We start from the raw sequence: 60280 nt of genomic DNA, 5'->3' as shown, positions 1-60280 counted from the left end.
TTACTGTACAAAAATGCACAATAATGTCATAAACTCCTGATTTGCTGCATGCTTGTTCAGGGTCTGTGGCTAAGGGCTGGTTTACACTTGAGCGGATGCAGAACAGAAACGGCACATCTGCAAAGGTGATGCGTTACGTCCGTTCTGCATCCGCATGCAACGTTTTTACCTGTCCGTTCCACGTCTGCACCCTGCCCGTCTGATCCAGCGTCAATCACGTCCGCATCGCTGCTCAATTGTCCTGCCGCTGCTTGGTCCCTTCTACAGCCCGGAGGCCAGCAGAAGCATGGGGCTCTCCATAGGCTGCAGCAGGGCAATTATCCCCAGCAACAGGGAGAATTTTCATTGGTCCAACATGAACCAATGAGAATTCTCCCTGTTGCTGAGCATTCTCATCAGTCTTTTGCTGCCCAATGGAGATCCCCGGCCACCGTGAGTATGACGTCACAGATGGGCACCGCGGATGCAGCGACTAGCCTAGTGAGAACAGACCGTGTTCATTCTCCAAGGCTTTCATTCAAACCTCTTCCGGTTCCGATGTGCCAAGTTGGAATACTGCGTTCTGCGGCACATGGATCCGTGTAGGATCTGTATTTTGTAACAAGTTGAAATGGATCATATTCCTACCATCCAACTTTTTGAGATAAGAAAGAGGGACACTTAAGCCACGCCCCTGCTGCACTCCTGATCACACCCCCATCACACCCCTAGTCACACATACCATAAAGATTTTATAAGAAAACTGTTATTTTATAATTCAAGCCATACTGGTCCTTTCTATCCTGGTTCATTTTCCTTCATTTTAACATTTTAAAATTAGTAATATATCAATTTAAAGAATGGGAATAAAGTTTAGAGTCGAACACATTTTTTAGTAGAGAAATACATATATTTACATAGAAAGAGGGACAAAGTCCTGACAGAGGGACACATGAGTAGGAAAGAGGGACAGGGCGCCCAAAGAGGGACTGTCCCTCCAAAAGAGGGACAGTTGGGAACATGCATATTTTTAACATAGGATCCACTTCCTGTGTTTAACCACTTCAGCCTACAGCGTGGAAAATCTCATGCATCCGAGCAACGTTCACCTCCCATTCATTCGCCAATAACTTTATCACTACTAATCACAATTAATTGATCTATATCTTGTTTTTTCCGCCACTAATTAGGCTTTCTTTAGGTAGTACATTTTGCTAAGAATTATTTTTTTCTAAATCCATTTTAACAGGAAGATTAAGAAAGAAATGGAAAAAAATCATTATTTCTCAGTTTTTGGCCATTGTAGTTTAAAGTTAATACATGCTACCGTAATTAAAACCCATGTATTTTATTTGCATATTTGTCCCACTTATTACGCCTTTTAAATTATGTCCCTATCACAATTTATGGCACCGATATTTTATTTAGAAATAAAGGTGCATTTTTTCAATTTGCGTTCATCACTATTTACAAGCTTATAATTTTAAAAAAAATGAATAAGATGCTCTCTTAACATGTATATTTAAAACGTTTAGACCCTTAGGTAACTATTTATGTAGTTTTTTTTTTTAATTGTAATTTTTTTTATTTATTTTTTAATTAAAAAATGTATGTGGGTGATTTTAGTTTGGGAGGTAAACAGCTATTTTTAGATGTAATATAAGGTAATTCTTTATTTAAAAAATGTATGTGGGTGCAGTTTACTATTTGGCCACAAGATGGCCACAGTGAAAAAAGTTCCTGTAGCGTACGATCACGCTGCCAGGAACTATTAGGAGGCTGTACATTTTTTTTCCGGGCAGAAATACCGCGCTCTCTGCTTAGAAAGCGTCGGTATTTCTCCGGGGGGCTAAGATCGGTGAATGGGAATTATATTCCCATTCACTGATCGGGGGGCTAGCGGCAGGCAGCGGGAGCACGTGCCGGATCAGCACAGTCTATCTGGACGGATATATCCGTCCAGATAGGGTCAAGTGGTTAAAGAGAAACTCCGACCAAAAATTGAACTTTATCCCAATCAGTAGCTGATACCCCCTTTTACATGAGAAATCTATTCCTTTTCACAAACAGACCATCAGGGGGGCGCTGTATGACTGATATTGTGGTTAAACCCCTCCCACAAGTAACCTCTCCTACAAGAAAAGTTCAAGCTTTTGTCAGTTTCCTGTCTGTGAACCCTGTTGCATTGTGGAAAATAACTGTTTACAGCTGTTTCCAACTGCCAAAAATCATGCAGCAGCTACATCACCTGCCAACAGTAAAATGTTCACTGGAGTTCCTCTTTAACCTATTTTGGTTCCTGGACGTAGTTTCTACGTCCAGGAACTATGTGCGCTACCGCGCGCTCCCGCGGCCGATCGCGCGCGCACTCCCGGCCGCGGATTCGGTAGCCAGGGAATCAATGTATCGGGCTACGGTGCCCGATCATTGATTCCTCTCCCCCGCTGAAAAAGCGACAGCTTCTCTCAGAAGCTGCGCCTTTTCTGGCCGTTCCCTGCCCAATGCGCCACTCTAAGCGTGTGTTACGCTTAGAGTGACGTCATGTAAACAAACTCATGGCCGCCATCTTGTGGCCAAAAAGTAATACTACACCTGTAAAAAAAAATAATTTAAAATTAACACACATTTACATTATAAATCTATTGTTTACCTCCCACCCTCCCAAAACTACCCAAATAAAATGTTTACAATAAAAAAAAAAAAACATTACAATAAAAAAAAAAAACATGTAAATATTTACCTAAGGGTCTAAACTTTTTAAATATCAATGTAAAGATGAAATATTTCTATATTTTTTTATTTTAAACTTGTAAATAGTGATAGATGCAAAACGGAAAAAATGCACCTTTATTTCCAAATAAAATATTGTCGCCATACATTGTGATAGGGACATAATTTTAACAGTGTTATAACCGGGACATATGGGCAAATACAATACGTGAGTTTTAATTATGGAGGCATGTATTATTTTAAAACTATAATGGCTGAAAACTGAGAAATAATGAATTTTTTCCGTTTTTTTCTTATTCTTCCTGTTAAAATGCATTTACAGTAAAGTGGCTCTTAGCAAAATGTACCCCCCAAAGAAAGCCTAATTGGTGGTGGAAAAAACAAGATATAGATCAGTGCATTGTGATAAGTAGTGATAAAGTTATAGGCTAATGAATGGGAGGTGAACATTTCTCACGTGAAAACGACGGAACCTGAATGGGTTAAGTGGAGCTTAAAAAATGTCCCAAACAGGTAAGTGTGAATAGGCCTTAAAAGTATTAGAGGCAGAGGATCAGCAGGACAGCCAGGGAATGTGCATTATTTAAAGGGACTCCGAGCAGTGCAGAAACTATGGAAATATGCATATCATTTTAAAGCTCTCTTTCTCCTCTTTCCAATGATATATAAATCGCCGCCCTACGCCTTTTAGTTTTCGCTATTTTCGCGATTGAAATTGCAGCGGCTGCGATTTCGATGGCGAAAATAGAGAAAACTAAAAGGCGTAGGGCGGCGAGTTAGGGGTCATCAGAAAGAGGAGAAAGAGAGCTTTAAAATGATATCCATCTTTCCATAGTTACATTGTATTACACAGGGCAACTTTTTCTGCTGAATGGAGCTGCTGACTTTGAGAAAAAGTCGCCCTGTGTAATACGGCCGCTGCAATTTCAATCGCGAAAATAGCAAAAACTAAAAGGCATAGGGTGGCGGTTTATATATCATTGGAAAGAGGAGAAAGAGAGCTTTAAAATGATATGCATCTTTCCATAGTTACTGCACTGCTCGGTGTCCCTTTAAAATAAATGTCAGCCTCCGTCTCCCTCTCTCCCCTATAAAAAGCCTGTTTCTGTAAAAATCCTTAGAAGTGTGCATACACAGACTGCAGTGCAAATAAGATACAAAAGTATGGCATTAGGACCACAGTCATAAGTTACTCAACAAAATTCAAGCACAGAAGAACAGAACCATTCTGCATTCGGAAAGCAGCTAAATTATTACAGCTCAAACATGCTACTTGATTGTGTTTTCTGTAGTGTTTTACAAGCCATTGCATCACATGTGATAGAGGTGGGTGTGACTGTTGGCTAGCCTTGCTATTTCCTCTCAGTCCAGGGAATGTGTACACTGGTGTGACAGGCCACAGAATGGCTGCTCATAAGAGGCACACTGCCTTCCTTACACTCTTTGGGCTGCAGTTTCTCTGTCTACAAGGGGCCAAGATCCTGACAGTGAGCTTCCTAGGTGAGTTAATCTTTTAATATTTCATATACAGTACAGGTAGTCCCCAGTTAACAAACGAGATAGAGACTGTAGGTTCGTTCTTAACCTGAATCTGTTCTTAAGTCGGAACATTGTGTCATCTCTGTCCTTTGTACCTCCTCTGTGCCTCCAGTGTCCCCCTCTGTGTCACCTCTGCCCTCTGTACCTGCTTATACAAGTTTAAAAGCCATTTTTACGTTGAATTTTTTTTAAAATCGATTTTCTCAAAAACTACAAGTCCAATTTGAATTTTGGTTCTTTTCCGTTAGCCAGGCGCATCCTGTAGGTGGCGACAAAACTCCACCAGAGTTACATCTTTTCCTACTATCCATGGCGGCCTGGAGGGGGTATAGTAATTAGCGCCACCTGCCGGATGGGCCCGGCTAACGGAATAGTACCAAATTTTTCGGGCGTTCGTAAGTCGGGGACTACCTGTATTCACAACCTATGCATTCTTAAGCAGCCCATACACTCAGCCGATTTTCTGGCCGACCGATCGATCCCGATCGATCAATCGATTGCAAATCGGTTGGCCAATCGACCGATCGACGGCCGATTTCGATCGATTTCGATGGATTTCCATCGAACTTGCAGGGTGGAAAATTTAGGTCGATCTGATGAGATTGCTTATCAGTTTGCATTGGCCTTAATGGAAATCTGATGGCAAAAAAATGCCATCAGATCGAATTTCAATAGATTTCAAAATGAAATCTATTGGAATTCTTTCCTGGTAAAAAATGTTCTAAAAACGCATCAGATAGATCATCAGATGCATTTCTTATCTATCTGCTGCCAATCTGACGAGTGTATGGGCACCTTAAAGGTGCATACACACTGACACATCCACTTTTTATTGGCCAATCACTGATTGACTAATTTTATCACCTCCATGTATTATGAGGGCCAACAAACTTTGAATACTATAAACAGATTGTGTAGATAAGCTCTCCTACTACATAGAAGTAGCCAATCAAAATAGGATGCGTGTATCAGGATTTATGCCTTGCATACATGCTAGCTGGTTCTTGCTCGAGGTGGCCAGTCAAGGTTGCCACTGCCAAGAATCTATTGTGTGTACAGCAGCCCCTATTTGCCTGCGAGAGATCTGACTGGTGGATCATCTAAAGCAGCAGTGCCCACACTTTTTCGGCTCGCGAGCTACTTTAAAATTTGCCGAGGCCAGGAGATCTACCAACGTCTCAAATGCTGCAGTGTAGGTTAGCCAGGTATATGTCTACCTCTATCTGGCGGCTGAGGGTCCCGGACTCCTGGAACGCTCTGGCAGGCAGGCCGCTGGCCAATAAGGATGCAGAGGAGGAGAGGCGGCGAGGAGAGAGGGAGGAGAGAGGCGGCGTGGCTGCTACGTCATGGCTGGGGGCAGCGGCGGGCACATTACAAGCACGCACGTCGCACGCTGCCCGCCGCCGCCCCCAGCCATGACATAGCAGCCGCGCTGCCTCTCTCCTCCATCTCTCCTCGCCACCTCTCCTCCCCTTCATCCTCATTAGCCAGCGGCCGGCAGCTAAACATGATGAGCTGCCGGCCGTAACATTTAACGAGAGGCCGCGATCTACCTAGAAGGTGGTCGCAATCTACCGGTAGATCGCGATCGACCTATTGGGCAGCCCTGATCTAAAATCTAGGCCGAGCACAGGCTGAGGGCATTGTTCTTCTACTCACCCCACCCACTCTGTGCCACTCCATCATGCATCCTCCCCTCTCTGTAGCAACAGAACTCAGCCCTGAACTGTGGTGGAATGAACCAAGTTCCAATCCCTGGGGGTGACCGTAATGGTGCATGTGTAGGAAGCTTATGACCTATTGCTGCTTCTCCTGTTGATCCACTGGTGTTGTTAAGCTCTGGGTACAGACAGTGAGGTGCGATCCATCTCATGTATACACATCTAAGTGCGGCAATAGCAGCAGCTAGATGTGCCACGACGTGGTTTTTGGCTTATGTGTTTTAAAGTGTACCTTAAGTAAATGTATTGGTACAATTTAAAAAAAATTTCGATTAGATAATTTAGTTTGATTATTCAGTTAGATCGAATATAAAGATGTTTCCAACATGTCCGATTGGATTTTTATCTAAAAAACGTTTTTATTGTACCGTATATGGGCAGCATTAGTTTGACACTTAGATCTGAAGGGACTGAAGTTGTGCCAGATTTTATCCGGCAACAGCGCCATCTAGCAGCACCCAGTTTTCCATTGGTTCTATGGAGGCATGTCCAAAGCCTGGCCCGGAAGCCAAATGCAGCCTGCTGAGCCTTTTCTGGTTGCCTCCAAAGCTCTCTACAGTTGTTATTTCCGTGCAGCCTGGAGGTCGTAGCTGCAGTGCCGCATTCAGGTGCGATCTTGTGTCACTGCAGTGCTTTCCCCTTTGCTTGCCGGTAGATTATTAGCCACCACTGTAGCAGCCACTGAGTAGCAGCCATCACTATACCAACAGCAGTAACAGCCACTGATTAGCAGCTGCCACTGTGCCAGCAGCAGTAACAGCCACTGATTGGCAGCTGCCACTGTGCCAGCAGCAGTGGCGTAGCTAAGGAGCTGTGGGCCCCGATGCAAGTTTTACATGGGGCCCCCCAAGCACTCTATACATAACAATTGATACGGCGCACCAAAACATGCCAATGGCAACTACAGTGTCAGAGGTGCAAGAAGAGGCTGGGAAACAGTTTGTTAGTGATTACTACTATTCACAGCATCTTAAGAAATGATTATTATGAGCACAGGACCAATAGAGAGGTAATAATGTAGATGAGGGAGAGCCCTTCTGGGCCCCTCTGGCCCAAGGGCCCCGATGCGGTCGCTACCTCTGCACCCCCTATTGCTACGCCCCTGGCCAGCAGCAGTAACAGCCACTGATTGGCAGCTGCCACTGTGCCAGCAGCAGTAACAGCCACTGATTGGCAGCTGCCACTATGCCAGCAGCAGTAACAGCCACTGATTAGCAGCTGCCACTGTGCCAGCAGCAGTAACAGCCACTGATTAGCAGCTGCCACTGTGCCAGCAGCAGTAACAGCCACTGATTGGCAGCTGCCACTATGCCAGCAGCAGTAACAGCCACTGATTAGCAGCTGCCTGTGTGCCAGCAGCAGTAACAGCCACTGATTAGCAGCTGCCACTATGCCAGCAGCAGTAACAGATACTGATTAGCAGCTGCCACTGTAGCAGTAACAGCCACTGATTAGCAGCTGCCAGTGTGTCAGCAGCAGTAACAGCTACTGATTAGCAGCCGCTACTGTGCCAGCAGCAGTAACAGCCACTGATTAGCAGCTGCCCCTGTGCCAGCAGCAGTAACAGCCACTGATTAGCAGCTGCCCCTGTGCCAGCAGCAGTAACAGCCACTGATTTGCAGCTGCCACTGTGCCAGCAGCAGTAACAGCCACTGATTAGCAGCTGCCATTGTGCCAGCAGCAGTAACAGCCACTGATTAGCAGCTGCCACTGTGCCAGCAGCAGTAACAGCCACTGATTAGCAGCTGCCACTGTGCCAGCAGCAGTAACAGCCACTGATTGGCAGCTGCCACTGTGCCAGCAGCAGTAACAGCCACTGATTGGCAGCTGCCACTGTGCCAGCAGCAGTAACAGCCACTGATTAGCAGCTGCCACTGTGCCAGCAGCAGTAACAGCCACTGATTAGCAGCTGCCACTGTGCCAGCAGCAGTAACAGCCACTGATTGGCAGCTGCCACTATGCCAGCAGCAGTAACAGCCACTGATTAGCAGCTGCCTGTGTGCCAGCAGCAGTAACAGCCACTGATTAGCAGCTGCCACTATGCCAGCAGCAGTAACAGATACTGATTAGCAGCTGCCACTGTAGCAGTAACAGCCACTGATTAGCAGCTGCCAGTGTGTCAGCAGCAGTAACAGCTACTGATTAGCAGCCGCTACTGTGCCAGCAGCAGTAACAGCCACTGATTAGCAGCTGCCCCTGTGCCAGCAGCAGTAACAGCCACTGATTAGCAGCTGCCCCTGTGCCAGCAGCAGTAACAGCCACTGATTAGCAGCTGCCACTGTGCCAGCAGCAGTAAGCCACTGATTAGCAGCTGCCATTGTGCCAGCAGCAGTAACAGCCACTGATTAGCAGCTGCCACTGTGCCAGCAGCAGTAACAGCCACTGATTAGCAGCTGCCACTGTGCCAGCAGCAGTAACAGCCACTGATTAGCAGCAGTAACAGACACTGATTAACAGCCGCCACTGTGCCAGCAGCAGTAACAGCCACTGATTAGCAGCTGCCACTGTGCCAGCAGCAGTAACAACCACTGATTAGCAGCTGCCACTTCCTGGATTCCACTTGCAGGGTTGGAGAATTTTCCCCTCACCCATAGTGAGCACCAGGGCAGGGGGTGAGTGGTGGTCCTGGCACAAGATAAGGGAAGTTACCTGTAGTGGGGACACAGATAGCAGTGAGAACCTAACAAAGGTTCTAGCCCATCCATACTCTGTCCGTTACTAAAACCAAAAAAAGTGTTGGGCTTGATTCACTAATGGTAGCGCCCTGAATCAGCACGAGTTAAATTACGTGCTCTACTGGTACCAGTGCAACTTAATTGACAAAGTAGCAGCTGTCACTATCGCGCTGGACTTCACTAGGAGTGGCCACTGCTAAGGAGCGCATGCTACGCTGCCTGTAGGTTGCGTAGCGTGCACACTCTGTAATTAAAGGAAACCTTGCTAATCTATCTTGTCAGTATTGGCTGAATCACACACCTGAAACAAGCATGCAGCTAATCCAGTCTGACTTCAGTCAGAGCACCTGATCTGCATGCTTGTTGAGGGGCTGTGGCTAATAGTATAACAGGATCAGCAGGATAGTCAGGCAACTGGTATTATTTTAAAAGGAAAAATCCATATCCTTCTCAGTTTAGGTTCCCTTTAAGTCGCACTGGTACCATTAGTAGGCATAAGATCATTTAACTCATGCTGCTTCAGGGCGCTACCATTGGTGAATGAAGTTAATTGTTTCTTCTTTCTTTTAAAGGTGGGAGCCATTTCTTATTGATGGATGAAATTTCACGTATCCTTCAAGAAAATGGGCACGATGTGACAATGTTTCACCAGTTTCAGGATGGAATAGGTGAGAAGGACGTGCTTCATTTGCAGTAGGAATGTCAAAATGGCATAAAATTATCCTATTCAGCGGATTAAAGGCCCATACACACGCTGGATTAACCACTTAAAGATGCGGCGGCAGCCCCAGGACAGCCTAACGCCGATCGGCATGCAGTCCTGGGGGCGTGTTTAGCAGGAGACACGGAGCTCGGTTCCGTCACCAGCCGCCTCCCAGTAGTTCAGCACTGCGATATACGTCAGCTCTGTACGGGGGACAGCCGTGTGACACGGATGCACCCTGGGATGCAGGAGAGTAATCAGCGCTCATTTGGCTGAAGCCTATGACAACCGATCGCTGTCATAGGTTGGCTAGGGGATGGAGGGAGGGAGGGGAGGGGAAAAAAATATATAAATATATAGCTTTAATTATTATTGAAAAAGGCAAATATTTAAAAAAAAAAAAAAACCATCCTGGGTGCGATCCTCGCCCACCAACAGAAAGCTCTGATAGTGGGCAGTAAGGGGGGGGGGGGAAATCACTTGTGTGCAGGGGCATAGCAATAGGGGTTGCAGAGGTTGCGACCGCATCTGGGCCAGAGGGGCCCCGGGGGGGCCCTCCCTCAACTACAGTATTAGCTCTCTATTGCTCCTGTGCTCACAATAATCACTTCTATAGATGCATTGAATAGTGGTAATTGTTAACAAACTGCTCCCCATCCTCTTCTTGCACCTCTGACACTGTAGTTGCCATTGGCAGGTTCTGGTGCGCCGTATCAATTGTTATGTATAGAGTGCATGGGGGGGCCCATTGTAAAACTTGCATCGGGGCCCACAGCTCCTTAGCTATGCCACTGCTTGTGTGTACGGCCCTGCAGCGAGGCCTTAAAGCTGTAGCTGCCTAATTAGTGAAAAATGGCCTGGTCACTAGGGGGGTTTAAGCCCGGGGTCCTCAAGTGGTTAAAGTTGACTGAGGCGGCTGATAAGGACCAAATCTGCCGATAGTCCAGCATGTGTACAGCAACCCACAAATGCTGCCCGGCCAGCGATGCCAGCAACTCGGCCAAATGACAGACAATATCTTTGTGCTTTCCCAGCCCCGCCTGCCGCGTGATGTCACGTCAGTTCTCCACTGTCTGGTCTCCGCCTCCCAGGATAGCAATAGAACGCATCATCAGCCTGAAGGTTGACTATGCTTCTGTACAGCCTCAGCCCATTAGTGTTGTCCGAGGGATTGGGCCTCGATCACACTGGGTGACATCCATCCTGCCTGTGTACGAGCCTTCAGAGACTAAGAAATATTACCAGTGGACGGTGTTCCAGTGGTATTTATAGAAGCTTTGTTTGTTGTTTCTTTGCCAAACTGGAATCTCTGTGCAGTAGGGGCCCGTTTCCACTAGGAGCAGTGCGAAATACATGCACGGAAATGGAAGAGTTTCCACTGCATGCATGTTGTGCGGAGCGGTGCGGAGCGATCCGAGAATCCGATTGGCTTCAGTCAGAGGCAGTAAAGATGGAAAATGCCTGAAACAGTTTTCTCTTTATTTACTATGTAAGATTCACTGAAATAAAAACGTGGACTGTACAATACATATCTTATGTAAGAAGAACAAGTAATTATGTACTTTTTCTTTCCTGGGATAGTATGGCCGTCCCTGCTGCTTTAAGCAACAGAGCTTCAAAGGTAAATGAATCTCTGATTGGCCAATGTTATAGCAACTAAACATCTTATTGTCCTGAGGCTTCCTGGGATCATTAGTGTGGGATGCCGGGAATATGTTTCCATTTAAAACCCGTAAAAAATAACCAAAAATCATGAAGAAACTCAGCAAATTGTTGAACAAATCAATGGATTTAGATGTTTACTGATCTTTTCTATTCTGTGTTCTCTGTTAGGTGACAAACAGCTTTCCTTCAACTATAAGGTCATCACTTCGGACATTGCTGAGGAACACACTGCCGGCTTCCAAGAGTTCTTCAAAGGGTTTCAAAATGAATTTTTCACTGGCAGGTAGAAAAGAAAACCTCTGATTCTGTTTGGATGATTTGATTCGATGCAAATTGTGCTTATTTTTGTATATTTGATTATTTAGATGAAAGGACACTTGAGGTAGAGGAATGTGAAAGCTGGATTTGCTGATTTTCATGCAGGAAATCCAGGCAGACTTCAGTCAGATCACCTGATCTGAATGCTTGTTCAGGGGCTATGGCTAAAAGTATTAGAGGCGGAGGATCATTAGGACAGCCAGGCAGTTTGTATTGTTTGAAAGGAAATCAATGTCAGCCACCTTATCCCTCTCACTTCAGTTGTCCTTTAACCACTTAATCCTATCTGGATGATTGTAGTCGTCCAGATAGGAGCCAATGTGTTCTATCTGGATGCGTATACACGTCCAGTGTTGCAGTGGTGGGTGCGCGCACACGAGCATACGCCCACCACTCATTCCCAGCGGTATTTGTGTGGTGGCGATTGGTGAAGGGGAACAAGTGTCGCATTGCCTGCTATGAATGGACATGACTCCAATCAGTACTGTACAGAATCCTCCCAGCCACGGGAGTGTGACGGCGTATGGGCAACGAATCGCGACTCAGCTAAAATACTGGGCTGCCCAACGGGGGACAGGAGAAGCCCAGGGAAATGGCGAGGGATCGAGCAGCCTTAAAAGGGCTGGAGGAAACCCCAGGTACATATGTATAAAACCTGAAATGTAGTTTATCTCAGTTATGAAGGAGATACTTCTATGAGTGCATGGTCTGAGTTTTCCTGAACTGATTGTGTATCTCTGCCCCACTTCCATGAGGTGTGCAAAAATTTCATGTTGAAAGAGGAGTAGTTGGCACTACAGCAGGAAATAGCTGATTCCATTACAGCCTCCGTGGAAGCGCATTTCCAGCGTGAAACGGCTGTCAGGCTCCTAGCGCCCAGCACTCACCGCATCACCACACTCCGGAGCATTGGTATGTGTCATTTGACCACTTTTTATGTGTGTACCGTTTACTGTGCCTCACTTGTTGGAATTAAAGAAAACCGCAGTGCCGATCCTCTCCTCCTCCTCATTTGTGCATAAATATCTGCCTCTCAGGAGTCTTTGTTTTAGATTTAATAATATTAATAGTAATTCCAATATTTGTATAGCGCTTTTCTTCTGTCGGACTCAAAGCCCTTGTGAGGTAGCAACTAGAGCAAACTCAGTGTTAGCAAGTCTTGCCTAAGAATTCCTTATCGATCAGGTGCTGACTTACTGAATAGGAAGAGCCAAGATTTGAACCCAGGTCTATGTTGGAGGGAGAGCCCTTAACCATTACACTATCCAGCCAGATTTAATATGAAAATACTATACTCGATATAAAGCTTTCTTTTTCCTTTCTCCAGACTGAGTATCCAGCCTTTCTTTGATTTGATGAGACTGTACTCAGACCAGTGCCAAGCAGTCCTGAACCAGACCGATCTCTTGGAGTCTCTGAGGCAAGAAGACTACAGCATTGCAGTTGTAGATGCATTTACACCTTGTACTCTTCTGGTCTGCAAAAAGCTGGGAATCCCCTACATCGCTATCTTCCCCCCAACTTTCATCAACGCCATGAAGGTCGGGCTGCCGGTACCTCTGTCCTATGTACCGATGCATTCATCGCAGTTCACTGACCACATGGGTTTCTTCCAGCGTCTGCAGAACACGCTCATGTACTTGGGTTCCCACCTAGTGGAGAAGATGGTCGAGTCCATATTTGACGAGACCATTGACAAATATTTTCTGGTTGACTCTAGACCATCTTTGTCTGACCTCCACTTGGAAGCTGAACTGTGGATATACAATGTAGACTTCACCATGGAATTTGCCCGTCCTCTGCTTCCAAATGTTCAATACATTGGAGGCTTACTTACAAAGCCAGCAAAACCAGTCTCCCAGGTGAGTAGTATAGTTCATAGTCAAGGCCGGATTTGTACTTTATGTGCCCCTAGCCCAAGTATGTTGTGGCTCCCCGTTCTTGTGCAGCAGCGCCCCTCCCACTCCATGTACAGTTCCTTCTTCCGTGTACTGTAGCCCTCTCTTTCATGAACAGCTTCTTTGGGCCTTAGTTTCCTTTGTAATGTTTTACTCCCCTCCTCTTTCATGTCCAGGTGTCCCCTCAGCCTGTAACCTCTCAAAGCGTGGGCCTTTGTGGCCTTTCCAGAAATCCAGCCCTGTTCATCATTAGTCCATACTTAGCGCAGCCCAAAGGCGTATCTAGAGGGGTGCAGACATGGCTCGTGCCATGGGTGCTACAGCACCAAGGGCCCCAAGCCTGCCCCTGTGCTGCACCGCCCCATGTGCAAGCCTGCCCCTGTGCTGCAATGCCTGCCCCATGCCTCATCACTCAGACCTCATATCAGATTAATTCTGTTATCTGAGGAACATGGCTACTTAACTTATGTATGTAGGGTGCTCCTGACTTAGTGTTAGAAAAGAGGACAGAGAGGGAATAAGAAAAGATAGTTCCAAAAAAGTAACTTCAACAATATCCTGAGCCAAAAAACCCAGGTAGACATAACACATGTACACAAGAAAGGATGCTGTTTTAGAGGGGAAGGGGGCTCTGATGGGGGGAAGGGGCACAATTTCAGAGTTAGCCAAAGGCTCTATATTACCAAGATACACACCTGGTGCAGCCTGTTTGTATACTCATTCTAACTATTCTGACCTCAGTTCTCCTACCTGAGGTTCCTTATGACACCTTATTGACAGCGGAGATTCACCAATGTGATTGCTTCAGTCAGATAGCAGAACCATTTGAGACGTCTGTATCTTGATAATCACATCCACTTTTATTAGAGCAACAATGCAGAGGTAATGCTGAGCGATACATACACTGGTGAAGGTCAAAAAAGAGTGGTTCCCTCCTTAAAACAAACATGTACTGAAAATTACAAGTCAAAATAAACATAAACAGATCATACTTACCTCCCATGTAGTCTACTCCTCAATCTCTTTCTCCTCTCCTGTGTCCTTTTTGTCCACTGTGATCAATGAAATTCTCCGTCCTCCATTTTATGGTAATGATCCCACAACAGCTTCCTGGTCAGCACACTGTTAAACTATAACATCGCCCACTTGAGCTGTAGGGAAACGTGGACATTACCTTGCACATCAGTTGTCCTTTCAGTTATTATAACTGACAGCAACCGATAAACTTCATTTCTGACAAAATCTTGTCAGAACTGGAAGGGATCATTGTTAGAAGTAAATGGTGAACTTCTGAGAGTAACTGATGGTAAGGTAAATATGTAATATTCATTTACAGGTACATGACATGTTTATTTTAAATAATTTTTCTCGCTTTAGGTTCACTTTAAACATCTGCAAACAGTTACCCCGGAAATCTTTCCCAGAATGCCCTGCTCAAGCAATGCCAACAGAAATTAGGAGGGGTAAAATTTACATATCGGAAAACGGGCATTACAGAAAAGTGCCACACGGTGGCAGTGCTGAATAGTAACTGCACAAAATACTTGCTGTAAGACCAAAACGGAAGGGGACAGAGGAGAACAGGGGGAGCGGTGGGCATGAGGAGAACCTCCTACACATGCCTGCTCCCCCCTTTTTACATTTTGAAAAGCGCTAAGGTATCGGATAGTTGTTGCCACCTGGGGACCTCCTGGGGTCCCTCTCTGTGTGGCTTACCTCATCTAACCAAGTCAGGTGGCAAATTGAGGGATCCAAAGCTTCTACTAGGGAGTGATAATCAGAGCCGGAACAAGGTCCTCCAGCACCCAAGGCTGAGACACCAAAGTGCGCCACCCCATCCCTCCCACTCCAGCCTCACACACTGATTGCTATTAGACTAAGAGGTGCCCCAGGGCCCCCAATACCTTAATCTCTAGTTACCGTATCTGGCTTGCAGTCACTGCCATGTTTCCCTTTTTCTTATTTCTCTCTGCTTTAAACACAATAGGGGAATGATACCTGAGTGAGTTGTGCGCCCCTCCTACACTGCACCCTGAGGCTGGAGCCTCTCTCGCCTCTGCCTCGGCCTGGCCCTGGTGATAAGGAGATGCTAAAATACTGGCTTGCAAATTTTTTACAATTTGTATGCATCTTGGAATTGGACCAATCAAATGTACTTTTGTGATTGGCCCAATTTCAAGTTCCAGTTTGCATTAAATTAGCATCCAAGCTGATTGACCAACTCTAGTTTCTACTAGGCCTGGAGCCCCATTTTACCTTCATCTGTCCCTTATAAAGAAAGGAACCTCTGGCCAAGGTAACTACAATAAGGTTTTTCTGCTCTTTCTAAAGGAACTGGAAGACTTTATAGCAGAATCTGGGGAGGACGGCTTTATTGTTGTGACCTGGGGAACGCTGATGTCTTCAGTGCCTCTACTCCGTGTTCTGAAGGAGATGAACGATGGGTTTGCTAAAAATACCACAAAAAGTCATCTGGAGATACAAGAGATCGGAGTGGCCAAAAGATTTAAAAGTGGCTTCCAACGTGAAACTTGTGGACTGGGCCCCTCAGAATGATCTACTAGGTAATACTATTATTTCTTCTGCACATCTTCTGTAGCCAGGGCCGGATTTACCATAAGGCACTGGAGGCACGTGCCTACAGGCGCCTGATCTTGGAAAGGCGGCTCACTCCCCTCCCCAAGCGCCTCCCTCTCTCCTGCAGAGTACTGATGAGAGTGTAAATGAGAAGTTTCTTACCCTACTATCAGCATTCCACTGACAAGATCTCCCTTCAGTCAGGGGCACCTCTGGCCAGGGTCGGACTGGGACACTGGGGGCCCACCAAAGAAATTTCAACCTGGGGCCCACACGTCCCATGATTGCAGTGAAAAAGGGGCGTGACCATGCACCGGAAGGTGGGCGTGGCCATAATATATTATGGACAGGGACAAATGTACATGATCTTAGCAGCATTGTAATTCAGAGACACTGCTGCCCAGCAAAATTTTGCATAGAGTCCCCTCCTTCAATATAAAGTAATGTCCTACTTTGCAGAGGTTGCGACCACATCGGGGCCCTTGGGCCAAACTGGCCCCGAAGGGCCCTCCCTCAACTACAGTATTACCTCTCTGTTGGTCCTGTGCTCATAATAATCACTTCTATAGATACTTTGGACAGTGGTAATCATTAACAAGCTATTTCCCATCCCATTCTTACACCTTTGACACTGTATTTGCCATTGGCATGTTTTGGTGCGTCGTATCAATTGTTATGTATAGAGTGCTTGGGGGGCCCCATTGTAAAATTTGCATCGAGGCCTCCAGCTCCTTAGCTACGCCACTGCTCTCACCATGAGGGATTACAGCACCGAGAAGAGAATTTTTGTGCTGCAGGCAGCAATTGGAGCTCTGTCAGACAAGGAGGGGGGGAGGCACCAGAGACCTGGAGGCGGGGCCCACCGAGGGAAAAAACTGTACTACTGTGGCCCAGTCCGACCCTGCCTCTGGCTACCTAATGCTTGGGGGCACATCTAGATACTTAATATTGACGTTCCTCTAGCCACATAATACTAAGGGGCATACTGTAGCTACCTATGACGGGCAAGGGAAGTAAAGGAAAGGTGACAGCTGGCCCAGCCAGCACACTTGCAGTGCAGTTCGGTGGGGGTTTGTAGGTTCATGGAGGGCGGAGTCTAGGGTGCCAGTACATCTGTGCCTATAGGCTCCTGTGATGTAAATCCAGGCCTGCCTGTAGCGCTGTACATAGTACAAAAACATCCAATAATGAGGAGCATAGATAAATGAGCAGTTCAATGCACAGTACAACCAGAACACCCAACAACACAAGTACAATACATACAACTGAGGTGTAGTTGCAGTTTGAAAACATCACCAATCCTGGTACATGTTACTTTGGTACAATGCAAAGGAAACACTAAGGGTAGGTCCCTGCCCCTGATGTGGCTCTGTAAAATGTATTAGCTGTAGGCTCACTGTGCACCAGCGGTTCTGGATGTGCAGCCTTGCTTTCAGCGGCATAAAGAGATGATTTGCATATTCAGTAGTGATGCATTGTGTGAAAAACACTTGTTCACTTACAGCTGAATTATGGCAAATACCTTATTTTTTTAAGAAGGCAGAATTACATTTAGCCATACTATCAGTGCATGGTATCAACCTTCTGCCATGGGCTACTTACCCCTCAGTTGCTGTATTTTAACTCTACTGTGTTTCTAACTCTTGCTTACTTCTACTATCCAACACCCCATTTGCCTAGTCAACTATTATTTAACCTACACCACTCTACTGTGGACTTACGACATATCGAGGCAACCATGGTAGTCAATTTTCCCGCTCACCAGTTCAGACCATCACTAGTCTGTGTTATCCTTCCTACTATCCCCCTTCTATCTGTCCTACAGTCCTCAAAATCTTATCCCCCATTCAACCCTGCCCAGAGCTGGGCAATGGGGTCCCTGGGGGCGTCAGCTGGCTCGTTACCATGAGGCATTTGCCCAGTTTGCCCCTATGGAAGCTCTACCCCTGATCCTGCCCCAGCAACCATGCCTCTCATTCTTTGCCTACCCACCTGACCAACATTTTCAAATATCTTCCTGGCCTGTTCATTTCTATAGTCTCACCAGTTCTTTGTCTGATGGGTATTTGGCTTCCTAGTTGAGACTCCTTTTTCTCCCTTCATGACAGATTTGGTTACCTTGTCATAGCGTTACACCACATATAGTGAAACTACATCCTCCACCACGATCTTTGAATACAGAGTATATCTATCTGTAGAATGTGGTCCAGCGCTGCGTAATATGTTGGCGCTTTATAAATACAATAAATAAAATAATGTGTTTGCTCACGTAGTTTTTTTCTTTAGGGCATGCTAAAATCCGCCTTCTGGTGACCCACGGAGGAATTAACAGCCTGTCAGAGGCGATTTATCATGGAGTTCCTGTTGTGGGAATACCACTTTTTGGAGACCAGTTTGATAACCTGGCCCGAATTAAGGCAAAAAATATGGGAACCGTCATTGCACCAAATGAAATTGAGGCTGAAACGTTTGCAAATACTCTCTCCAACACGATACAAGACAAAAGGTATGCAAACATACTATTATTTATACAGTGAAACAGCTACGCTATGATGGTTATAGCCTTGAGTATGTTTCACTATGGGGGATATTCTCAATTGCACTAATAACGCATGTCAAATTTAACGAGGATCCCGTAAACAATGCACCATAACTTGCTCAAATAGAGTAAGCGCGGTATGCATGCACTTAACCCAATAGTTAGTATTTTTACTTGTTGTGTTTTAGGGGCATGGCTGTTAGTTTTTGTCCCCTCCTCACGTGTGGCTTACAGTAGTGGCATGTTCCTTACAGGATACAATGGTGAGGTAATTCTGCTAGGTTTCTGGGATTGCAGTGCAGAGGCTCATGGCACGTGGCAAGACTGTGTGAGCAATCAAAAAAAACACGTGGCCTCTGAAGTCACTGCTGAGATTTAAATGAATCTAATATCAAATACTGACCACAAATCAAAGCATATTTCTCTCCATTTCTGTTTATCAACAGCTACAAGACGTCAGCAATGAAGCTGAGGACTATAAGAAGGTCACAGCCATTCCCTCCAGACCAACAGTTGCTGAGATGGGTGGAGCACATCATCCAATCAGGTGGCGGCGGCCATCTCCGTCCTTATTCTTACCATCAGCCGTGGTATCAGCAGTGGTTGCTGGACGTCATCCTCTTTATCTCCGCCTGTCTTATTGTTACCATCTATCTTTTTGTGACATTATTTAGGGCTCTTGTTCGGAAAATATCTTATCAAAGAAAACAAAAAAGGAGTTAAAAGAAAATTCCTTTTTCTGTGAAATATTAGTGGCCAATTTGGATACTTACCTAGGTAGAGGAAAGTCTCTGGATAATCCAGAGGCTTGTACCGTCCCTTTCCTTGTCGCTGTTCCTCCGCTGTGTCCAGCCAACCGTAAACTAGTTCTTGGTGACAGCCTGCGCCTACGCTGTAGCATGGACCTGATGAAGCTCAGCTTTTTCTGCCAAAACCCAAGCAGGTCCGTGCTGCTGCGTCGGCACAGTGCAGACGCAAGATTCGGCGGTCTCCACATTGGAACAGCCTGATGGAGAAGAATCCAGAGGCTTTCCTCTCTTGCAGTAAGTATCTGTTACAAGTTACAGTGAGTCTGAAGTTAAATTAAAAAAAGACAAAACAGATACTCACCTAAGGAGAGGGAAGACTCTGGGTTCTATAGAGCCTTCCCATTCCTCTCACGGTCCGCTCATTCCAGTGCTGGATCCCTTGTTCAATTCCCCGCCATGGAAGGCTTTGGTAGTCTTTAGGAGCCCAACTGCTCTTGAAGACAGGTGGCTCCGTACTGCACATGCGCAAGTGCATGAGAATACATGCTCAGTACGGAGCGGCCCATCAGAGAGAGATTGCTAACTGTGGAGCCGGCGATGGAATGAGGGGACCAGGAGAGGAACGGGAAGGCTCTATAGGACCCAGAGCCTTCCCTCTCCTTAGGTGAGTATCTTTTGTTTGTTTTTTAATTTAACTTCAGACTGCCTTTAAGAGGACCAAAATTTCATCCTTCTGGCCAACCTGCTTACCGGTAGTTCTCAAAGAATGGATTTTGTGAGGTCGCCCAGTCAGACTTGCATGAAGCATCTCTTTTATTACTCCGTAAAAATAACAAGGTGACTGTATGTGAAAATGGTGATGAAGTTGTGCATGTCACACTCCGTTACTCAGCAGGTGGGGTCGGAAAGTTTAGGATGTTTTTGGGTGAGGACCAGCATTGCTCATTTTATAGAAGGATGAGGCTGTTGCTACTGGAAGGGCTGTGCAGAGGACTCACCAGGGTGAGACAGGAGCTCCAACCTGGACACTCTCAGGAAACCTTCATCAATGTACTGTGTGCATTCTCCTCTTAGGAACTTCCAGTTGAACAAGTGGCATGGACTTAGCAATATACATTAGCAGTATTTTATGTGGTGGAGAAGCACTTTTGGTAATTCACTGAATATAACAAAAAAGCCTAAATCGGAATGTTACCTCTACAGGAAATTCCAGATCTATTTGTTGCTTGCTTATGGACATGCATATTGGTGGAACTGGAAGTTTCTGGCTGACCACCTCAAAAAAATTCAGATAAATGAAAGCTGGCCTACTGTTTTGTAACAGTCAGGGGTGCAGCAAGGCCCAGGGGAACCAAGCGGCTGCTTGGGGCCTCACCCACACAAGGTGCCTCCCATGCTGCCAGGGCCACCCAGCCTGTGACTCATATGGCCGCCGCTGCCCCCTCGTCACTTACACACAGACCTCAGATCAGCGGTGATGTTAACAGACAGGAGACGGCGCAGTGACTATGGAGTACACCTCAGATGCGGAAGTAACCCCCTCCCAGTGCCTAAACGTTACCCTTCCTCCATACCTCCCAACATTTTAAATCTAAGAATCGGGACACTTAACCACGCCTCCTCCTCCCCCCCCCCCCCCCCCCCCCGGTCACACCATAAAATAAAAATTTAAATTTTTTTCCAATTAATAATATCTCCTAATAATTTTTTAATACATATGTCTCCCCCATATATGATGAGGAGGAGGAGGGTGTCCGTGGGTGAATGGGTGGGTGGAGGAGGGTGTTCGTGGGTGGGTGAGGAGGAGGGTGCCAATGCAAGAAAAAAATGATCGAGGCGCCAGCCGCGGGTAAATGGGATGCGGGACGCGTGCATCCCATTACTACCTCCCTCCCTCCCTCCCTTGGAATCTAACCCCCCCTGTTTCTCCCCCCTGTTTGCAGAGTGCGCAGCTAAGCGGAGCGGGCTGTCAGCTTACCGGTATCCATGGACGCGTACCACCATCTGGCTTCCTGCTTCCTGTGAAGTCACAGGAAGCAGATTGAAGCCGGACATCGGTATGCGTCCATGGATACCGGTAAGCTGACAGCCCGCTCCGCTTAGCTGCGCACTCTGCAAACAGGGGGGAGACACAGGGGGGGTTAGATTCCAAGGGAGGGAGGTAGTAATGGGATGCATGCGTCCCACATCCCATTTACCCGCGGCTGGCGCCTCGATCATTTTTTTTCCACCCTCACTGCCCACTGCTGCCCGGGACTTGGGGGGCTCATACCGTGATAGCGGGAGAGCCCCCCAAAATCGTGACAGTCCCGACGAAAACAGGACGGTTGGGCCCTATGCTTCCTCTGCTGTGCCGCAGAGCCGCGATTTGCAGTAAAGAAAGTAGATTTTGGCATGCCTTAGCGCCCACGATTCAATTGGGCACCTCCAAAATTTACCTTCTTTGCCCGCAAATCACAGTCATTATAAAAGCCGCGATATGTGGCAAAGAAGGTAAATTGAGGCGCCTAATGACTGGCGCCGCCGTGAGCCTAAATTCCCCTTGTTTGCTGCAAATCGCGGCTTTAATAATAGGCGCCTATGATGGTGCCCTTTTTTCCTGATTTGATTTTAATGTGCTTCCACTGACTAAGATGAAAGCACAATAAAACCCCAAAATGCTGAATTCAGGTAACACATAAAGCGGAATACTAATCTGAGGCTTCTATGGGAAAACACATGTTTTCCAAAATGTGCATAATGGGAACAAGGTTTCCACTGTATTAAAGGGGAACTTCAGCCTAAACAAACATATTGTCATTAAATTAGATTAGTTATGTTAATTAAAATAGATAGGTGATATAATCTCTTACTCACCCTGTTTTAAAAGAACAGGCAAATGTTTGTGATTTCATGGCGGCAGCCATCTTTTTGGTTGAAAGGAGGTGGCAGGGAGGATGAGACACGGACCCAACCAGGGCCGGCCCGCTCATGAGGCGGGGTGAAACATTTGCCTCAGGCGGCAGATCTGGGGGGCGGCACCCGCCTGTCCATGTGCTGGGGGCCGCCCTCCGAGCTGGAGGGGTAGCGGGCAGAAAGGGGGTATTGGGCCTAGCGGCGGGGAGGGGGGTCGGACCCCCCCTCCCTCGCCTGGGTCCCCCGAACTGCGCTCCCCTCCAGCGTTAAGTACAAGCCTGCATATGATGAAGAGGCAACGGGCGGGGGAATCACTCACCTCTTCTGTGTTCCATCGTGCGCTCCACTGACGTCACTTCCTGCAAGGCCGTCCACTTACAATGCAGTGGGCAGCGTTGCAGGAAGTGACGTCAGTGGAGCACGTGATGGAACGTGGAAGAGGTGAGTGATTCCCCCACCCGTTGCCTCTTCATCATATGCAGGCTTGTACTTAACGCTGGAGGGGAGAGCAGATCGGGGGACCAAGGCGAGGCAGGGGGGGCCGAACCCCCTCCCTGTGGCTAGGCCCAATACCCCCTTTCTACCCGCTACCCCTCCAGCGTGGCGGGGGGCGGCAATTTTTTCTAATTTTGCCTCAGGCGGCAAAAAGTCTAGGGCGGCCCTGGACCCAACTGTCCTGTGTCCTGATCACCCCTCCCAGCTGCATGCTAGGCTTCAAATCTCAAATTCAAAATTAAAAAAAACAAATTTGTGTCAAAACGGCAGAAGAACAACAACATCAGAAATCCCATCATGCTTTGCACAGCATCAGGGGGGAAATGCCCAGGTAGATTTCTTTGATGGGGTGGAGCTTAGCTTCTGTGCAGCTAAAAATGAGGCTTAGGTTAAAAAAAAACAAAGTTCTGATGCTGTGAGACTGTTAAAGAAGCACCAAGCCTTTTCAGTGCTGCTGAGTAGATTTTTAGTCTGGAGGTTCACTTTAAAAATGTGGTCTTTTTTTTTCTTTTGCTCTGATGATTAAGGCCAGGGTCACACTTAGCAGACTCTCATGGGTTTCCCCAGAGAACATATTGAAAAACTCATGCAATTCTGCTAAGTGTGACCCTGGCCTAAGCTTTTTAGATCTTTCTCATGGGCTCTTGCTCAGGTTTGCTGTAAGTGACTGATGCTTATTCTGATCAGTTACCTTCAGACAGCTCTCAATAAAGAATCATCTGTTTACAACTAGCTGCTGTGTGTGAACTTTTGCTGCATATTATACATCTAATTAGTTAGCTCCCAACTGTCCCTTTTTCGGAGGGACAGTCCCTTTTTGGGAGGCCTGTCCCTCTGTCCCTTTTTCCCCCTTATTTGTCCCTCTTTCAGGACTTTGTCCCTCTTTCTATGTAAATATATATATTTCTATACTAAAAATGTGTTTGATTGCCTCTAAACTTTATTCCCATCCTTTAAATTGATATATTACTAATTTTACTATGAAGGAAAATGAACCAGGATAGAAAGGACCAGTGTGGTTTGAATTATAAAACAACATATGTTTCTTATGAAATCTTTATGGTATCCGTGACTAGAGGCACGATGAGGGCGTGGCCAGGGGTGTGGCAGGGGCGTGGCTTAAGTGTCCCTCTTCCTCATCTCAAAAAGTTGGGAGGTATGACACACACACACACACACACACACACACACACACACAGAGACACACACACACACACACACACACAGAGACACACACACACACACACACACACACACACACACACACACACACACACACACACACACACACACACACACACAGAGACACACACACACACACACACACACACACAGACACACACACACACACACACACACACACACACACACACACACACACACACACACACCTACACACACACCTACACACACACCTACACACCTATAGTAAATTCTGCTATAGTAAACATTTAGGTATAGTAAACTAAATGTCCACGTCCCGGCGAAGCACCATTATAAGAATATGGGAATAATGTCTGATATAGTAAACTCTGATATAATAGAACGTCTGTTATAGTAAACCTGGTTTTTGGCCTCTGCATTATTCTGTATGCAACTATAGTGGAAATTGGGTGGGTGTTTGCGTCATACGTCAGTCAGTGAACCTTGAGCCGTGATCAGTGGGCGGGCTGGCAGCCACTTGTAGCCTCCTTGCTATATCTGCACACTACTCTGGGCCTGTGGGGATTACCTCAAAATCACCAGCCAATGAAAGCTGCTTCCTGTGTAAGCATGGGTGTGGCTGCAACTCTTCAGCATCATCCAGGCTGCACAGAAATGTGGACAGAGGAGCACAAATATCATCAGCTCCCAAGTGTCCCTCTTTTAGAGGGACAGTCCCTCTTTGGGAGCCCTGTCCCTCTGTTCCTCTTTCCTCCACATTTATCCCTCTTTCAGGACTCTGTCCCTCTTTCTATGTAAATATACATATTTCTCTACTGAAAATGTGTTTGACTCTAAACTTTATTCCCATCCTTTAAATTGATATATTACTAATTTTAAAATGTTAATATGAAGGAAAATGAACCAGGATAGAAAGGACCAGTGTGGTTTGAATTCTAAAACAACATATTTTTCTTATGAAATCTTTATGGTATGCGTGACTAGGGTTGTGACGGGGGCGTGATCAGGGGTGTGGCAGGGGCGTGGCTTAAGTGTCCCTCTTTCTCATCTCAAAAAGTTGGGCGGTATGTATCATTTAAAAACACACGATTGGTTCACACGATGGTCGGGGCCCCGGACCTCTCTCAATGGCCGGGGCCCCAAGGCCAACATGCGATACCTGGAGGAGAGTGCAGGTGGGCCTGGACCTCTCACACCCAGGCTCTGGACATCTCTTACATCCAGAAAACCCACCAACACTGCCTCCATACTGAATGCTAAATCCAACACACACAAGCAATAGAACACAGCAGTACATGCATCCAGCTACATTTAAGTGGTCAGCAGGTGCTCGTCAGCCAATCAGGATGCACTGTCATACACCCTTTACCTGCCATACCACATCTAGCAGCCATTAGCATTCAGGTGCGTGGCTTCAGTTGGACGCCATCGCAAGATTGCGTCGCTAGCAGGACCGCCCCATGCAGGCATCCCTCCCACAGGGGTCCCTCCCTAACCGCTCACCTGTCCGCCATGTCCTAGAGCTGAAAGAAAACGTTTAAAAACACACGATTAGTTCTCACGATGGCCAGGGGCCTCGAACATCTCTCACTGGCCGGGGCCCCAAAATGTAGCTGGATGCATGTACTGCTGTGTTCTATTGCTTGTATGTGTTGAATTTAGCATTCAGTATGGAGGCAGTGTTGGTGGGTTTTCTGGATGTGAGAGGTCCAGAGCCTGGGTGTGAGAGGTCCAGGCCCACCTGCACTCCCCTCCAGGTATCGCATGTTGGCCTTGGGGCCCCGGCCAGTGAGAGAGGTCCGGGGCCCCTGGCCATCGTGCGAACCAATCGTGTGTTTTTAAACGTTTTCTTTCAGCTCTAGGACATGGCGGACAGGTGAGCGGTTAGGGAGGGACCCCTGTGGGAGGGATGCCTGCACGGGGCGGTCCTGCTAGCGACGCAATCTTGCGATGGCGTCCAACTGAAGCCTCCCACCTGAATGCTAATGGCTGCTAGATGTGGTATGGCAGGTAAAGGGTGTATGACAGTGCATCCTGATTGGCTGACGAGCACCTGCTGACCACTTAAATGTAGCTGGATGCATGTACTGCTGTGTTCTATTGCTTGTATGTGTTGAATTCGGTATGTATCATTATCAGTACTACATCTGCATTAACTATTGAGATTTACACTTCTTGTGCAAGCTGTTGTGTAATTATTGCATGCACAATCCTTAGCTTAGACACTGCCTGTGCTCCCTTGCTGAAGCATTGAAAAGGAAAAATGACCCCCAATTATTGACTGAATTAAGATACAGTACTATGGTATCATTTACAATTTGGTATGTGCTTGATCCTAAGACAGAACAACAAAAGTTATTTAGGTGACACCTTTAATGACTAACTGTACAAGATTTTTCTGCAAGCTTTTGAAACTTTAAAGTGGACCTGAACTCTTGCACAGGACAAAAGGAAAACACGGAGAAATGCACCCTGCATGTATTTAGAGAGTTTAGCCTGTCTAATTCCCCCTCATCTGTGAACAAGCACAAGTTGTAATTTGACCCCTCAGCTGTATCAGCTGACTGCTATGGCAGATAAGCTAATTGGTAAACGCAGGGTATTAACAATATGTCTGCTTCCATGAAAGCAGGAAGTAGACACACTGCAGATTTATTGCAGGCTTCGTATCAGCTGTAACAAAGAAATGTTTTTCTTTTAGGCTGGGTGCACACTTGGCAATGCGGTAAAGGCTGCGTTTTACTGCATATGTGTTTGTGCGTTTTTAGTGCATTTTATGTGCATTTTCTGTGCATTTGCGATTTGCGTTTTTCCCCCGCACATGCGGATTTCTTGCGTTTTGAGTGGGTTATTTAGGTCTGGGGACTGAGATGGCCATTCCAGAACGTTGTACTTGTTCCTCTGCATGAATGCCTTAGTGGATTTTAATCAGTGTTTAGGGTCGTTGTCTTGTTGAAAGATCCATCCCCGGCGCAGCTTCAGCTTTGTCACTGATTCCTGGACATTGGTCTCTAGAATCTGCTGATACTAAGCGGAATCCATGCGTCCCTCAACTTTGACAAGATTCCCAGTCCCTGTACTGGCCACACAGCCCCACACATACCTCCCAACTTTTTGAGATGAAAAAGAGGGACACTTAAGCCACGCCCCTGCTACACCCCTGATCACGCCCCCATCACAACCCTAGTCACGCATACCATAAGGATTTCGTAAGAAAAATATGTTGTTTTATAATTCAAACCACACTGGTCCTTTCTATCCTGGTTAATTTTCCTTCATATTAACATTTCAAAATTAGTAATATATCAAAATAAAGGACGGGAATAAAGTTTAGAGTCAATCAAACACTTTTTTTTAGTAAAGAAATATATATATTTACATAGAAAGATGGACAAAGTCCTGAAAGAGGGAAAAATGAGGAGGAAAAAGGGACAGAGGGACAGGGCTCCCAAAGAGGGACTGTCCCTCCAAAAGAGGGACAGTTGAGAGCTATGCCCACAGCATGATGGAACCGCCACCATATTTTAGTGTAGGTAGCAGGCAGGGGAGGACTGGGACCTTTTGGCCTGGAGGGAAAACACAAACTAGAAGGCCATTTTCACGGCAGCACCAGCCCAAATGACATCACACACGTGCCCCACGTGATATATGCCAGTAGTCACGTGGGAAATACAGCAAGGACACTCAAGGGACAGCGTGACAGGTTAAGTATAAATGAACTGGCACCGGGGGCACATAATACATTTTGAGTTACAACAGTCGGGGTTTCTATCTCTTACACAAGTCCTGCAAGCAGCCCTTCTGGAGTCTAGGGACTGTCTGCAAGCAGCCCTTCTGGAGTCTAGGGACTGTCGAATACTTTTGAACCTAGACAATATCTTATGTAGCTGTGCACATGCAGTTAACAATGGTGAGAGACCAGATACATTTTTTTCCCACGGACCCTGCAGGCAAGCCTCTGCTCTGTATCATGCTGTGTATATTTACTAGCTTGCCCGCCCTGCAATTGCTCTGTAATTGGGCGTTTATTTCCCTCATTCAGCCTAGTGTTTCACATTGCCTTATACAAAAACCTGAATTCACAGTGCCAGCCCTGAATCATTAAATGAGAGGCAGCCTGGGGGGAAATCTCCCCCATTCCCCCCTGGCCAGTCCTCCCCTGGTAGCAGGTGTTTTTCTTGGAATGCTGTGGTGTTTTTCCTCCATGCAGAACACCCCTTGTTATGCCCAAATAACTCAATTTTAGTTTAAGCCACTTAAGATACGCTAAAGCACATTTGGACAAGCCAGCTTCATTTTGGAATAAGGTGCTATGGACTGATGAAACTAAATCTTCGAGGCGGCTTCCTGGGACAAGACTCTGGAGGTAAATATAACTTTTCATTACAGCAGCGCTGAGGGATTTTTATTTTTTGTATGAAGGTCCTCTTTGCCCGGTCCCTTGGAGTTTGCTGTAACGGGATTGCACTGTATTGTATGACTGCAGACTTTAGTCTATGGAAAATGGCATTCCCTTACATAGTTTCATGGACTCTGCTCCTGCCTAGAGTGTACTGTAACTTTTGATTGACTTGGACGTTTTCAGTCACTAACATTCTATATGTGCATTGTCAGTCTGCCAGAAGGGGCGTAGCCAGCAGCCTGACCCCTCCCCACTCACTCAATCCTCTCTCTGCAGACACAGAACTTTTACTCTGTGACAACTTGTGGAAATGTCTGCACATAGGAAGCACAATGCTTTCCTTCTGGTCTTTGTTCTGCAGTTTCTCCTTCTTCAGGGAGCCAAAATCCTGACAGTGAGCTTTGTAGGTGAGTGGATTCATTTACATATTTCATGACTATACAATGTTATTTTTAATACATAATTGTCCTTTTCAGCTTCTCTGCATCCTGCACTGCACACATAAACACAGTACATCCCTGTATGTTCCTTGATTTATCACTTGTATTATATGAAGTGTGTACTGACACTGTTATTTATATCTGAAGCGGAAATTTGAAGACAAAAAAAAAAACGATACTTGCCTAAGGAGAGGGGAGGCTGTGGGTCCAGCAATCCCATTTCTCTCCTAATCCCATCATCCCTGCGCTGGCTCCCCCATTAGCAGTCTCTGACCAGTGGGTCAGAGACTGCTCACTTCCACTTCAGAGTGGGCTTCAGAAGCACTTAGGCTTCCGAAGACGGGACGTCCTAAACTGTGCATGCGCGAGCGCCCTCTCTCGTGCACGCGCACGTTCGCAGTTCAGAGCTTCTGAAGACGGGACGTCCCAAACTGTGCACGCGCGAGCGCCCTCTCTCGTGCACGCGCACGTTCGCAGTACAGAGCTTCCGAAGACGTGACGTCCCAAACTGTGCATGCGCGAGCGCCCTCTCTCGTGCACGTTCGCAGTACAGAGCTTCCGATGACGGGACGTCCCAAACTGTGCACGCGCGAGCGCCCTCTCTCGTGCACGCGCACGTTCGCAGTACAGAGCTTCCGAAGACGGGACGTCCCAAACTGTGCATGCGCGAGCGCCCTCTCTCGTGCACGCGCACGTTCGCAGTACAGAGCTTCCGAAGACGGGACGTCCCAAACTGTGCACGCGCGAGCGCCCTCTCTCGTGCACGCGCACGTTCGCAGTACAGAGCTTCCGATGACGTGACGTCCCAAACTGTGCACGCGCGAGCGCCCTCTCTCGTGCACGCGCACGTTCGCAGTACAGAGCCGCCTGTCTTTGGTAGCACTCCCGTTGTGGGAGATTAAAATGGAGGAGCCAGGGGGAAGAGGAACAAGGGGAGGAGGAGAGGAATGGTAAGGCTCAAAAGGACCCAGAGCCTTCCCTCTCCTTAGGTAAGTATCTGTTTTTGTTTAGTTTTTTTTTAATTTTGGCTTCAGATTCTCTTGATCCTACTGTCTGTGTGTTCCCAGAGCTCAGTGATGCATGCGGGTAGTAAGTCTGTGTTCCCGCTAGAGCGGATGCAAAATGGGCACGGTAAGCACTCCGTCCATTTTGCATCCACTCTGCGCCTGCCGTTACCAGGGGCGTAGCTAGGGGGGCGGGGCAGGACATGCGCCCCCAGGCGCTGGATCCCTAAGGAGACCCAGCCGTGAGGTGTCCTTTTTTTGTTTTTTTTCGTAGTGAAGGGGGAGCGGTGGGCACAGCAGCGGGGAAGGTGGGATGACTCCCCCTCCCCCCCCTTCCCTCACCTGGGGCTCCACCTTCCTCGCTCCCCCCTCCAGATATGAGCGGATGGCGGCGGGCGGCAGTAGAACACTTCCTATACCCGGAGCGGAATAGGAGATCATAGTCCCTGAACAAGCATGCAGCATATAAGGTGTTTCAGACATTATTGTCAGATCTGACCAGATTAGCTGCATGCATGTTTCTGGTGTTATTCGGACACTACTGCAGCCAAATAGATCAGCAGGGCAGCCAGGCAACTGTTATTGTTTAACAGGAAATAAATATGGCAACCTCCTTATACTTCTCACTGCAGTTGTCCTTTCAGTGCTGCATAATATGTTGGCACTTTATAAATACAATAAATAAATAAATAAAACAAGGAGAATCTACACAGTAAGGCTTCCTGCACACTGCATGCGATTCTGATTCTGATTTTTAATCGTTACTGCATGCAGGGTCCCTGCACACTGCAAATCCGTTTTGCGATTTCGATTTCGTATTCCGATTTGTAATTCCGATTTTCCCAAAATGCCATCAACAGAAATACGGAGGAAGAAAGCAGCATGCAGTAACGGAATCGGATGTAAAAACTGATTAAAAATCGGAATCGGTATCGCATGAAGTGTGCAGGGAGCCTAAAGGTGGCCACACACACCATACAATTTTTTAAATATCTGTTCAATTTAAGAATTGAAATCAATTTTTCTGACTGATTGTAACAGTTCAAAAATATGACCAATGTACCACACACCTATGTTCAATTTTTCCCCAATTATGCTAAAAATGATTGGAAACTCTTGAGAAAATTGCTAGGGTGTGTATATTAATAAATTGGCAATCTACCATCTATAGAAAGATTGAAGAAAAATATCTGGCATTCTGGATCGATAAAAATTGAAGAAAACAGTAAATCCGATCGGATTTTTGAGTTGAATGAAAAAAAAAGCTTTCGATTTTTTTCGGGAGATCTGATTGTTTTTATCAAATTGCCGTAAAATCGGATGATTTTATTGTATCGTGTGTGGCCACCTTTAGGCAGGTTATGTTGATGTTTTTGCTGAGCAGTGTGTCTGTCTGTCTACAGCTCCGTTTTGCGATTCTGATTTCGATTTTCAATTCCGATTTTCCCTGACTACATTCAACAGAAAAATGGATAAAAAAATGCAGCATGCAGTAAAGATTAAAAATCAGAATCGGATGTAAAAACCGATTACAAATCGGAATCAGAATCGCATGCAGTGTGTAGGGAGCCTGATCTGTATTCGCCGATCAGCCAAAATATTACAACCACCTGTTTGATATTATGTAGGTTCTTCCGAAGCAGCTCTGCCTCTGACCCAGTAAGACATGGATGCTGCAAGAGCAATGAAGGTTCCATCTGATACCTTCTAGGAAAAGTTCATGATAAAGTTATTTTCTGGTTCATTCATGCTTTGTGGGATGAGGCAGTGTGCGTGACAGCAGAGACACGCCCACCAGATAAGGTTACACGCTAGTTAGATGCTCTCTAGGACTCTCACGCAAGTTCACTCATCCTGGCTCGGAATGTCAGACTTTGAGAAAATGTACCTGAGGTAGGTAGATGCTGTTTAAACCGGCCTGAACTCAGAACTTCCACTCTGCTGTTAAAGATAAACAACAGCAATTTACATTCACAAATTTATCACGAGGCAACATTTTTTAGTACTGGCAATGTCTGTGGAATGTTTGTTACTGAGAGTTCTATGCACAGAGGGAGATATTGCTTGCTTGGCAGTTGGAAAAAGCTGTTATTTCCCACAATGCAATGAGGTTCACAGACGGAAAACTATCAGGACCTTGGTCATGACATCACACTGGGTGAGGGATTTCACCACAGTATCAGCCATACAGACCCCCGATGCTCTCTTTGAGAAAAGGTAAAGATTTCTGGAGGGAAAGGGGATATTGGCTACTGGTTGGAATGAAGTTCAATTCTTGGTTAACGTTCCTCTTTACGACATATGGGGAGGGATTCCACTGCTGCTATTACATAGACCGATAGACCCTGAGTCTGTACTGTCTGAGTGCCCACAGCCTGGAGATAGAGACAGGGTGGCACAGACCGACATGGAAGCCCCGGGAGGAGAGACTGTGCAGACGATGTGACCGGGGGGTCTTGGAGGATGAGGCCCTCTTCCTGCTACACTGCAGCAAATACGCACCTGTGAGGACTGTCCACTTCCAGAGACTCTCTGAACATATCCAGGATTTTACCTCCACAGATGAGGAGAGGAAACTCTACATCAGGGGTCTCAAACTCGCGGCCTGCGGGCCATTTGTGGCCCTTGGTACAATATTTTGTGGCCTGCGCCGGCAAAAGCAAAAGGGACACTGAAGCGAACTATTTTTGCCTATTTTACCTTATAGTTCGCTTCAGTGCTCCCAAGTAATCCGCCGCATCCCCGACGCTAAACGAGGGCTGCAGAGCCCCCAAATCCCCCGGGCAAGCATCCACGACTGCGCTGAGGGGCATAGCTCCCAGCTGTAGCTCTGCCCCTCCTGACGTCAATCGCCGCACGGATCGCCGCCTCTCCTCGCCCCTCTCTGTGAAGCAAGAGTGAGAGGGGCGGGCAGAGGCAGTAATCCGCCGCGATTGACGTCAAGAGGGGAAGAGCTGAAGCTGAAAGCTCTGCCCCTTCCAGGAAGTGCCGGCGGATTGCCCCCCGGGGGATTTGGGGGCTCTGCAGCCCTCGTTTTGCGGTGGGGACACGGCAAATTACTTGTAATGGGAGCACTGAAGCGACCTATAAGGTAAAATAGGCAAAATAGTTCGGACACTTCATGTTCAGAAGAAATAATTAAAACCGTTAATAATGACATTTGAGGACTTTTTTTGTGAAATCCCTCATGCGGCCCAGGTTCATCCTGACTTTGCCTCCTGCGGCCCCCAGGTAAATTGAGTTTGGGACCCCTGCTCTACATCCTACTGGGGGAGGAGGAAACTACAGTGCAAATAGCTGCCCGATATGTCACAGCCTGCCACCAACTGAGAAGAACATGATACCACATGGACTGTATTTCCTCAATACCCCCCTATGTACTGTACAGTGGTGTGAAAAACTATTTGCCCCCTTCCTGATTTCTTTTTTTTTTTTTTGCATGTTTGTCACACTTAAATGTTTCTGTTCATCAAAAACTGTTAACTGTTAGTCAAAGATAACAGTGCACAAAATGCAGTTTTAAATGATGGTTTTTTTTATGTAGTGAGAAAAAAACCTCCAAACCTACATGGCCCTGTGTGAAAAAGTAATTGCCCCCCTTGTTAAAAAAATAACTTAACTGTGGTTTATCACACCTGAGTTCAATTTCTGTAGTCACCCCCAGGCCTGATTACTGCCACACCTGTTTCAATCAAGAAATCACTTAAATAGGAGCTATCTGACACAGAGAAGTAGACCAAAAGCACCTCAAAGGCTAGACATCATGCCAAGATCCAAAGAAATTCAGGAACAAATGAGAACAAAAGTATTGTAATTGAGATCTATCAGTCTGGTAAAGGTTATAAAGCCATTTCTAAAGCTTTGGGACTCCAGCGAACCACAGTGAGAGCCATTATCAACAAATGGCAAAAACATGGAACAGTGATGAACCTTCCCAGGAGTGACCGGCCGACCAATATTACCCCAAGAGCGCAGAGAAAACTCATCCGAGAGGCCACAAAAGACCCCAGGACAACATCTAAAGAACTGCAGGCCTCACTTGCCTCAATTAAGGTCAGTGTTCATGACTCCACCATAAGAAAGAGACTGGGCAAAAACGGTCTGCATGGCAGATATCCAAGGCGCAAACCACTTTTAAGCAAAAAGAAAATTAAGGCTCGTCTCAATTTTGCTAAAAAAACATCTCAATGATTGCCAAGACTTTTGGCAAAATACCTTATGGACCGACGAGACAAAAGTTGAACTTTTTGGAAGGTGCGTGTCCCATGACATCTGGCATAGAAGTAACACAGCATTTCAGCAAAAGAACATCATACCAACAGTAAAATATGGTGGTGGTAGTGTGATGGTCTGGGGTTGTTTTGCTGCTTCAGGACCTGGAAGGCTTGCTGTGATAGATGGAACCATGAATTCTACTGTCTACCAAAAAATCCTGAAGGAGAATGTCCGGCCATCTGTTCGTCAACTCAAGCTGAAGCGATCTTGGGTGCTGCAGCAGGACAATGACCCAAAACACACCAGCAAATCCACCTCTGAATGGCTTAAGAAAAACAAAATGAAGACTTTGGAGTGGCCTAGTCAAAGTCCTGACCTGAATCCTATTGAGATGTTGTGGCATGACCTTAAAAAGGCGGTTCATGCTAGAAAACCCTCAAATAAAGCTGAATTACAACAATTCTGCAAAGATGAGTGGGCCAAAATTCCTCCAGAGCGCTGTAAAAGACTCGTTGCAAGTTATCGCAAACGCTTGATTGCAGTTATTGCTGCTAAGGGTGGCCCAACCAGTTATTAGGTTCAGGGGGCAATTTCTTTTTCACACAGGGCCATGTAGGTTTTGAGTTTTTTTTTCTCACTAAATCATAAAAACCATCATTTAAAACGGCATTTTGTGTTCAATTATGTTATCTTTGACTAATAGTTAACGGTTTTTGATGAGCAGAAACATTTAAGTGTGACAAACATGCAAAAGAATAAGAAATCAGGAAGGGGGCAAATAGTTTTTCACACCACTGTATATCCCAGCCCCCCATACTGTCCCTTACATCCTCCACACACCTATCGACTATATACCCCAACCCCCTATACCCTTACCTTATTCCCACAACCCCCTCCTCATGTTAATGCTTTGTTTTGCTTTGGCAATGCTAAATGTATTTGGTCCTGCCAATAAAGCTGTTTTGGATTTGGACTAGGAGGCGGACTATTTTTATCATCTTCTCCTGTCCATTTAAAATTTGATTGGAAACCGGATGAAAAACTGATGCCAATGGAACACACTGATCCTTTTGTAATGGAGAATGACACTGTTTTTACATGATCAGATTTTTTTATTAGGTATAGTGTGAGCCCAGCCGGATCCTCCTATGTAACTTCCCTCTGCCTTCCCCCAACACCTCAGCCTTGATGCACATGAGCGGAGGTGTTACGCTTGGAGGTGTATTCTCCACGGTCAGCACGCGATGCATAAGCTGACGTGAAGGGGGTACACACACCAGCACAAGGAATCAGGATATCCCCAGTTTAGTGGAGGAGAGGACTGACTCCAATAGGAGATTGTGGCGCACAGAGCCGATGCAGATCCGAACAGCCACAAACAATACTTTCGTGAAAACGTCTCAGCGCAAAGTAGCACTGAGCGCATGAACCAGAACTGAGGAGATAAGGACAGGTAGACAGAATGAACGCTTGCTTAACTAGCCACTACTTAGTGACAGCAAGCGTCCACAACAAGACAGACTGGAATGAGGCAGCCAATGCGTTTGCAGCGATGGCATGCCTCACAAAGACAGGACAGGATAGTCAGGAAATAGCAGGATCAAGATAGATGAACGTAACACAGATAAATATACAATAAGTATGTTTTCCTAGCGTATTACAATTACAGCTATCAATGAAACTATTTGTAACGTCTGACTAACATATGTATATATCGGCAATGAACCGATATATGACATAAGCAGGAACACTGACTAGAACTGGAGCAATACAGGGAACAGGACTCAGAAGGATTCGCTATCTCTTCGCAGAGATGAACGCAATCCACAAACGGAAACAGGACAGGATTCAGAAGGATTCGCTATCTCTTCGCAGAGATGAACGCAATCCACAAACAGGACCAGGAACAGGATAACTAGCTCAGCACGGGTGATCACGATACGCGCATCCACCAAAACGTGCTGGAACTGACTAACTGAACACAGGATATAAACAGTTCGTGTACGTATATATCAGCGTCACTGATGTATCAACGTAACACGAATACAAGGAAAATAATAAACGTGCTGGTATGCATATATATGGGCAATGAACCAATATATGATGCAAAACCAGCAAAGTATCTTTAGAACAAGAAACACGGTCTGGGGCTGAGCAACAGCAAGACTAGCTTACACTGAAACTATGATAGCCCAAGGAAACCCTGCAGGAAGCAGATCTTTATACTGAGGTCATCCAATGGAAGCAGACATGCAGATTCCCACACAGGTGAATGATAATCAGTCACAAGCTGACAGCAGGGAAAGGCAGACAAAGCTATGCAGCTTGCATGGAAAGAGATCAGAACTGCCTCAGCAGCACTACTACTGCCAGCAATACCTGCTGCAGCAGCGATCATAACAGTACCCCCCCCCCCCCCTTAAAAGCGGATTCTAGACGCTTTTCAAAACTGAAATTCCCAACAAAACAGTCTGACTGATAATTTATGATGACCGGGACAGCCCGGCAAGACCAAATTCCAGAAACAGGCCCCACAAGACTGGACCCATCAGAACCAGAACCTACAGAACCATGCCCATCAGTACTACAAGCCCCAGTGTGACACCCATCAGAACCATGATTTCCAGAAGAAAGCCCTCCGAAACTCCCTGAGCGATACCCACCGCCTTCCAGGAACCATTCAAAAACGCCAAAGCCTTTGCAATGCCCACCGGGACTGTCTTTACCAACACAAAACCCACTGTTGAACCAGTCCAAGGCACCAGGACAAGTTTTCTCAGAGACCTCCCAGAACACCTTGAAGCTCCAAAGAGATCCCCATAGGTCAGAACGCCCCTTAGGCTCACATGGAGAAGTATCAAGAACCCCTATGGAACCAAGGGCAATTCCCGAGTCAGGGCCACAAGGACAAACATCAAGATCAGGGCTTTCAGGGACCAGAACCATCTCTGGGCATGCAGGCAGACTGGCAACATCAGAACACGTTCCCACTAAGGAAGCATCAGAGCACGCTAACACCTTAGACACACTTGGGCATTCTGGCACACATAGAACATCTGGGCACACTGGCACAAGAGAAACCTCTGGGCATGTCAAGGAACTGTGAGCCTCAGGGTCAGCCAAGACAGGACCAAAACCAGGACTGGCCAAAAAAAAATCATCATGACTAGACTTCGCAACTACTGGACTTTTACACGAGAATGCAGGATCAGACTTAGATGTCGCTGATTCCAGCAAAGTCAGTAACAAATCAGATTCAGGGGCACTAACAAGACAGGACAAATCTTCTGATGTATGCACTGAACCAGATAGGGACTCCACAACTACCTCTGGACTGTACAGAGACTCATCTAATACACTGGATTGGAGCTCATGAGGCGCTGCAGAACAAGTCAGTATTGCAGCAGCCCCCACTGGACTAGGCAAAACTGAGGAAATCCCTGGACAGGAAGGGGACTCTGGAACCTCTGCCACAGCGGCCAGAGAACCAGAATCTTTCAGGATACAGGGCTGGGTTTCAGGAACACTCGTTAGACCGGACTGAAATTCTGAGATTTCTATTATTTTGACCAGAGAATCAGAATTATCCATGTTACAGGGCAAGACTTTTGAAACATTCAGAGGACAGGGCTGGAGTTCCTCGGCTGTTACAACACTGGAGAGGGACTCAACAACATTGGTTAAATCAGACTGTGTACAGTGCAAGGTATCTAACATACTTGCTGACGAGGACAATATTTAAATGGCTTCTGCTTTGCTGGGCAGAAATTCATCAAGTTTTATTAGAGCAGACTGTAATTCCAAAACAGCTGCTAGACAAGTGAATATTACTGCAACACCAACTGAGGTAAGCAGTGCCTCAGACTCCTCTGCTAGAGGGTTTGAAGTATCTAAAGTACTGGGTGAAGCATAAGACTCTGCGACCACAGCTTCACTGGACAGGATCACTGAACAGTCCATATTGCAGGGCAAAACCATGGAAGCACCTGCTGGACAGCATAATGATTCTGTGACCTGAGTTTCATTGGAGAGATCTACTGCACAATTCATGGTACAGGGCAAATTTACTGGAACATTTTCTGAACACGGTAATAATTCTGCGATTTCGGATTCACATAGCAGACGCTCTGAGTTATTCACGAAACTAGAGTGAGGTGTAGAAACAGGAAGATCAAAACACAATGTTTGCGCATCTGAATCACCATTCAATTGTGAAATTAGAAAATTCAGATGCTGGGGTTCTGAGGTTTCTGGACAGGATTGCTGGGACTCGGAAACTGATGTAGTGCATCTATTGGCATCTGCTGGATCAGACAGGAGTTGAACTTTATTAACACAGGTAATTTCTGCAGAAGTGTTTGCAGAGACAGGCCAGATTTTTCTGGTGTCTGTTTCACTGAACAAAGACTCATGAGTACTGGCTAGGCTGGACTCAGAAGTCAGCAGGACCTCTGGATTCTCTGCTGAGAAATTTGTGCAGGGCAAAGTTAAGAAAGTATCAGTGGCTTCTGTTTTACTGGGAAGTAACACTGAGTTATCCATGGTACAGGGTGGAGTTACAGGAACATTCACAAGACATGGCAGGGACTCAGTAACTGGAGAAGTGGGACAGTCTCCAATTGACAGTGTGTCTTCCCTGGTATCAACTGATTGAATCGCATAAAAATCGTCCAAAATCATTTTCCACACATCGATCAATGGAGCCACAAAGTCATACCCACACACACCAGTTTTTATTAGGTTATAGGCAGACTTAATGCATGCATTCAATACTAATTCACTTTTTGCACTGTAAAATTGACAAAATGAACTTGAATCATTCTTCCATTCATTGACCAGAGCTTCCATCTCTCCTTTCTCAAATGGAGGATTCCAAGCATACTTAACAGGCAGATCACAGTTTGCAAATGTGGTTATGGCAGAAACATGCATTGGATTATTTAGCAGGCGATTGGCAGATTTCTTATTCCTAAGGATCTCCAATACCTGTAGCAAGTGTTGGACTGTAGTGTATGCAAATTTTTCTTGCTGCACGAATAGATTGATTTGTTCAATACTCTGTAATATATCCTCATAATCATACTCAGATAATTCTTTTAAACAAAAATCTTTATTTTCCCTAGCCAGTGATGAAAGTTCATTAGTAGTTTCATAAGTCCATTTAACTCCCCTGAAAGACAATTGCATTTCATTATCTGTTAATGGCAGAATCTCATTGCAGGTCTGATGCGCAGTCGCTAAAGATAACGATTCTGCAGATTGGACACGTTTCTTAGAACGTTTGCGTTTTGCCTTTGACCTTGCTGTTTTTGGTGATTTATTCAAAGCTGCAGGAAAATTATCAGCAACACTTTCTGCTTGCTGATCATTTTTGCAAGCAATTGAAGGAGCAGCTGATTGGCCTGCTGCCAGGACTTCATTAAGAGGAAAAGGCAATGGATCTATGCGCAACCAATTGTGAATTACAAAAGCTATAAATTGCAAAGGACTTTGTCTAAACTGAGTGTGATCTAAGACATCGATTGCCCAATCAAAAAGTTTGCCCTTAAAAAGAGCACAAACGATCCAATCAGACCAGGTAGAAATTGCAGAAGCCCGAAAGTCGGGATTGGCCAGAACTTTAACCAATTCTGATATAAATTTGTCTGTAACTTCAGGACCAAGCTTTTCAAATTTTTTAAAGGAGCAGGACCCCTGACAAACAGTGTCATAATTTCTGGAAATCCCCCCCCCCCCCACAATAGGGATTGGTAATGGGGCTATCATAATGTTACGCTTGGAGGTGTATTCTCCACGGTCAGCACGCGATGCATAAGCTGACGTGAAGGGGGTACACACACCAGCACAAGGAATCAGGATATCCCCAGTTTAGTGTAGGAGAGGACTGACTCCAATAGGAGATTGTGGCGCACAGAGCCGGTGCAGATCCGAACAGCCACAAACAATACTTTCGTGAAAACGTCTCAGCGCAAAGTAGCACTGAGCGCATGAACCAGAACTGAGGAGATCAGGACAGGTAGACAGAATGAACGCTTGCTTAACTAGCCACTACTTAGTGACAGCAAGCGTCCACAACAAGACAGACTGGAATGAGGCAGCCAATGCGTTTGCAGCGATGGCGTGCCTCACAAAGACAGGACAGGATAGTCAGGAAATAGCAGGATCAAGATAGATGAACGTAACACAGATAAATATACAATAAGTATGTTTTCCTAGCGTATTACAATTACAGCTATCAATGAAACTATTTGTAACGTCTGACTAACATATGTATATATCGGCAATAAACCGATATATGACATAAGCAGGAACACTGACTAGAACTGGAGCAATACAGGGAACAGGACTCAGAAGGATTCGCTATCTCTTCGCAGAGATGAACGCAATCCGTAACACGAATACAAGGAAAATAATAAACGTGCTGGTATGCATATATATGGGCAATGAACCAATATATGATGCAAAACCAGCAAAGTATCTTTAGAACAAGAAACACGGTCTGGGGCTGAGCAACAGCAAGACTAGCTTACACTGAAACTATGATAGCCCAAGGAAACCCTGCAGGAAGCAGATCTTTATACTGAGGTCATCCAATGGAAGCAGACATGCAGATTCCCACACAGGTGAATGATAATCAGTCACAAGCTGACAGCAGGGAAAGGCAGACAAAGCTATGCAGCTTGCATGGAAAGAGATCAGAACTGCCTCAGCAGCACTACTACTGCCAGCAATACCTGCTGCAGCAGCGATCATAACAGGAGGATGTCTGGCAGTCCTGGCCCATTCACTTGTGTCCTGGGCATGAGGACTTAATTGATATCACAGACTTCATGTTTTAGTGTGTAGATGGTGTTGGAGGTTTAACAACAGTTACCTGTGTAAAATGCTGTGGTGATATTTATGGGATTGTTGTTTCCTGTATTCACTCTGTATTCTCTCTGTTCCAAGTAAGCTGCAATTTCTGATGGTGGTGTATAATATATCTATGCATGTTTTTCTTCAATAAAGAGTTCTTACTGGTTATACTGGGTGCCTATCTGCGCTGCGTGTACAGACCACTCTGCTCCAACAGGTGACTCATAGGGGTGCCTTGGTGGAGGCCTGGAGGGTGGTCGGGGAAACAGCCCACACTGGATAGTAAGGCCTCTGTCACACTATAGAAGACAGTGACAGGAATGTCTTTCTCGGTAGGCTGTAAATATTTGTTTGTGTTTACAGGTGGGAGCCATTACCTCCTTATGGATGAAATCTCCCGCATTCTTCATAACCATGGGCATGAGGTGAGAATGTTCCGGCAGCTTGTGGAGGAAACACTTCCCGGTAAGTTAGTAGTATTACCAAACACTTTAGCATAGCACAAATAATAATCCTCATGGCAACAGGACATCCTGTCTCAAGGAATACATCCAGGGTCACATGACTGACTCTTCCGAAAGGAACTTTGTATGGAATAAATTGGTCACCCAGTCCTCTATTTACTCTTACTAAAAATGGGAAATCTAGGCTGGTGAACGAGGGCTTTCAAGAAATTGTACTTACTTACACATGTAAGTAAGTTGCATCTTCTGTCTTGATGGTGCCATATTCTCTCCACTGTGGTCTAGCACCTCCCACTCCATGCCTTCACTTGTAAACAATCCACAACCCCATTTCCTGGCTACAAGTAGAGACTGGGAGTGGGAGGTATAGCTGGAGCAGGGGCTTCTGACATCAAAGCTGTGGTTGTCTGTGGCTCATATGTTGATAGCACCTTCCTGGTCTACCTTCAATGGCTACCAGTAATCAGGAGATAATGCTATGGATTGTTTATAAAAGACAGCCTGGACTGGGGGTGGCACTAAGCCACAGTAGCCAGAAATCTGAATGGAACCAGCAAGGTAAAAGCTGTGATGTATGTCTAAAATGTTCTCTGTTAGGCACAAGACTTGCTGTCTAGGTGTGTAAGCACAGATATCCTTTAAGGTTTGGTTCCCACTTGTGTGGGAACCGAGCCTTGTTCCTGTCTGGTACATTTTCTGCAGGAAGTGGATACTATGGTTAAAAATAGGGTCCGCTTCCATTTGTGCAAAAAATACTGGATCCGTTTACCTTGTTGCGACAAATGGAATACAACTTATCGGCCATGCTCCGTTTTCTCTGAATGAGCAGATGCCTTTCCCATAGCAACCTATGATGTAAACACATCTGCCCTGGATGCAATCGCGATGAGAAAACAGATCGGAGAATATACTGAGCTGCTCCGTTCTGATCTGTCCCGAACAGACCGCCGGAACAGATCGTTGTGTGGGAATCGAGCCTAAGACGTTCTACCCCAAGTACAGATGGTTGTACACAGACACTGACCCTTTGAACAAATGTCAGACATGTCACGGACACTCCAACGTGGCCCAGTCTGGAATGTACAAGACACACAGTAGCGTCGCATTAATATGACCACCTAGTAATATCCAGAATAACCGCTTTTGCCAATACAAATGGCAGCCAGATCCCATGGGAGTGACTCAGTAATTTGAGTGGCTGCTGGAGGTGGAGTCTTGCAGACTGCAGTGCATTCAACAGTTACTGACGGGTATGTGGTGATGGATCCAATTGTCAAAGTTCCAAATGGGTTAAAGTTTAAGGAATTTGAAGGCCAGGAAAGTAGCTAGAAGTCTTGGTTAAGTTCTGTGAACTAGTCTCACTCAGTTCTGGCGGCATAACATTTCACACTTGGGCAGATTCACTAACCCTGAAGATACTGTTCTTAAAGCAAACCTGAACTGAAAGTTAAAACGTAAAATAAACATACACACGTCATTCTTACCTCACACATAGCCTACTTATTAATTTCGTTCTCTTCTCTGGCGCTCTGTTTTTCCACCGTGATAGATGGAATTCTCCATCCTCCACTTTAAAAATGGCAATGATCTCGTAACAACTTCTAAGTCAGCGCTCCGTTAATCTTTAATATTTCCCTCTTAAGCATGGACACACACAAGCCCAAGGTTGAGGAGCCTAAAGTGGGGGACGGCACAGTCACAGAGACTATAAAGGTGCCTGTACATCAGGTGATTGAGGTCATATTAACAAATTGTGCTTTTTGTCTGATCTTCAGGTTACAAGCCACCACCAAGTTCTTACGAAGTGTCCACCTTTGCCCTGGACGAAAAATACATTAAAGCACACATGGAACTTTTCATGGAAAATCAAAAAGAATTCTTATTGGGCAGGTATGGTGAAATCTGGTCTGGAGTCCCTACGCTGGTTGCACTTTAAATATAGGATTATGTTTAAGATTACAACTCTACATGGCTTCCTTAGAACTGGCTTCATAATACACTAATTTTCAGATATCATGCAAAATCCAGCCTGTGGACTACAAACAATCTTCTCCTCTCATCAACTCTAATCAACTATTCCCACTTCTGCATACAAGATTTCTCAAGTGCTTCTCCAATCCTCTGGAACTCCTTCCCTAAATCTGTGTGACACTAGCCCAGCTTTAAAATCTTAAAAAAACAGTCCTACAACCTCTCCATTTCGGGCAATCATATCCAGGGCCGGCCTTAGGCTCCACAGCGCCCTGAGTGCAACCAGATTTTGGTTTCCCCCCCATTCATCCTCTATACACACACACACACACACACACACACACACACACACACACACACACACACACACACACACACCTCTCTCTCTCACACAGACACAGATCTCACACACAGACACAGATCTCACACACACAGACACTCACACAGACACAGATCTCACACACACACACACACACACATGCAGATCAAATACACACACACATGCAGATCTCACACACATGCAGATCAAATACACACACACACACAAGTAGATCACACACAGACACAGATCTCACACACACACACACATGCAGATCACACACTCACACAGACACACACACACACACATGCAGATCAAATACACACACACATGCAGATCTCACACACATGCAGATCTCACACACACACATGCATGCAGATCACACAGACACTCACACCACACACTGTACACACACACACTACACACATGCAGACCACACACTCAGCTTCCCTCCCTCTGATAAAAGTGTTTTCCCCGCCGGACAGCTTCCCTCCGATTAATGTCCCCGCTCTGAGCACCTCTCGGTTCCCTCCCTCCGATGTAGAGAACAGTGCAGGCAGCCTCTCACCGTCCATCTTGCAAACAGCAGCTTTGTCTAGCTCCCGTCAAGCAAGGACCCTTAAAGCTGCAATTCAGAAAAATGCCCCGGGAGCTGAGCAAAGCTGCTGTTTGCAAGATGGACGGTGAGAGCCACTGCCTGCACTGTTCTCTACATCAGGGGGGAGGGAGGGAACTGAGGGGAGCTTAGAGCGGGGAGACTAATCGGAGGGAAGCTGTGCGGCGGGGAAAACACTTATCGGAGGGAGGGAAGCATTCGCACCCCCTGGAAGTCGGCGCCCTGAGTGACCGCTCCAGTCGCTCAGGTCAAAGCCTGGCCATGATCATATCATGTGACTTAAGCTATTATTGCCTGTAAATGGTCCACCCTTTTTTGTTCACTAAGATACTTAGGGCTTGATTCACTAAACTGCGCTGCTACTGCAGCCCAATGATTGGCCCGATAGCCTGACTGTCAAGTGACAGGCAGCCTACAGGGCCAATCGAAGTGCAGGAATATCGTACTTTGAATCTACTGGACCCCCCGGGCTCCGGGCGGGTTCAGTGAATCGCTCGTTAAATGTAACGAAGTGCTCATTAAACTATCTGAGCCCAGCATAATTTAACGGCGCACGCTATGGCTGCATAGCGTGCACAGGGGATTAAAACACTACCTGCTGTCATTAAGCTGTGCTGCTGTAGCAGAGCAGCTTAGTGAATCAAGCCAGAAATGTGCTTAAGTCCATACTTGTTGTGCATACGTAAGTGCAGGCAGTTTTATGTTATTTAGTTTACCAACTGCCCTTTCTTCTTGCCTTGTAGAAGAGTTGTACTTTTTGCACAGTACAAAAAGGAAAGAAACAAATTATTATTATAGCTCTTAGGCAAACTAGCATCAAGCAGCAAAAGCTTTAGTTGTACTATATGTACAATCATTTTACATGATGTTTGTAACTTGCACATATATTTAAAATTGGGTCTGACCACGGCCTCTAATTTGCTGTTGCATGTCTTGGCAATATTAGGAAGGCAGGCAGATAAAGTTCAGCTATAGTATAACAGACGGCAAAAAAATTAATAACTAACAAAGTTTGAAACCCCTTCCTGCTCTTTCCAAAATGAAATAACAAGTAAGGCTCCACTTTTAAAACCTAAAAAAAATACATTTCAAATCTGTGTAATCTGCATTTCAGGCGTGGAGTCCGTTCCATGTGGCAATTTTTGAAGGAGCTGTCATACCAGTGTAATATAACGTTACACCAGTCAGAGATATTCAACTTTTTAAAAGAGGAACATTATGACATCGCCATTCTAGACGCCTTCAACCCCTGCACTTATCTGGTCTCGGAGAAGCTGGGACTCCCATTCATTGCATTCTTTCCGGGGATCTTTGCCAACGCTAACCGGGTAGGGGTGCCGACCCCTCTGTCCTACGTGCCATTATTCCAGACACAGCTCACCGACCAGATGGACTTCTTTGGACGTGTGAAGAACCTGCTGATGTTCTTTCCTTCATTAATGATAAGGGCAGGAATTGATTCTATATTTGATGATGTCATTGAAGAACATTTCCCAGCTGAATCCAGACCAAACATACCTGATCTACACTTGAAGGCTGAGCTCTGGCTGTACAATATAGACTTCACCCTTGAGTTTGCTCGCCCACTTCTGCCTCACGTTCAGTATCTTGGAGGATTATTGGCTAAACCCGCAAAACCACTTTCACAGGTGAGTATTGTTCAATAACTTGCAAAGTGTATGGACAATTCTCCTGAAGTAACATTGAAAGTAATAACAAAATGGCCGCCTGTATTCCATTTTGCCACACTCCCGATTCTATATATTTCGTCGCAGGGCTGGATTTACCATAAGGCACTGTAGGTACGCGCCTACAGGCGCCCGATGATGGAAAGGCAGCTCACTACCCTCCAAGAGTGCCTCTCTCCCTAACTGAAGAGGCCCGAGTGGAGTGTAAATGAGAGGTTACGCACCCAGCTCTCGGCATTCCACTGATGATATCTCACGTCAGTCAGGGGCACCTCTAGCTACTTAATACTGAGGTTTTTCTAGCTACCTGATACTTGGGGGCACCTCTAGCGTCTTAATATTGAGGGTACTTCTGACTACCTAATACTAAGGGACACCTGTAGTTAACTATGACTTGACAGGCAAGGGAGCTAAGGGAGGAGCGACAGTTGGTCCAGCCAGCACACTTGTGGTGCAGCTCGGTGGGGGTTTGTAGGTTCATGGAGGGCAAAATCTAGGGAGCCAGGACATCTGTGCCTATAGGCTCCTGTGATGTAAATCTGGGCCTGTTTCTTAGCATTTACTCTTATAAAACTGGTTCTCTTCTGTCACACGTTTTCATGGGCTTTGGAGTGTGCTGATGGGAATGAGTCGTGCTGTCTTGTAGATAAGAAATGGCGAGATGTCCATCTTACACGTTTAACTAACCTTGCCAAGTTAATCCTATTAGTCTAACTAGCCTTGAAATTTAACTACTGCTTAAAGAGACACTGAAGCGAAAAAAAATATATATGATATAATGAATTGGTTGTGTACTATGAATAATTACTAGAAGATTAGCAGCAAGAAAATATTCTCATATTTTTATTTTCAGGTACCGGTATATAGTGTTTTTCTAACATTGCATTATTCTATAATATGTGCAGATTACACAACACTCAGCATTCAAAATGAGTCTTTCAGAGCAGTCTGTGAAGTAATGAAGTCTCCTCTAGCAGAGGAAAAGTAAACAGTTCAATTACAGTTGAGATAATAAAAGTCAGATAACAGCCCTCTCCACGACTAAGTTATGCTGGGAATACACGATGCGTTTTTGCGTTCGTTTTTGCCGTCGTTTTCGCTTTCGATCGATTCTACTCTCGATTCACTGCTCGATTCCCCTCTCGATTCCTTATCTTTTCTTATCAATTACATTCACTTGAATGAGGAGAATCGAAACGAAAGTAGAATCGACCAGATCCAACAGGTTGGAATTTATCTATCGAACCCATCTATCTAAAGTAAAAACTTAACGTGTATTCCCAGCATTAGTCTGAGAGCTTAATAGCTTTTTTGCATAGAGATAACAACTGGAGTTTCTCAACTCTTCCTGTACTGGAAACAATTAGACTGATGTATCTGATCTTAATGTTTTTTTTCTTAGCTGTACTACACATACAAATCATAATATCATCATTTTTTTTTCGCTTCAGTGTCTCTTTAAACAAGTTAGTTAACAACTAACTGACATCATCTACTCATAGGTATTCATGTATTCAAGTATGCACATCCAATAGTTAGCTTATACGAGAAAGAGAACCGCACACTTTAGCATGGAGTGCTGGTGCAGGATTACCAGGCAGCAAAACCCAAGATCCAAAGGAGGAGTCTGCACACAGACTTGCTGGAACATCAATGTGACGTTTATTGTCACATCACACACACATGCAATTCATCTGACCAATCAGGCCAACGATTGTACATATACATGATTTTCTGCCCTATGCCTTGACAAAGGGGACCTTGCAGGCGTAGAAACGATCGGCAGCCTGATTAAAAAGAGAGAATAGAGAATAAACTTCACATTGATGTTCCAATATGTAGCTTAGATATCTGTAAGGTGGTCAAAGTAGGTAGGAGGAGCTATGAGTAAGAACCGTTTGGTTCGAAACATGTCAGCTACATGATGTGTGATTTGGTGTGGATACGTCCATAATAAAGGTACTTGATGCAAGGGATACCGTGCGGACACCCTTTCTTTACTTCTACCTTCTTGGATTGGCCTGTCCTGGTTCCGGCACTGTCCCAGGGAAGTGTGAGCGGTTTTCTGGTGACTTCTATTAGGTAGGATGAATAGTTGTATTTGGAGTATATAACTTCTGTTCCTAGCCTTCCTTGGCAGACATATTGTATTGTCTCCTGTACAGTAAATAAACCTGTACTATACTTCCTAGAGACTGACTGGTGACCTTTCACAACACTCCCACCCTGCATAAGGTCATTAGAACACATTTGAGGTAAAAACAGACCTTTTCCCCCCATGCTGGTTTTTATTGATCCGAGTTGCTATTGGAATAATCTACTAAAGCAATGTAGGTCTATCTAATGCCTAGTACACACCATACAATTTTCTGTTTTTATGTTAGATTTTTTAGTTAGATTTTCTGCATTAGATTATTTTCTGTAGAGAATGGTCATTATCTCTGGTTCATTGTCTTCTGGTTATCTCCTGCTGAGTAGAACATGTTGGAAATTATCTATCTGGCAGGTAAATCTTAAGCAGGCCATACACTGGTTGATTTTAGCCATCGATCGACGGCCGATTCAACCATTTTGATTGAATCGGCTAGAAATCGATGCAGCAGAAAGCATAATAGATCGGTATATCGATCGATTTTTGGCCGATTTCGATCGATCGGTCCGGACGAAAAGTCTGGGTCGATCGGCTGCTGACTGACGATCAATGGCCCATAGGGTTGCATTGGATCAAATCGTGCATCACTGCATTTCGATCGAATTTCAATCGATTTCATTCTGAAATCTATTGGAAATCTGTTCCTAGTGTGTGGCACACATCAGATACATTCCTGTCAGATTAGACCTGATAGGCATCTGACAGAAATCTATCTGATGGTCGAATCTGCTGCAAATCTGTAAGTGTATGGCCACCTTTCACAGAAAATCTAATGCTCGGAATACAGGGGTTGATTTTGCCGCTCGATTCCGCGCCCAATCGTTTTCCGCGCTCGATTCTGTGGGTGATTCTCTCATCGTCCATTCGTTTTTCTAATCTTTTCCCATTGTTCCCAATGCAAAATCGATTGCAGAAATGATCGGGCGCGAGATTGGACATATCAGAAATCTATCGAGCCATCTAAATGGCTCAAAATCTTACTGTGTATTCCCAGCATAACAGAAAATTGTATGATGTGCACCTAGCATAAAGGTGGCCATACACTTATAGATTTGCAGCAGATTCGACCATCAGATAGATTTCTGGCAGATGCCTGTCAAGTCGAATCTGACAGGAATCTATCTGATGTGTACCACACACTAGGAACAGATTTCCAATAGATTTCAGAATGAAATCTATTGGAAATCGATCTAAATGCATTATTGGACCATTAGATCCAATGCAACTCTATGGGCCAGCAGCAGATCGACCTAGATTTTTCATCCAGTCAGATAGATCAAATCGATCAAAATTGGCTGTAAATCGATCGATTCTATAGAACTGATCAATAGATCGATGGCTGAAATCAATCAATGTATGGGGCGGACCCCTTTAGTCTTGAAGTGACCCTGAGGTGATCTTTACATTGTAAAGAAAGCTTACGATGATGATAGAAGTACATAATGGGAGGGTAACCCCAGCAAAAACGATATGACTTTTTCTTGTATATAGAAAAGCGCTCCAGCCATAAGGAATTCCCAAATTTTGCATAGTCATCATTTTGCATCATAATTCACAATTATGATGCACAATCGTAATGCAAATTTTCAGGTAAAATCGTAATTGAGTGTGCAAATGTAATCAGGAACCTGAAATTTGCCGATTTTAGTGGTTAATAGCAAAGCCACCATACATGCAATTCACCAAATTGCTTCTTATGTTAAAGAGACTCTGAAGTGAGTGTAACAGCATTTGATTAGTGTAAAGCACCTTACATAGTGCTAAACCGCCGCTATCCTGCGGCAACCCCCCCCCCCCCCCCCCCTGCAAAATCCACGACTTTCTTGGTCGTGGATTTTGCTGCCCATGGAGGCAGAGCTATGAGCCGCAGCTCTGCCTCCATGCGCGTCAATCTGCCGCGCAGATCTCCGCCTCTTCCCGCCCCTCTCTGTGAAGGCAGATTGAGAGGGGCAGGAAGAGGCGGGGATTGACGTGCTGAGAGGCTGAGCTACAATCATTAGCTCTGCCTCAAGCCTGAAGCGCTCCCCGGACCTAGAAGAGGAGATTTGGGGGGTATAAACCCCTCGTTTTGCAGCCGGATAGCAGCGATTTAGCACTGTGTAAGGTGCTTTACACTAATCAAATGCTATCTAACTCGCTTCAGAGTCTCTTTAACCTCCTTGCCATTCCAATTAGGCCAGCAATGGGGCGGCGCAGCACTTTAAATTTTTTTTTTTTTTTTAAATCATGTAGCTAGCCTAGCGCAAGCTACATGATAGCGGCTGAGCAGCGGCATCCCACCACCCTCTCCAATCGCCTCCGGCGATCTGTGCAAGCAGGAAATCCCGATTTCCTGCTTGGCTTCCCCCGTCGCCATGGCGACGATCGCGATGACATCACTGACGTCGGGACGTCAGAGGCAATCCCGATCCACCCCTCAGCGCTGCCTGGCACTGATTGGCCAGGCTGCGCAAGGGGTCTGGGGGGGGGGGGGCAGCGCGACGGGTAACGGTGAATCAGTGGGTAGCGGCGGCGATCGCGTACTACACGCAGCTAGCAAAGTGCTAGCTGCGTGTAGAAAAAAAAATTGCGAAAATCGGCCCAGCAGGGCCAGAGCAATCCTCCTGCGCAGGTTACCCCGAGCTCAGCTCGGGATAACTGGCAAGGAGGTTAAAGGGAACAGTGCTAAGTGCTAAAATCTGTTAAAATTCCATGAAAATTACGAATGGATTACACAAAATCAGTTGAATGTCCAAATCGTAATTCCATATGCCCATAATTGCAAAAAATGTATGCAAAATTTTCATAATCATAAGTAGCAGATTATGGTCACCACTAATGTTCAATAAAGTCTATCTTCCTTTGACAAGAATCAAATGACCTCAGATGATCAGTGACGGGCTGTGTTCCTACAGTAGATCCGAGTGACGGCCACCCCACCACTTCACCCTCAAAAGTGAACACTCACCTTTTAACATGACCTTCAGTTAGATGGGTCTGCAGTGTCTCCGGGATACTTCAAAGGCAATCCCCAGTCTATAACGATTCCCATGTCAGGTCTCAAATCACCAGGATCTTCACAGCATTCACCTATATAAGACAAAGACAAATAACACTTATATTGCGCTTTTCTCCTGGTGGACTCAAAGCGCCAGAGCTGCAGCCACAAGGACGCGCTCAGTAGGCGGTAGCAGCCTTCTTCTCAATAAATAGATCTCCTCACTGAATAGGTGCTGGATTATTGAACAGTGTCCGAGGCAGTGCCCTTAACCATTACACTTTCCAGCCACGAGCAGAGTCCCTTCCATGGCAAAAAACATTGAGAAGATTTATTAAAGTTAAGATTGCAAACTCAGATGTAAAACAGTAGCGTCTAGCACAGGCATGGGCAAACTTGGCCCTCCAGTTGTTAAGGAACTACAAGTCCCATAATGCATTGCAGGAGTCTGACAGCCACAGTCATGACTCATAAAGGCAAATGCATTGTGGAACTTGTAGTTCCATAACAGCTGGAGGGCCGAGTTTGCCCATGCCTGGTCTAGCATATAGTTTTTATGGGCTCTGCATTGGCATGCCTGCTGGCTTACTGTACTGCCACTTCACTCGTCATGCCAGTCTCCAGTATGCCACGCCAGCTCACTTACGCGTCCATGACCAGACTAGTTTTGTCATGCCTGTAATATATGATAACTGGCAAGGTCATTTTTATACCTTTTCCGTATTGGCCGACCTTCTTGTGACCACCCCTCCACGTGCGGCAGTCCACCGCCCCATACATGTGCAGCGCCCTCTTCAGAGTACATATTGCAGTGCACCGCATAAGTTGGGCACTGGATAGTGTCATTAGTAGTAAAATATTGGTAATTTTGATTATCGATAATTTGCCATGCAGTACCCGGCACCCATTCTCACTTGAGCCTTCTGCCTATCCCCCCAGAAAGTGCCTAAAAAGAACCCTCCTACCTAATAACTATCCTTAACCACCCACCTAAGTGCCTAACTTTAACCGCCCACCTAATGTCTAACTGTAACCCCCCCAGTAAGTGCCTAAACCTTATCTCGGCACCATGGCACCCAATACCATGGTTAAATACTATGTAGTAGCCGCTCGACTACTACATGCATTGGGTGCCCAAATCACCGTATGGATGCCTGATTTCCAATAATTAACACAGGTGTCTATTAGAAACCTGCCAAATTGACCTAATCTGCCCTCTTCCATGTGTACCATCCATGTACATAGCCTCTCTTATATGTACAGCGGTCTTCGGCGGCAGCTCCTCTTTTTGTGCCCCATTAGCCCCGCCTCCTCTTCCATATGCAGCAACCTCTTTTCAATGTCCTGCCACCCTTTGGGAGCAGCCGCCCAAGGACTGGCCTTTGTGGCCTTTTACAGAAATCTTGCCCTGATATCTATATCGTATATACTGTATGTTATGACCGTAATGTACCAACCCCTGCCCTACATTGGTGGCCAGCTGCTTACTATACTGAACTTAAACAGTAAGGGGGTGGTCCGAAGACTCATGGCCCAGAGTCCTCAGCAAAGGTTGCGTAACACCAACAGCTAAAATTCCACCTTTTGATCTGCTTGTTGTCCAAAACCCATGGTTAATGCACTAGGTGAGGCTCCGTGTACATGTAATAAAGCCAACAGGAAATTTGGGCGCAGGGTAAAGCCGAAAAGCGGCATTAATTACTATCCCTCCTCTAGGCCGCTGTGGACCCAGGAGTAAGAAGTAATTCGGCTGCTGAATTACACTGGATTTATCTTAGTAAATTGGGCACTGCCTTTTAACGGTGCGCAAATTACTGATTTAGTGCTGCTATAGCAGTAATTTACATAAGACCCCTTTGGCGGGGCCTGGTGCACCCAAATTTCCTTTGCCACTTTTGCCTGTCTCGGAGGCTCCTGTCAGTCCCTTCTTACATTTTATTCTTCCTGACACATATCCAAGAGAAGTAAAACTAATGTCATGATGATGTCTCAATGCCCATGTGCCCAAAATGGCAGCAAGTTGTCTTGCACTGCGTTCTCATTTTTATTCCTTGCCAAAAATGTATGCATATCAATTTTATTATCTTACATGCAGGATGTGGAAGACTTTATATCAGAGTCTGGGGATTCTGGTTTCATTGTAGTGACTCTGGGATCGATGTTATCGTCAGTCCCTCTGGTGGAATTTCTAAAGGAGATGAACTCTGGATTGGCTAAAATTCCTCAGAAGGTGATTTGGAGGTATCAGAAGTCCAAGTGGCCGGAAGAGGTGGAAATTGCTCCAAATGTGAAGATTATGGACTGGCTGTCACAGAACGACTTGCTAGGTATTTACTCTTAACCAGTTGTTGAAATAGGTACAGTATATCAACGCCACTTGAGACTCTCATCTTAGCTCCAGGGGAGTAGGTATACATATGGTACTTTGCTGTGATCTCCCACTTCGCGCTCCCGCACGCATTCTCATCGGTGGCAGTTAGTACACTGATCAGTGAATGGGGACATGTGTTCCTATTCACCGATCAAAGTGCCTGTAACGAATGACCACGGCATCAGCGAGATGCAGTTGGCCATTCTTAAAAGTGAAAGCATACACACATTACCTCCTGTGTACTGTTTACAGTACACAGGATTTAAACTGGGGGATGGGGCCATCTAGTTGGCAAAAAAGTAAAAAGATACCCTACATACATTATATTAAATAAAAATAAATAAATCCCCAATTAATTACCCCCCCCCCCCCCCCCATAGGTACCAAATTAAACACTTGGGAAGAAATAAGTCTTTCAGGAATAAGTCTTTCCTTTCTAAATGCCAGTTTTACAGCTGTAGAATTGACAAAGCCAGTTAGAGAGACAACAGAATTGGTGAATTGCACTTGAAAAAAAATGTATTTTTACACACGTGTGCGGCGTGACGCCTGGTAGGGGTTGGTACCGAATCCCTCTGGTAACACTGCAGGACAGACGATGTACAGACGCATCTCTAGCAATGTGTTCTCTTGCTATGCCAGGGACCCGAAGCTATCCACCAGGCCAAGAGAGGTCGGCCACCTCGGCTGAGTTTCATCTAGCGTGTGTACAGAACTTAACGTAAAAAAGCTGAGGGAAAAGTCGACACTGCTGGATACTTGTAAACATTTAGTTTTATATGGGGATCTGCAAGTTGTGCTATGCAATATCAATTTTAATTATCTGCTATATGGACTGATCAAGAGAGTGCAGCCGTGTATAGATATAAACTGCTGGATACTTGCTTTATTCCTAAGAGCTAACAGGCATGAATAACATCACTGACTTAAAGTTAGCACACACCGGTACATTGGCGGAGAAGTGTGAGGCGGTGGGTGCTGGGCACAGGACTCTTCTCCACCAATGTACCGGTATGTGCTAACCTTAACCCTGCACACTGCATGCGGTTCCGATTTTTAATTGGTTTTTACTTCCGATTTTTAATCGTTACTGCCTGCTGAGTTTTTTCTTCCATTTTTCTGTTGATTGCATTCAGGGAAAATCGGAATTGCAAATCGGAAACTGAATCACAAAATGGATTTGCAGTGTGCAGGGAGCCTAAAGGGGTTCTGTGCATAGTAAAAGAAAAAAAAAAAGACACTTACCTGGGGCTTCTATCGGCCCGCTGCAGCTGTCATGTCCCAAGCGGGCCTTCTACGCGAACACTTTCATTCAAGCGCAGGAGACTTGGGCGCAGCAGTGAGTAACTTCAGTGCTGTGAGAAGACGGAGCTGAAGTTACTCATAAAACACTATAATTCGGTCTCCAGCAATTGCTGGAAGCAGAATTATTTCATTCCCCACCATCCATGGCAGCCTGGAGGGGGAATAGTATTTAAACCCCTCAGTGGTGAAGTGGTTAATATCGATGGGAATTTGTGCAGGAGCAGGATAAGCCATACAGGCTGTATCCTGCGCCCAAGTCTCCTGCGCCGATTCCTCTCGTACACCCTCCTACAATCCTTCGTTCCCCCACCGGCACCGGTCAATTATTCGTCTAACAAGACGAATAGTGCGTGCATATATTCAGCAGTGATGCACTGGGAGACATCTCAAGCTCACTCCAACCTGAATTATCGCAAATTCTTTCTGTTTTAACAAAGCAAACTTTTGTTTTCCATTGCTAGGTACACAATGCTTCAATTTTCTGACAGATTTACCGTCCGATCGATTTTTTTCCCAATAGGTCCTATCTGATTTCCGATCGATTTTCCGTTTACTTCTATGAAAAATCAATTGGAAATCAGTTTGGACCTGTTGGAAATAATCGATTTAACAGTAAATCTGTTAGAACATTGTATGGTATGTACCTAGCATAAAGGATTGTTCAAATGAATGACCCTTTAGGTAAACATTACACGGGGTAGAACAGGCTGTTTGAATGTTAACTCTAAATTTAACAATGACAGCTGAAAATTGTTATCAATACAAATACATATATTTGCCATTTACAGCACAACTGAAACATCCAATTACACAACTACAACTGTACATACACGGTGTAATAACAGGTTCAAGTGCTGCCTCCCTTCCTCTCTCACCAGTGTTGATGCAAACCTAAGCTAAATCTAGCCTGAGTGGTACAACTCATTAGTATAGCTCTGAGCTCCCAGTATTGTGAAGTTGGAGTTAATTCTGTCAAAGTGAAGTTCTTTTGAACCAGGATGATACCATTTATTGGCTAACTTAAAAGTATATATAAAAGAGTGAGCTTTCGGCCCCTGGGCCTTCGTCAGTCAGGGCCGAAAGCTTACTCTTTTATATATACTTTTAGCCAATAAATAGTTTCATCCTGGTTCAAAACTTCTTGCTTTCTCTGATGGCTAACATGGTACAATATTCTACTGCTACTTCTGTCAGAGTTGACCAATAACTGAAATATGTTGTTTTTTTTTGTTGCTTTGGCCATTTCAGGACATCCTAAAGTGCGTCTCCTGGTGACACACGGAGGCATGAACAGCTTGCATGAGGCGGTGTATCATGGAGTTCCTGTTTTGGGGATTCCACTGTTTGGAGATCAGTATGAGAACTTGGTCAGAGTGGAGGCCAGAGGACTCGGTACATTTATTCCTCCTGACCAGCTCAAGGCTGAGAACTTTGCAAGCATGATTCAGCACGTCATAGAAGATAAGGGGTAAGTCCAACAATGAAGTGAACCCAGCAGGCTAGCAACAACAAGTGAAAAATTGTCATAAATATTCAAACAGTAGGTCCCAATAAGGATGCACACTGAGTACTAACCCTTCCCAGTCCTATGTCCTGACTACGTTCCTCTATAGCACAGGTGTGAAACTCGACGCCCACAGGCCGAATCTGGCTCTCCATACCATTTTATGTGGTCCTTGAAAGCTTCCAATGTCCACCACCTTGAGTTTGACACCCCTGCTCTATAGGTCTGCCAGGAAAAAGTGTCTGCCACTAGATAGCGCTGTTGTTGATAAAATTAAGCACAGTGTCCTTCTCTTTACATCAAAGAGTCTCTGATCGCTGCTGGCCCCATCCCTTGATGCTGCACCACATAATATAAATAGGACAAGGGCGCATTTGGGCTGATCACTATGGGTGCCAATGCCGGATCTGGTACAGCACGCCATGCACATATGTGGATCCCCCTTGATCCCCTCCAGCAGCATGGAGGGGATCAATAGAAAAATGCAGTCGTTGCATCAAGAATTTCACTGAAACATTAAGTTTAATATTGTCAATTTATATAAAGTTGAATGGTAATCCAACACCTACAAGTGAGTACGTATGAGAGGGTGCCCCTGGTCAACTCTTCCCTATCAGTACAGATCACCTGACTGAGCCCACACCTCCCTATGTTGGTGAAAGTTGCTGCACTGAAGTAACAGCAGATAAAGCAGAGCTGCAGAGCTGGACACAAAGAATTAATCTCTAAGCATCAGGGGAAGGAAGTGTAATGCATGAATCTGAGCTCAGAATTCAGAACTGCTCCCTTGCTGGACAACACCCAATCTCACTCAATTGTCTCTCGTAAAGTGCCAACACGCCAATTTGAACAAAATGACCACCAGCATTTCAGCAGAAAATAAACGCAATGAGGGCAGCATTTCAGCAGAAAATAAACGCAATGAGGGCAGCTTTTCACCAGAAAATAAACACAATGAGGGCAGCTTTTCACCAGAAAATAAATGCAATGGGGGCAGCTTTAGACCAGAAAATAAACGCAATGAAAGCAGCTTTACACCAGAAAAACGCAATGAGGGCAGCTTTTCACCATAAAATAAACGCAATGATGGCAGCTTTTCACCATAAAATAACTGCAATGAGGGCAGCTTTACACCAGAAAATAAATGCAATTTGGGCTGCAGTTCACCTGCAAAAAAAATAAAATAATTCACACACCTGACAGATATCTCCTCTCTCGGCCGGCCTCTGGCGCGCAGCTCCCCCGGAGATATTGCTCCTCCAATCTCCCGCGCTGAATGGAATAGCAGGGCTATGGGAAGATGGCGCCCGGATACAGGGCTTCGAAAGCCATCTTCCCGTAGCCCTGCTCTGCCTGCCGGAAGACTATGCAGGCTGGAGCGGGGCTGCGGGCTACGAACTGGCGCGGCATTTATTTAGACGCCGCAACCAGTTCAATGCCGTGGCCAGATGAGCAGCGATGGCGTGCCTGCAGATGAGGCTACGCGTGCCGGGTCTGGCACACGTGCCGTAGGTTCGCCATCGATGCTTTAGGCTATTCGAAGTTTTGTCTTGTTGTAGCCTGACTCTTTCTCTGTATATTTTTTCAGCTACAAGAAATCAGCAATGAAGCTACGAGCTATGAGGCGGTCACAGCCATTTCCTCCAGACCAGATCCTACTGAGATGGGTGGAGCACATCATCCAATCAGGAGGCGGTGGCCATCTTCGTCCTTATTCTTACCATCAGCCGTGGTATCAGCAGTGGTTGCTGGATGTCATCCTCTTCATCTCCCTCTGTGTCATTGTCACCTTCTACCTCATTGTGACATTATTCAGGGCTCTCCTGCGAAAACTCTGTTCTTCAGGAAAACAAAAACAGAGCTAAGGCATAATTTAAGTAAGAAAATGAACCCTGTGGATTTTCCGGCTTCAGATTTTTGATTAATGCGACTCATGTTTTCAGAAGAAGGAACCGGCTGCCAACGTCTCAGAAAAACTTTGCAGACCCTCAGCTAATTCTCAGGACAGTGCGGTGACCGTTTGTAACTGTAATCAGGAATCGTAATTTTGCAGTTAAGCATAATTTTGCAATGTCTTTAACGGTTAATAGCAAAGCCTCAATACATGCTATCATCCCTACAATTGCTACGTATGTTAAAGTGAATGTTTACCAATTTAAAAATAAAAAAGTCAGATACTCACCTAAGGAGAGGGAAGGCTCGGTCCTAATGAGCCTTCCCTCTCCTCTCCCGGTGCCTGGTCCCGCGCAGGATCCCCCGTGGCAGTATTCGACCAGTTCGGTCAAATACTGCCACTTCCGCATGCCGAAGGGAGCTTTTGGAAGCCTTCGGGAGCACTCGGGCTCCCGATGACGCTGCCGCTCCATACTACGCATGCGCGAGCGCCCTCTATGACGCGCTCACACGTACGTAGTATGGAGCGGCCCGTCTTCGGAAGCTCGAGTGCTCCCGAAGACCTCCGAAGTCCCTGCGGCGGCGGATGCGAACGGGGGAGCCAGCGCAGCACCGAGGGCACCGGGAGAGGAGAGGGAAGGCTCATTAGGACCGAGCCTTCCCTCTCCTTAGGTGAGTATTTGACTTTTTAATTTTTAAATTGTTAACCATTGGCTTTAAGGGGAATAGTGGGTAGAAGTCTAATGTCTTTTATTTCAAAAACACTTAGCAGTCTTTGAGAAAATTAATTTTAAATATGCAAAGCAAAAATGATTTTAAACTCAGGAAAATTACATTTTGCTGTGGTATGCTTTAAGGGGCGGATTCCACTGAGCCGATGTGCGTCTTGAAGGACGCACACCGACACTTGCAGTGATGCGAGTACACATCTGAATCCCTGTAACCATGCCATGCAATGCTATAGGGATTCTGATGTGTGCTGCGGTAAAATGCAGCATGCTGTCCAAATAGCACAGCAATGCCATTTGGGCTGCAGCGCTGTTGGCGGGATAGGCAGTTTTCCCCCGCTCTAATTGCTTGCAGAGAGACACTGTGATTTCCGCAGCAGTGGAAATATGCCCTTAAAATGAACTAAGCATTTTTTTCCTGCAGTTTCTCCTGGTTTCTAATAGTTATAGGAACTGCTATGATCCCCCCTTCCCTTCTTTCTGCCTTTATTTATTTAGGGGATGGTGTGAAGATAGCATCTGTGACTTCTCTAAACTCTTTGAAGGATAGTGCTTTATCTCCCCACTTCCCTTGCTGATAAAAGCTTTTGTTTGCTTTCTGCTAATGTAAGCAAATAATAATTACATCAGTCCTTATATGCCATACATTTCTGCAGTTGGGCAGGCACTGCCATCTGCAGAAGAAGGGTAATAAAAGCCTCTGCTAAACATTTAAATATAAAAAAAGAAGAGGTGATTTTTTTTATTAATGAACCACATTGTTGGCATACATTTTTAATGTGCCATTGAGATGTCCTGGGTGCTAAAAATGTGGGTGCTAATGTCTCCAGTTTAATTTACCTATAGTCGTCCTGGTCACCATCGTTCCGCTCTTCTCCCTTCAGCTGATGTGCCCCTCCGAAATCTGACCGACACAGCCAGTTCCCCTTAACATACGTAGCAATTTTGGTGACAGCCGCATGTGACATGTGGGCTTTGCTATTAACAGCTAAAGTCGGCACGAAACGACACAAAATTATGCGTAATTACTCGAAATTACAAATCATCACTTATGTAGACTACTGACCCACTGCAGAATACTTATCCATCACAAAAATCTGATAGATGTTAAAGTGTAACTGTCGGGCATAAAATCAAAAATCAATTCTTTATTTTTATCTGATAAACAAGTAATAAGGATGCTAACCAGGCAATCCAAAAGTTAAAATAACTATTACTTTTCTTGTTGATAAATGATCATTCCCTAGTTTACCTGGCTTTTATTTGGTACATCTGCCGCACAAAGGTAGTTGCAGGGCTTGCTGGGTAGTCTTTTTTTTGCTTCTTTACTATCCCCTCAGACTTAACTATTGCAGCCTGATTGGCTGAAGCCTCTTTTCCTCTTGTTTTCCCCTCCCACACTACCTCTGTTTCTTTCTGATTGGCCAATATTTCTCATGCTTCTCAAGTTACAGAGTCACATAAGGACAATGCACTTTCTACTGTATTGTAGAGGTGGGTGGGAGTGTCTGAAGACTGTCTGCTTGCATTGGCCGGCCTCCACCCAGAGTATGGGAGGAAATGAAATCAGTATTGGCTTCAGTCAGAGGGAATTAAGAAAGCAAATGCTTGAAACAGAATTCTCTTTATTTACTATCCAAAATTCACTGAAATCAAAACATGGACAGTGCAATACATGTGTTATGTACATAAAGCAAGTATTTACTGTATCTACTTGTATATGTGTGTT

At 45.5% G+C, this 60280-nt stretch overlaps 1 protein-coding gene and 1 pseudogene across 1 annotated transcript; both read left to right on the top strand.

Moving 5' to 3' along the window:
• Positions 1-4104: 4104 nt before the first annotated feature.
• On the top strand, positions 4105-19324 carry LOC137560003 (UDP-glucuronosyltransferase 3A1-like; annotated as a pseudogene).
• A 9098-nt stretch (positions 19325-28422) lies between these two features.
• On the top strand, positions 28423-58069 carry LOC137559970 (UDP-glucuronosyltransferase 3A1-like). Its single transcript, XM_068271844.1, has 7 exons — positions 28423-28456; positions 40927-41028; positions 42803-42917; positions 45048-45582; positions 52846-53077; positions 55675-55894; positions 57519-58069. The coding sequence occupies exons 2-7, from the start codon at positions 40947-40949 to the stop codon at positions 57793-57795; spliced, it is 1461 nt and encodes a 486-aa protein (XP_068127945.1). The 5' UTR covers positions 28423-28456; positions 40927-40946; the 3' UTR covers positions 57796-58069.
• Positions 58070-60280: the final 2211 nt, after the last annotated feature.

The sequence above is a fragment of the Hyperolius riggenbachi genome, chromosome 1 (assembly GCF_040937935.1).
Source record: "Hyperolius riggenbachi isolate aHypRig1 chromosome 1, aHypRig1.pri, whole genome shotgun sequence".
Taxonomy (NCBI): Eukaryota; Metazoa; Chordata; class Amphibia; order Anura; family Hyperoliidae; genus Hyperolius; species Hyperolius riggenbachi.
Note: the sequence above shows the minus strand (reverse complement) of the source record. Positions and strands in the feature narration are given on the sequence as shown.

Bases quoted from the DNA above. Each gene is read 5' to 3' on its own strand.
- LOC137559970 (XM_068271844.1), top strand. From the start codon at position 40,947: ATGGATGAAATCTCCCGCATTCTTCATAACCATGGGCATGAGGTGAGA. The intron at 53,078-55,674 runs GTATTTACTCTT...TGGCCATTTCAG, and splicing joins GTCACAGAACGACTTGCTAG to GACATCCTAAAGTGCGTCTC. The intron at 55,895-57,518 runs GTAAGTCCAACA...ATATTTTTTCAG, and splicing joins CACGTCATAGAAGATAAGGG to CTACAAGAAATCAGCAATGA.